The sequence below is a fragment of the Mixophyes fleayi genome, chromosome 4 (genome assembly GCF_038048845.1).
Source record: "Mixophyes fleayi isolate aMixFle1 chromosome 4, aMixFle1.hap1, whole genome shotgun sequence".
NCBI classification, from domain to species: domain Eukaryota; kingdom Metazoa; phylum Chordata; class Amphibia; order Anura; family Limnodynastidae; genus Mixophyes; species Mixophyes fleayi.
The window spans coordinates 342,275,448-342,347,536 of record NC_134405.1 but is presented as its reverse complement, the minus strand read 5'-3'; the positions used below and the strand labels follow the sequence as shown (position 1 = coordinate 342,347,536).

The following is a 72,089-nucleotide window of genomic DNA, read 5'->3' as shown; positions in this document are numbered from 1 at the left end:
GTCATATCTGTCAGCAGTATCTACTAAATAATTTTTAGCACTCCTCAGTGCTTTTGGGGTGTCCTCCCTAATTGTGCATTAATATTTCTGGCTGTCAAAAGTCATATCTGTCAGCGGTATCTACTAAATAATTTTTAGCACTCCTCAGTGCTTTTGGGGTGTCCTCCCTAATTGTGCATTAATATTTCTGGCTGTCAAAAGTCATATCTGTCAGCAGTATCTACTAAATAATTTTTAGCACTCCTCAGTGCTTTTGGGGTGTCCTCCCTAATTGTGCATTAATATTTCTGGCTGTCAAAAGTCATATCTATCAGCAGTATCTACTAAATAATTTTTAGCACTCCTCAGTGCTTTTGGGGTGTCCTCCCTAATTGTGCATTAATATTTCTGGCTGTCAAAAGTCATATCTGTCAGCAGTATCTACTAAATAATTTTTAGCACTCCCCAGTGCTTTTGGGGTGTCCTCCCTAATTGTGCATTAATATTTCTGGCTGTCAAAAGTCATATCTGTCAGCAGTATCTACTAAATAATTTTTAGCACTCCTCAGTGCTTTTGGGGTGTCCTCCCTAATTGTGCATTAATATTTCTGGCTGTCAAAAGTCATATCTGTCAGCAGTATCTACTAAATAATTTTTAGCACTCCCCAGTGCTTTTGGGGTGTCCTCCCTAATTGTGCATTAATATTTCTGGCTGTCAAAAGTCATATCTGTCAGCAGTATCTACTAAATAATTTTTAGCACTCCTCAGTGCTTTTGGGGTGTCCTCCCTAATTGTGCATTAATATTTCTGGCTGTCAAAAGTCATATCTGTCAGCAGTATCTACTAAATAATTTTTAGCACTCCTCAGTGCTTTTGGGGTGTCCTCCCTAATTGTGCATTAATATTTCTGGCTGTCAAAAGTCTTAACTGTCAGCAGTATCTACTAAATAATTTATAGCACTCCCCAGTGGTTTGCGCTCAGAATGGATTCAAAGCAGTCCACATATGATCTGAATGAGCAACCAGGTTCTGTCACCAGTCCTGATGTTAGTGTTCCCAGTACGTCATCTGGCCAAGGCGATGTCAAACAACAGAGTGTTTTCAAATTAGTGCAAAAAACAAAAACCAAAAAATAAATTTACTGTATTGAAGCGAAAAAGAAGTGTAACTGAGCAAAAGTTAAGTGACGATAAAAAAAAAATTGCAAGAATGCCATTCTACACACGCAGTGGCAAAGAGAGAATGAGGCCTTCACCTTTGGCTATTAGTGGCAGATCCCAAAAAGTTACCCAGCCTACAATTGGTGCACAACTACTGTTACGCGTCAAAGCCGAGCTGCAAGATAACAGTGAGGCATTACAGGAGAATATTTGCTCTGATTTACAAATGACAACAATCCCTGTGGAGAGTCCATCCAACAGTGGGATGTCTAATCGTGAGCATTCTGCTGATGTGTGCCTTAATAGCCCGAGTGTAGCCGGTGATACCCAAATTGAGGATGCCACTTTGGAATTAGAAGAGGATGAGGGGGAGATTTGTGTAGGCGACGAGGGCGCTAATGAGGATGTTGATGAGGATGAGGTTGTTTGTTTAAGTCCTGCACCAGTGGCAGCAGTTCTGGCACGTGACAAGAAAAAGGCCATTGTCATGCCTGGGCATAAAACAAAAAAATCCACTTCTTATGTGTGTAATTATTTCTACCCAAATCCAGACAACAATTGTATAGCCATTTGTAGTGTATGTCAAGCCACAGTCAGTCGAGGGAGGGACCTTAACCATCTTGGAACCTTGTCTATGTTACGCCATTTAACGAGAGTTCATGGCAAAGTGTTGGGAAAAGCTGAAAGTTCTTCCCAAAAGAATACAAGCACTCCCTCATCAGCTAAGACCCTCCGCTCACCGACATACCGACGGCTACAAAATACACCCACCACACCATCCTCATCAATATCCTCAGTAGCGCTCGTAGTTAGCCCGGCATCCCACTTAAGGCTGGATGACTCCGGCACTATTATTGATTCCTCTGAAGAAAGCGTTAGTCCTGCTGCTGCTGTTGCTGCTGCTGGGGGTGAATCGTCATCCCAGAGGCAGGTTAATAAAATGAGCAGTCCTACATTTCAGCAATTAACTGTGAAACAATCATTTGCGAGGGGAAGCAAATATGACAGCAGTCACCCAGTCGCCAAGCGAATCACAGACGCCATGGCTGCAATGTTAGTGTTAGATCTGCGTCCAATCTCCACAATAAACGCAGCTGGTTTTTCACAGTTAATTGAGGTTTTGTGTCCGCGTTACAGAATTCCATCGCGACACCATTTCTCCCGTAAAGCTATTCCACAACTATACCAAAAAGTGTGTAAAAATGTAGAGATTGCGCTGAAAAATGCCATTCTGCCCACTGTTCACTTAACCACAGATATGTGGACAAGTGGAAGTGGCCAAAGCAAAGACTATATGACTGTGACAGCCCACTGGGTTGGTCATTCACCTTCACCAGCAGGAACAGCAGCAGCATGTACACCACTACGTAACATTTGTCACAGGCAGGCCACTCTTTGTATCACCGGCTTCACTAACAGGCATACGGCTGACAATTTGTTACGCAAACTGAGAGATGTGATTGATGCATGGCTTATACCACTCGGACTCTCCCCAGGGTATGTCATTTCAGATAACGCTAACAATATAGTGCGAGCATTACAGCTGGGTGACTTCCAACATATTCCCTGTTTTGCTCACACCATCAACTTGGTGGTGCAGAGCTTCCTACGAAATAACCGTGAGGTGCAGGAGATGCTTTCGGTGGCCCGTAAAATTTCAGGCCATTTCAGGCATTCATCCACAGCATGTAGGAGATTACAGCAGCTCCAAGAGCAGTTTAACTTGCCCTGTCACCAACTTAAGCAAGAGGTGGTAACTCGGTGGAATTCCACCCTGTACATGCTTCAGAGGATGGAGGAACAGCGCAAAGCCATCCAAGCATATTGCACAAGTCATGACATTGGGAAAGGAGGGGGGATGTATTTCACTCTTGCACAGTGGGGAATCCTTTCAGTGCTGTGCAAGGTGCTGAAACCATTTGAAGTTGTGACATGTGAGGTCAGTGCAGACTCTGCTAGTTTGAGCCAAGTCATTCCTTTAATTAGACTATTGGAAAAGCAGCTTGAGAAAATGAAGGAGGAGCTGAAAGCAAGCAATTCAGCAAAGTATGTTGGCCTTGTCGATCAAGTACTTAATTCGCTTCACAATGATCCTCGAGTTATTAAGATCTTGAACTCGGATCAATACGTTTTGGCCACTGTGCTTGATCCAAGGTTTAAAACCTACATTGAGTCTTTACTTGTAAATTAGCGAGATGTGAACTTTTGCAAGGAGCTATTGCTCAGCAAGTTGGCCGCTGAACTGGGCCTCGGCTTGACGACGTGTCCTCCTTCACTTTCTCAAGCTGTTGCTCGTAAAAAATTAAATTTCCAAAAAAGAAGCAGGGAAGACACAGGGGGCAGACCAGAACAATTTAACATCTGGGCTGGTTTGAAGGATTTTTCAAAAAAATGTGTCACTTTGCCCATAACTCCATCCAATATGAGTATAAACATGCAAAGGATGGTGGAGGATTACTTTCAAGAGGTAGTTGATATGGAAATGTCAGACAGTCCCTTTCCTTACTGGGAAGAAAAGCAGGCCATTTGGAAACCCATGTACAAACTTGCTTTGCAATACCTAAGCTGCCCACCATCCAGTGTGTACTCTGAACGAGTGTTCAGCACAGCAGGGAACTTAGTCAGTGATCGCCGTAGAAGGTTACTTCCCAAAAATGTGGAGAAAATGATGTTTATAAAAATGAACTACATCTTCCACGAGGAAGGCCTTCACCATCCAAGACATCCAAGCACTGACTGTTCTCTAATGGCGGATTCAAGCGGCGATGAATTGATAGTCTGTGATGATGACGTACAAACTGATGAGGGTGAGGATTAAGCTGAAGATGATGCCGATAACATCTTTTTAAAACTTTCTATGTAAGTGTAGGGTGCAATCTACCCCCAAAGAGGAAAGGGACTTGTGGCATTTCCATATCACATACCATCTTGAAAGGCTGCTGTTAGGGCAATTTATCCTTAAGGGTAGGGTGTCATAGACAGAGTGACCCTAAACTGGCTTTGCCCATTTTTCATAATATTGTACAGTCTATAATGGCTGAATTTTTGGGTATTTTATACAAGTGGAGGGGGGCCTAGAGAGACAGAAACCAAACTGGCTTTTTCCATGTCAATTAATATTGTACAGTCTATAATGGCTGAATTTTTGGGTATTTTATACAAGTGGAGGGGGGCCTAGAGAGACAGAAACCAAACTGGCTTTTTCCATGTCAATTAATATTGTACAGTCTATAATGGCTGAATTTTTTGGTATTTTATACAAGTGGAGGGGGGCCTAGAGAGACAGAAACCAAACTGGCTTTCTCCATGTCAATTAATATTGTAAAGTCTATAATGGCTGAATTTTTTGGTATTTTATACAAGTGGAGGGGGGCCTTGAGAGACAGAAACCAAACTGGCTTTTTCCATTTCTTTACATATTTAACTATAAGTGTAGGGTGTAATATACATTCAAAGACGATGGCTGCATTGCCAATATGAATAGATGGAGAGGAAGACAATCTGTTTTGTGTGTAGAATAGGCCTACCAACGAAGAATTAAACTGTTTTTTTGGATGATTTATTACCTCAACAATTAGATTACTTGTCTCTAAAACAGTTGGAGCACTAAATTGGGTTAATTTAGGCCCAAAAACATGGATTTTCCAAAAAAATAGCAAAACAAAACCAAACAAAACCAAAACCAAAACACGCAATGGCGGTTTTGCAAAACCAAAACCAAAACCAAAACACGACGGTAATCCAGATCCAAAACCGAATCCAAAACCAAAACACGGGGGTCAGTGACCATCTCTAATTCTTACACAACTGAGCTTGGATGGGCAGCTCCTAAACACCCCCCATTATAATTTGCCACAGCAGTGTCCCTATTTTATCAGGTCTGCCTCTTTCAACAGGCCCTGGTGACATCACGCACTGTGACATCACGCACTTGACATCATAGTGAGTGACCACACTGCCCAGGGACAGTGCAGAGAGGCAGCTCAGAGAGAGCGAAGAAGTCAAACACACAGCTGTGTTTTTCATAAGTCTCTTAATTGAAAGCTGTTTACAGGAGTTATGAGGTGAGGTCTAATTGTGAAGGTGCATGTGATAAGTATGAGAGAACCTGTTAATGTTTAGAGCACAGCACAGAGTATATCAGGAGATGAGTGATGTGTCAGTGAGGTCAGGACTGCATGTGACAGGGGCAGTGACATGATGTGTGGATGGGAATGGAGGCAGCAGGAAGCCACAGACTGAGAGTTATATAGTAGAAGGAGCAGGTGCCCCAGCAGCACAGAGTATTTAATTAGATGATTTTGTGGAAGTTGTGGGAGGCAGTGACCTGTCCTCTCCCTGATAATAATATATAGCCCACTGCCCAGTGTAGATTCTCCTTTCCTGTATGTAAGTTTAAATATTTGTTTTATTTTATGTTGCACATTTTAAACTGCATTGAATGTGAATAATTAAATGTAAATATTCCATCATTCGCTCTTTACAGAGATGATTTCTATTACGTGCTGTTTCTGAACCCTGCTATCATCTTATCGCAAAGGGGAAACATTTGTATTATCAGCAAACATTAAAGTGATAACGCCACAAAAAGCTAAAATTATATTATAATAAAAGAAAAAAATGAAACGTACCTGCACTCACCCAATCTGGTGCGTCCTGTGATGCCTGTAACGGCTGAAACAGGAAATCCCTTATTATGGTCGGGGTGGGATTTTTTTTCAAAGTTCTAGTGGTGTTGTCAAGGGCCCTCCCCCCATAGTTGTCACACTCACAACCTGTAACTGATAGTTATTTGTACCATGGATCCCTTTTCCTGTTGCTCACCGATCGGACTATGCCTGGCTGTTTGTCTGGCACTGGTGTATATTAAATAAGCAGGTAAATAAGAATGTATTCTCTACTTGTCTATCCAGGTCGAATAATGATGAGCTTGAGACCCTGTGGAAACAACTGGGGGAGAGCCGGCAAGTGGAGGCAGAAGAACTGTGGATCAAGCAGCAGTTGGTATGACAACTATCTATAACCATTTGTATACATACAAACATACACGTACAGAGGTAATCACAACACGGTGTGGTCATGCCAGGCTGAGGGGCGTGTGACGGTCTCTGGGGCCGTGCTAAGCGCTTCTGAAGCATTAGGCTGTCTCCAATTCCCCATCTCTAACAAACCCCTAAAATTGCTGCGTACCTCCCAACTTGTCTGGGGACAAACGTGCCGACTGGTGGAATGGCGGCACAGTGGCGTCAATTCGTGACTGTCCCACCTAAATCAGGACATTTGGGAGGTATGATTGGAATATGGCCACTGTGATACTATGAACCATGTGTGTGACATGTCATTGTGCATGATCCCACGCTATATCTTCATGTGTAGCCTCCAGCTTTCAGGAGCGCTTTATATATTTATATATATACATATATATATATATATATATATATATATATATATATATATAGCGGCAACATATACACATTACTCTTACGGAGACTATATACATTCACATCAGTTCCTGCTCCGACATCCGCGTGGCAGTGGGACACTAAAAGGTTAATATCCCTCACCATGCGAACGGCTGGAAACTGACTCACGGTACAGATTCAGTTTCCTACTATTCACATTATAGACGGGATTAATAATGTGATGCCCACTGTCTGTACTGAAAAATAAAAGTACGGAAAGTGTGACATACATTTATCTGTCTCTCTCTCACTCTCTGTCACTCTCTCTCTTTCTCCATCTCTGTCTCTCTCTCACCCTCTGTCTCTCTCTCACCCTCTGTCTCTCTCTCTCTCTCTCCCTCTGTCACTCTCTCTCTCTCTGTCTCTCTTTCTCTCTTATTTCTCTCTCACACTCTAAAACTGACCTTATATCTGCATTATTCCCTGGACAGGAGAGAAAATGCGACATCCTTGAAGGAAGAGAGGAGCTGCTATCAAGCCTGGTCAGTCCATCATTATATCACTTAATATTCCAATGTGATGATAGTCAGAGCCGTGGTGCACTCTCTCCTCGCAAGTGTCCCATAAGACCAAAACTGAAGCTTTGTCCACACACTTTATTACTGTAGTATATACAGCAATCACCCCGGGTGTATTATATACCCAGCAATCACCCCGGGTGTATTATATACCCAGCAATCACCCCGGGTGTATTATATACCCAGCAATCACCCCGGGTGTATTATATACCCAGCAATCACCCCGGGTGTATTATATACCCAGTAATCACCCCGGGTGTATTATATACCCAGCAATCACCCCGGGTGTATTATATACCCAGTAATCACCCCGGGTGTATTATATACCCAGCAATCACCCCGGGTGTATTATATACCCAGCAATCACCCCGGGTGTATTATATACCAAGCAATCACCCCGGGTGTATTATATACCCAGCAATCACCCCGGGTGTATTATATACCCAGCAATCACCCCGGGTGTATTATATACCCAGCAATCACCCCGGGTGTATTATATACCTAGCTATCACCCCGGGTGTATTATATACCCAGCAATCACCCCGGGTGTATTATATACCCAGCAATCACCCCGGGTGTATTATATACCCAGCAATCACCCCGGGTGTATTATATACCCAGCAATCACCCCGGGTGTATTATATACCTAGCTATCACCCCGGGTGTATTATATACCCAGCAATCACCCCGGGTGTATTATATACCCAGCAATCACCCCGGGTATATTATATACCTAGCAATCACCCCGGGTGTATTCATATAAACACATCAAGTTGTAATATCTCCCAATTTCATAGAACATAAACACTCTCAACCATACTTGCCTACTTTTTAAATCTGTAATCCAGGAGATCCAGAGAACAGATCATGTGACTGAGGGTAGCAGGAGGCGTTGCGACATCGCTACGTCACTATAGCCCCGCCCCTACTAGAAAATACAGAAATTCAAGGCCCGGGAGGTTTGCCTACTCTTCCGAGAGCTTGGGAGGACTCCACGAAATTTGGGAGCCTCCCGGAAAATTTCGGGAGAGTAGACAACTAACTATGCTCTCAACCCAGAGCTTTATTTATCTCTTTTCAAGGTCTTCCACAGTAGTTTGCATGGAGACGCTCTGTCCTCTGGATTATTGCCCCAGTGTCCTAACTGCTATTGTATCAGGGCCCATCGTTCTCGTTATCCTACAAGACAGTGCGCTGAATCTGTCTCCTCTATCTAATGCCCACATTGGGCCTTACTAGCATAAAAAAGTCATAATTTCTGGAATAAATGGCTGCAGTGATTTATAAGTAGATATTTATATAATATCACATCAGAATATGCTACTGAACTCCAGATATAATAATAGTTGTACAGTAAAATTCTACAGTAAAACAGTGTTACAGTAAAATTGGTCAAATTCTGTCATTTGTTTAATAAAATAGAGGACATCCAGGTGGTCTTACGTTTACTCCGTCCAAAAAATCCCCTACGTAGTCTTCTGTTTGTCAAATAATGTTATACAGTGACAGGGAACGATCCGCACTTATTCTGTTCATTTATAGTCTGATTTATGGTACAAATCAAAGCCTCCTAGAAACTTGGACACAGCGGCGCAGCAACATAACCGTACCCTGCAAATAAGCCCCTTTGTGCGAGGAGAGGGCACTACACAATGTGTTACACAAATATACAATATGGTGTGCGCTACGTATTCATATACTCAGATCTAAATGTAATTCTCTCTATATTGCAGCTCAGCAGCTACATGAGGGAGAATGATCTCCTGAAGAATAGGCTCACCAGGCTGCGGCTGCTGGCCACAGAGCAGGAGGTACAGTATAACAGTTACTATAAAGAGGTGGCGCTCAGGTGGTGGCTTTGCTTACAGTACCCGTGGTGCCGTCACTTCAGAGCTAAGGGTATATTTTACACGGCACTCAGTTCATAGGTGGAGAGAACATGACACAGCCGTGTGACCAGTAAATAACATGGACTCATGTATGTAGTAACTGATAGCCGGGCGGGATGGAGGAGCAGGTGCTTTGCTGCCGGAAATATTTTATTGTGTTTATTACATGTGTGCCCAGTGTAAAGTGTACAGACATGTAAATGTGTAATGTATTTATGTATAAACAGTAGAAGAAGTGGCGATATGGCGATACCCCCATATACACCCCCACATCCACCTCTGTGTATAACACTTATGGATTCCACTCACCCAGTGGTCCAGTAGAGATCTGGGGGGCCCAGTGTAGATGGTGCTAGACATCAGGGACAAAATAATGTCAGTCTGGGTGAGAGATATTCTGCTCCATCTATAAGATCCAGCTGTGTCCTGGGACCAACAACTTACCATTTATTCCATCTCCTGTCTACCTGCGTTCATCTACCCGGCAGTACCAATCCAATGTAAACGGTCAGAAGGTTTTAGCAACCAGCAAAGAGGTGCTGCAGCAGCTACACCCCCGAGAAGTGTAAGCGGCTCCTGGTAGGCTGGTGATGGAGCTTGGTGGTGACAGTGATTACCCACCTAAAACACAGGATACGTTTAGTTTAGTTTGGCCAATGGGGAAACTAGGATTAGTCAGTGACAACAAGTTGCTGAAAACCAGCAAAAATTATAAAGCGTAAAGGAGGACGGGGCGTCACAGCACAGACAGGGACTTGTCGCTTAAAGTTTTTGTGTAATCAATGGCAAAACGTTTTTCATAGTCTGGATTGGTTGTCCCACAATAGGTCCACGATCCAGTATCTGATATATCAGATATAGAGATCATACTGGATGTCTGACCTGAGTGATATTTATATGGTTGTAATCCTGCATAATATCAGAGTGGGTTCTTGTTTCATGTTCTATATAAGTTGCTGCTAAATGAACTCTTCAAGACAAATTTCTAGACCAAATCAAAATATATATTTTTTTATTAAGACCAATTTGTTAATTTTTCCATTAAATTATTTTCTCTCGTTCTGCTGTAAAATGTATAGTAACCTGGTAATAACCTGCGGGGACAGACTGTGGCCGGCTTATCCGAGTCCCATGGAACTTGTCCTAAAGATTTGTTGTGTATAATTTATTTCACTCTGTGTCTCTTTCCCTAGATTATCAACAGGAACCTGCGGGAGTGGCAGCCGCAGCCAGAAGCACCTTCTCTGTTAGTATCTATATGGTTTATTCCATGTACACATACATTCTATACGGTTCTAAAGAGGAACATTTGTGTATATAATCAGTGCTGTCCATACTGCAATAGAAATATCAGGAAGTCTTTAAGTCCTGTACTGGTGACTCCAGACAGGATCTGTCTATACTGTTCTATTAATTGCATTCAGGCTCTGTCTGTAATTTTCTAATAACTCCAGAAATATCTATTATATACTGTTAAATTGTTGCTCATCCTACATTAAAAAAATCGTATAAAAGAAACCTCCAGATAGGAACTATGACCATGGACTGTGTCAGTAACTCTTGTGAATAGAAGACATAAGTTTAAATAATAATCTTTTCTGGTCCTTCAGGATGAAACCTATGGAGGAGGCTGCGGAAGATCCTGCAGAGATTGTGAAGGCTGAACTGGTGAGTCCATGTCATCAGCCCCTTACTCTATGTTATATAAAGTGACATCATATTTACTGTCAGCAGTAAGACATTTGTACCTGCCACCTCTGTCACAGGTCATCTTTTGTTACTACTAAACATCTTCTATCAGAAAGAAAGGTTCCCATCCCAGGAGAGGGACAGATAGCTAAGACGCTCAGTGTGCTAATAACAAACGTGCTCTGACCCTACCTCACCAGGTCTCCTGCACCACACCAGAGCTCTCACTAGTATAGTGCATTGACGTGGAGCAGGAGGCCAGCAATGGCAGTGATTAGCATGATACCTGGTGGTTACAGTCATTACCATGAGGAAGGACTTCTCTTTCTTTTCCCTACAGGCTGTAAGCTCTCTAAGCTGGGCGTACATTGCAGCAAGACCACCATCAACAAAATTGTGGCCAAGATCCAGGCACTCTGGCCAAGCAGCCAGTTTACCTCTGGCTTACACTAGGGTCTGTTAGTACAGTTGTATGATGACCAGAAACACCTAACTATGCAGGATATTGAACTAGTTGATTTCAATTGGATTATTAGCAAATAATGTGCTGTTCATTTTGGGGCAACTTGCTGCAATATGGGACCAAATGGTCAATATCGTAGCATGGCCGGCCAACTCTGACTTCCCTAACTTCAGTGGCTGATCTTGTGTCGTACTCCTCATAATCCCACCACTGATTTTCCTTTAGGAGCGGCAACTGCAGATGAAAAGTGCTGTAAAACGTAAAGAGCAGAAAAGGAGCAGTATTGCAGGACTGAGGTAAATTATTCTCCTATTATTATTTCAAAATGATTGCAACTGTTCATCGCTATAACATAGTTTCTCTTTCAGATTGCTATTTAACATCATATGCAATCTCATGCGCTGGTCCTGCAAGCTGCTGCTCCTGTCTGGCATTCTGCTCCTGCTCTTCTATGTGCTCCTGCAGACATACGCGCCCGTTACCACCAACTGCAGGAGCTGCACAAGAGGCATGATGGAGACTATGGAGTTAATCCTGAGGCCCTACCTTGCTATCAAGGTTGAGGGCCCAGTTCCCATATAATAGCTTGTCCCATCAGGAGAAAGGGTGCAGGCTCCTCTACCTGGTTGGTCTACTCCTTGTCCCCCAGTCCATACGGTGTAGATGTCCTGCTGCAAGGAGGCAGTGACCAACAGGAGAGGTTGTCGCTCTCTGTAGAGACCCATTCGTTCCAGCTCCAGCTGGGACGTATGGATCTCTACAGAGAGTGACGACCTCTCCTGTTGGTCACTGCTTCCTTGCAGCAGGACATCTACACCGTATCAGATGACTAAGGTAAGAACTGGACCTGTGAGTCAGACCAACCGGGTAGAAGACCCAGCACCCTATACTTTCTGCACCTCCCTCTTAAACATCTGCACCAGCATAGGAGATCCATACCATCTGCAGGAGCTCGCACAGGAGATCCATACCATCTGCAGGAGCTCGCACAGGAGATCCATACCATCTGCAGGAGCTCGCACAGGAGATCCATACCATCTTCAGGAGCTCGCACAGGAGATCCATACAATCTTCAGGAGCTCGCACATGAGATCCATACCATCTGCAGGGTCTCGCAATAAACCCATTGAACCAGAGTCTAGTACTGTTTCTTTCATACTGTCATTTATTGTTACAATGTCTAATTAAATATATAGATATACATTTCTTTAAAGAAGTTCCTCTCCCCAATCATTAACCAGCGCTACAGCTAGAAGCAGGCTCCCACTAGAGCAGGGGGGGGGGGGGCAATGAGCATGGAGACCCCCTCTCATAATGTGAACCAATACCACCCTACTCTTTTTTTATTATTATTTTTTTTTATTTCCGAGGTACATGACTCGGAATCACCCGGTGCAGTGCAAACTGTGCTGGGGAATTGGGACTTTGGACCCTTCCCAAAAGGGAAAGGGCCCTGTGCCTCCCCATCCTGTAGAAGCCAAAAGGCCCCAGAGAGGGAAAAAAAGGGAGATCTTCAGTCCCTCCTTTGCTGAAGCTAGGGAGGGCCCCTTTATATCACCGACATAAAAGGCTCCCTCCAAAAGAAGGGAGCCTCAGATGACTTGGGGAAAGAGGGTCGCCCATAAGATCCTATACCCAAACCCCTACCAAATGTGGCAAAAACAAAGACACATAATCAAAAGAGTGCTTGGTACCAAGTGTAATAAATAAATAAATAAATAAGTGCCATAAGGCCCCAGCCTTTCGGACGGAAATATAAAAATGATGCTTGCACTCGGCCAACAGGCTAGGGCGAAAAAAATGGTGCTGCCTGAAAATTAAAGGTGCAGAGGGCCTTACTCTGTGCACAGGTGCCTCTTTCTCCACAATGCATTTTTGGGCATGTAGCAACTCGGGCTCCAGGCAGCCGGCCTCTTGGCCAGAGGACCAGGTGACGGCCCATCGCCTACAGGGGGGTGTCTTTAAGCCCCACTGCATCCATGGGCATGTACACCTACTCTTAGCCAAAAGGCCAAGAAGCACCTGTGTACCTGCTCGTTAATGCAAATATCTAATCAGCCAATCATGTGGCAGCAACACAATCATAAAAGCATGCAGACAGGCTGAAAAGGTTCAGTTGTTGTTCAGACCAAACACCAAAATGGGGAAGAAAAGTGATCCAAGTGAATTTGATCGTGGAATGATTGTTGATGCCAGACCGGGTGGTTTGATCATCTCAGAAAGTGCTGATCCCCTCTGGAGTTTACAGAGAACGGTGCGCAATGGTTCAAGCTGACAGGGAGGCGTCAGTAACTCAAATAACCAATGTGTTATAGCGGTGGTAGGCAGAGGGGCATGTCTGACTGCACAGCGCGTAGAGCCTGGAAATGCATGGGCTGCAGCAGCAGAAAACCGCACTGGGTTCAACTCCTGTCAGCTAAAAACCCTTTGATGAACAAGCCCGGTTATAATTGTAATAACAAAATATCACATTGCATAATGGCTAACAGTACAGAGAGAACAGTTTTATATGTAAATTATATGCACAAAAGGGCAATCATGTGAAATCAAACTTCATCAAGACCTCCTAGTGTATGTTTAGCCAGTGCTTTCATTGTAATGTAGATCGCTGTATAACGATGGACTGTACTTAATAACGTGGTTGACCAGACAAGAGGTGTTTTCTTTCATCCATGCTACTTTCCAAAGGGGAACATCAAGCGTCGACCCTTTTTTATATGTTTCCGATTAAACAATACTGAGTAACTTATAAAACCTGGGAGAACCAACCTTCTCTATTTAAGTAGCTTTTACTGTCACATCATTTATACGTTTGCTGCGGCCAGAAATCGATGCGCTCTGAGAGTTGAGGTGGAACAAGAACATTTCAAACTCGTTTTATTGCTAGGAGCTTTAGCAAGTCTGTGCCGGTAATTGCTCTTCATTGGGGAGTTATTACAGATGATCGAAATCCCCCCAAATCATGAAACATTGTTTAAAAGATGCAGAGTGAAAATTGTATATTTATTTTATAATGCTATTTGTAAATTATACTAATCAGGACCCATATATACCATCCATGTGTGTCTGTTATATACAGTGTTATATAAAAGTGTTCACCCCCTCCCCCACTCTTCCCATTTTATTTTATTTTCTTCTCTTATATTATGTAATCAAAATGAATTTATATGGTAATTCTTAACACCGATCTAATTACATTTGACAAATATAAAATACATCTCTAAAGCTTTAGTTTAAATAATTGCAAAAAAAAATGACTGGTTGCATATATATTCACACCCTTATTTTTATACTTGGTAGAAACTCATTTAGCAGGAATTAAAGCCGTGAGTATATTTGGGCAGTCTTCTACCTGCTTTGCACACCAAGAAACTGCAATTTTCGCCAATTCTGCTTTGTCATTTTCGGTTACAAGAGGACCCTTGGTGGGAAATTTTCAAATTATTCCACAGATTGGGAATGTGACTTAGCTTTGACCGGGCTACTCTGGATCAATGATTTGCTCGGTATTTAAGTCACTCCAATGTGGCATTTGCTGTACGCTTCGGTTCACTGACCGGCTGTTGACTGCAGCAGGTTTTCCTGCAAGATTTGGCTACATCTTAGTCCACTCATTTTGCCCTCGATTTTATCAAGTTTTCCAGTCCTTGATGCAGAGGAAAAATCCCATAACATTATACCACCAGCATGATTCAATGTAGGGATCGTTCTTTTGGAATCACGTGCTGCGTTAGATTTCTGCCTAGCATTGAAGCCAAACGTTCAATCTTGGTCTCATCAGGACAGATAATCTTTCTCCACTTGGTATAAAGATCTTCCCCATGCTTTCAGGCAAATTCTAGGCAAGATTTCATGTAGCCAGGCTACTGTTGTCCTATGGATAGTTTCTATCAACTCTGCAATGGAAATCTAAACTGACAGAGCTGCCAGGCTCCTCTTGGTGGGTACCCTGACAAGTGCCCTTCTCGGAGGGATATTCAGTTTTGTTCTAGACAAATTCACAGTTGTGCCACATTATCTTAATTTCTTTATGATGGATGTGATAGTGCTCTGGGGGATGGTAAACAGTTTGGAAATCTCATTATAACCTTCTTCTGACCAGTGCTGATCATTAACATGTTCTATTTGAATTTTCTTTGAACTTCATGATGAAGCTTTGACCAACTGTAGGACCTCTCACAGACACGTGTGTTTATTTTCAGATTACATGAAACACTAATTGTACACAGGTGGGATCCAATTACTTATGTGACCTCTGAAGACAACTGATTACAGCAGGGTTTACTTGGGCAAAATGCTCAAGCAATCGTTGTCTGTTTTATATTTGTAATTACTTAAGAAAAATGTTTAGCTATTTTGTTTTGGCATTGTGGACTGTTATGTTTTTATCAGTGGGAGGGATTCTGGGATAAATCCATTATGATTCTATGATGTTAGAAAGTAAAATGTGTAAAAATCTCAAAGTGGTAAATACTTTTAATAGGCAAAAAGAGATGGCAAAATAGGAAAAATGAATATCATGTGTTTTCCCCTGTGATCATTTTACGACACCATTTACATTTCAAATCCCCCCTCCAAATGCTGCACTTGCCCCTCTTCTTCAAGGATACTGGTCATGCATACTGCAGATACCCCAGACTGTTTGTGACTATTACACTGTTTCAATGTGAGCATATGTCTGCGACTCTCTAAAGCTAGTCTAGTCTGTGGATTATGGCAGATTCCAGGGGACTTGGGTTGTGGAAGTGAAGCTTGGGAAGGAAGACTGTTTTCAGTACAGAGGAATGCAGTTGTCCAGGGTATTCCATCTCCTATGGTCAGTAATGTGGATAAAAATGAAGCATCTAAATTGATAGCTGTGATTCAGGTCCAATCAGGTGCCTCATTCAATGCACACCTTAGGTTTGAGTCATTAAGGAACGTATCCCGCAAATGGGTGCTATCGTCAGCAGAAAATACCCTGCGCTTACCCAGACCCGGACGGTACGCAATAGAACGCAGCCACGTCCAAGTCACCTCTGAGTGCAAACACACTTACTACAGCCACCGATTTAGGGGAGTGAACAGGGTGGGGAATGGGCGAACTCACGTAGGCAATATACAGTAAGGGTGTTCTCGTACAGTCATGTCCAAGACAAACTCAGGTGCACACAGAAGTACGCTGGTTTACTGATGTATCTCTTGCTCCAACTAGGGGGCTAGTTTAAGTTCCGAATACTAGTGCGGACGGCTGAGTACTCCCAGTTCTGAGCTGGTGTAAAATTAAAATTTATTTGCAGAGTGGGAAAGGCCGAACCTGGCAAGGGACACACCTCATTACAATCATTTCAAATCTCGTTCATGCGCTGCTCTGCAAAATGAGGTGCATCGTTGTACCTACTCTGTGACGCGCCAGGAACCGAACGCCCTTACTCCACGCCTCCCCGTTGTGTGCAGATGTCATTTCCTCTATAACTGTGACCATTCTGCCCTGCAAACCTATAACATTAACTGAGACTTCAGCTGCAAAAACCACTGCGGTTCCAGAGCTGCATTTGTGCCGCCGAAACTTCAATTTGCCCATTGTAAATCAAGAGGTGATGGCTGGAAACTAAAATATAGTATATTTATCTAACTCACATTTTCACAAACCATCCGACACCCATTTCACCTGCTACAGAATAGTCTGCCCCCAACCGCGGTTCCCTGTGTTAAATTAATTCATTAATGTTAAGAAAGACATCTACCATAAACATTTGTATATGATTTGTGTACATTATAAAAGACAAATATTTTCATTTTAAGCATTATTAGATTATTAGAGCTACCAAAGTAAATACCATTTATATTTTATATCTGCACCAAGAAAGTTGGCATTTTGAAAATAATAATAATTTTTGTTCTATTGCCCCCTAAATATTGCTGCCTGCGACAGCTGCCCCAGTTTGCCTCCCCCTATGTACCCCCCAATCTTTAATAAATGTCATTATATCAGGACAGGGACCAAGAATTGGAAAAGAAATGGGCAAGAAATTGACCAGCGAGAGGATGGGAGTATTTATAAAAATATTCAGAGGACATTAACTTTTCAGTATATTTTCTACCCAGAAAATAATGTGGATCTTGAAAGGGAAAACACAGTAAGCTGCGTATTACACCTGTAATAATGCAGTTTAACAAAACATCAATGTTGTAATGCAGTTACATCACAGATTACAGCATACATGCCTACTTTCAGCAAGTGTAGTCCGGGAGAGGGGTGTGACTAGAGGGCTGGATGGGACCAAACACGTCATTCTGGCCCCGCCCCTGCGACGGAAATGCCGGGGTTAAAATGACGCGATTCACCGTGAATCGAAAATTTTGAGAGTCTCCCGGACATTCCGGGAGAGTTGGCAAGTATGGATTAAAGGATAATCAGATTATCAGCAGTTGCAGATAAATGACACCAATATCCATGAAGTCTGTACTGATTGCTGTTCTGCTATGCAGACGCTCCTAATTAGTTACATTCATTTCATGCCATCTAATAAAAACTCATATTCCACAGTGTACCCATCTCTTACACACACTGGACCTCAGTCACATTGTGTGCCGGAGCACACCAAATACCACTTTGGTTTTGCACTTGTCCGATTAGATGGCCTGTTCAGCGCTCTACAAGGTGCAATTTGCATGTCTGTTGTACGGTCTTTGAAGACACCTCCGCAAACTAGAAGGGCGAGCGCCGTGCAAAAGTGTACTGTCACGTCCCTACTCCTAACACTTTACCAATATCCCTTTTATTAAATATAACTTTCGTTATCTCTCTAAAATATTACTCGTTTTAGCCTTAAATAAATCATAAAGTCAGGAGATGTTGGGACTGTCTATTTTACATGTGACACCTTTGTGTGTTTTAAGATTTTCATTTACGTTGTTTAACGGGAATCTCATTATAAGGGCAGGAAACTATGGACTACAGCGGCACAGGCTCACCAAAACTGGACATTTGAAGACTGGAAAAACATTGCCTGATCTGCCGAATGTCGATTTCTGCTCCTACATGTAGATGGTATCCATCCCGCCTGTGTCAGTGGTACTCTGGCTTGATATGATTTATATGTTATGCTAAATATTTTCTATGTTCTTTTTAATTAATATCATTTTTATTACTACTTTTTTTTAAGAATAGAAATGTTCTGTCTCCTGACATATAGGAGCTTCTTGCAGAAACGGACGATTACTATGTGATTCAGCAACACTTCAGCTGTAAGTATTTTCTAAATATATAAAACTAAAGCTCAACTAAACAAACTAAAAATAATGCACATTGTCCCATTCTATCCTTGCCCAGAGATATATAGGAATTGATGGCCTAAACCATTGAAATTTGGAATGATACTTTTAGTCCATGATGTATACACGCTGCAGGAGAATGTGACTGCGATGTGTTTATAGCAGATTCTTTAGCAAAAAAAATTCACAATGGACTCAACACACGTTTCACTATGCAGTATATATTTTATCTACTCATCTGAACATGTTGCCCATCATGACTATGAACAACCTGTACTCTCATATGGACGAAAGCACTTAGACACATATATATGTGGCAGTAAGTGAGGTTAACCTTACCTGCAAGTAAGATGCCACATCCCAGGCCGACCAATGAGGAAGGAAGGGGAGTGCCTGGAGATCTGTGTATATAAGTCCTAGCATGTCACATGCCCTTTCTCATTCACTGCTCAAGATCCCACCCACCCATGCCCTTTATAGACCTCCCTGCTTCCGTGGCGTATGAGTTTTAACCTGGTTCCTCCCCACGTCACAGAGCAGGCACAGTTGGTAGGAAGTCACTGTGGGCAGTGGCTGATCGTTACAGCGTTATCGCTGTTTGACCACAGTTGCTATCCCCATCCAGGAACGTAACGCGGTCCTTTTTGATGAGGATCCCTTGGCCCGCATCTGAGGGCGGCCATTGCGTAGTCGGGGTTGGGTTTAGTCACTTTGACCTCAGAATTAACGTTGGCCAGGCAGTTTAGGATGTGTCCCAGTTACGTGGAGTAGGCCGTCAGCCATCCACGCTTGGTTCCAAATATCAGTTTGATTTAGCTGTCTCACGGTTCACTTTCACCGCCATTTATTTAATAATTAATAAACTGTGACCTTCTTTAGCCACTTCCTTAAGTCTCAGTGTCTTTATTGTTAGATAAGTTCAGTAAGCTTGTATATGTCATTAGGATGTTATTAGTAAGAGAGTGAAACACATCCAGGTTTTGCAGTTTATAATTTTTTATATATTTTTTGCAATATGTTGCTGTTATTTCAGCTATCTGTGCCTTATCCCCTAGGGACTCCGCACCTGTCTCGGTGCCTCCCGAGCTCTGGGGGCTGTAGGAGCAGAGCCAGGTCCTGAGTCCTCTGCTTCCTTAGGCTCAGGCTTACTGGGGTCACATGTGGGGAACCACGGCGAGCAGCCGATTCAGTATGGCTGCAGGGATTGGCCAAACCCATTTATAGCATTCAAAATGCTCTCCATCAGGCCCTTCTTCTCCGTGTTGATTGGCACTCCTTCCTGGTGCTTCTTCTACCGAAGGCTGCGATTGATGGTTATTAGGAGCTCTTTGGTGGTCTTGTCCCATTTATCTATGGCTTCCAGTGACCGCACAGATGGACAATGTGCAGGACCAGCAGGCGGTGAAGAAGGCGGGGTCTCTGACAGCTCCTCCTCCTGCTCCTCTGACTGGTCACTCACAGTGGGTGGTGGCTCCGCATCTAAGAAAAAGTGAATAAAATATCTTAAACCAAATTGATTTGGAGTTATCCATTTAATCCTGGAAAAGAAAACAAGGGTAGAGAGTGAACAATGGTACAGGAATATACACAAGTCTAGTGGTGTTATATTCTATATTGTACACAATAAGGGTAATTACCTGATTCTGTTTGTTGTGGTTTTGCAGGGGGGCCTGCGACACTCTCCACTCGCCCGGCCCCCTCATCTTCCTGGACAGCTATGCAGGCTAACGCGGTCAGCTTGAGAGACAGAGGTCCAAAGAGACAATGGGACTACCGTGATGGGGCTGCTACCAGAGTTTGTTTGGTCACCTGGTAACAGAAGAAAATGTAATTAATTGACAATGTAATGTGTTGTCTTCTAAGACTGAAGTAATGTGGAGATGTTTCAATCAGCGGCTAATTCACACGATGGTATCGCTGATTGGCCGCATGTCATTACCCCTTCGAAGCACCCTGGCTCTTGGTCCCTTTGTGTGGAGGACCCCTCGTCCTGCTTTATGGGGGCACGTCCTTGTAAGCCCGGGCTGATTGCTCTCGCCGCCACCATAATTTTATTATTTAAAAAACTGGGACCTGTTTTTTTACCAAAATCAAGTTGTTGTCAGTGTGATTATATTATAGATAAGGTTTTAGGTGTTAAGTTAACAAGTAAAGAGGTTTGGTGCAATAAAGAGGTAAATCAGTGGTATGCAGTTTAATACACAGTACAGAGATACATCCCCCAAATACCTATCAGATACTCTTATCTGCATGTGAATGTGACATTCATAAAAATGTAAACTAGGCGGAGTACAGCATTTCCATCCCATTACTGATGTGTTCTGGTAAATAAATGTCCGTAGTGTATCCGATACTTTAAGAGATGGCTGATAGCGGGTGCTCACTGTGGCTCAGATATATTCAAAGTAGAATGGCTGCAAAGCCAGTGATGGCTGCATAGTTAGTGTGTATAGTTCTAAGTGTGTATAGATACAAGTGTGGAACAAAAAATTTAAACAGCATAATTCGGAGTTATACCGGAGTTGAACAGGAGGAAACAGGAGAAGAACTTTCTGCCTATTAACACAGCTTCACATGGACAACTGTCAGTATTCACCTGAAACTCCATATTCCACCTCTGATGTTTTCAACTCTCCCTGGCTACAAGCTACATGCAACATGAGGACTGTTTTCGACTCTGATCTCATTTTCCTCTCATCTCATGAAAGTTTGTTTTATTTATCAGTCTGCTTTCAATGCAAAATCCACTCTGTTTAATCAGACTGCTGTACTACTTGCTCAACCACTCCCTACCCATGCTACAGTTATTTCAGTCCCCTATCTCAGCACTGTACTTCAATTTTATTTAAGCTTTGTCTCCCATCACAAGTAGGAAGAAATTATACTGTCTTTCACTCCACTCTCCTCTCCCATGACTCTGCAAAATCTCAGCTATTCAATTACCTGCTCTTTATTACTCTCCATTCAACACTTCCACCCACTCCCCCACATGGCTCCCCACATCATTACGTTATACTATCCAGACATCCAGGAATACACTACATTTGCTGCATCCTAGCTCTACACTACTTATCTGATTACACTGGACATTGCAATTAGGCAATTCATTTAATTCCTCATTTTTGCTATTTGACTAATAGTCACAATGCTTGCCAAAATATTTTTCTTTATCTCTTTTCATGGCATTATCTTAAGGACTATATCATCCCTCACCCATCCTGCAACACACACCTCTGTCCACATTGCCCATTCATTACTTCACTCACCTCTAGTGAACACTCATAAACTCTTTTCCTATTTAAATTCAATAACTTTAACAGCCTCACCCTGCCGCCAGAAACTAAAAGGACACACATCTTACAATCATCTTTCCTACCTTTCTTCCTTCCTGCTTCTATTAGCTGGTGATATATCACCTAATCCAGGTCCCCCTCACTTCTCCCACACACATATATCTGAACACTACAGAAATCTGGCAAACCTCAAACACATAACCTGTCTCCCCTCTCTTCCAAAGTCCTTTAAGTGTGCCCTTTGGAATGCACGCTCTGTTTGTAACAAACTTACCTCCGTACATGATCTCTTCCTCTTAAACAACCCTAAACCTTCTGGCAATAACAGAAACATGGCTCATGCATTCAGACACTGCCTCACCAGCAGCCCTTTCACATGGTGGCCTCCATCTCACCCACACCCACAGACCAGGAGGCAGACAAGGAGGGGGGGTTGGACTACTTCTCTCCCCACAGTGCACAGTCACAGTTATACCAAGTGTCCCATCACTCACTTTCACATATTTTGAAGTACATGCTGTTAGGATTTTTAACCCATTCTCTATGCGTGTTGCTGTCATCTATCGCCCCCCTGGTCCACACCAACAAATTCTTGAACACTTCTCTGCATGGCTCCCTCACTTCTTATCTACTGATATCCCTACCATCATCATGGGTGATTTCAACATCCCTATTTCTAATCCACGTTCCAATGCTGCTTCCAAACTACTCTCTCTAACCTCCACACTTGACCTCTCCCAGTGGATTGAATCCGCTACTCATCAGGATGGCTACTGTCTTGATCTTGTTTTCTCTAGACTATGCTCAGTTTCTGATTTCCTTAACACTCCTTTCCCCCTCTCGGATCATCACCTTATTAGATACTTGCTCACCCCCAGTTCTTTACCCTCCCCAGTGTCAAACTCTTCCAAGCCTCCTCGTACCCGCAGGAATATCAACTCTATTGATTTTGAACAGTTTTCCACCTCTCTCCAACACCTTCTCTCCCCAATTTCTACATTCTCCTCCCCTGATCGGGCAGTACCCCATTTTCATCAAACCCTAGCAATTGCCCTGGATCAAGTGGCTCCAGCGACACTACATATTTCCCGTAGAATTCGTTGCCAACCATGGAACACTACAGTAACACGAACTCTACAAAAACTTTCTCGTAAAGCAGAACATCACTGGCGTACATCTTGTGCCTCTAATGATTTCATAACATATACTGATATCTACCACTCCTACAGAAATGCTCTGGACATTGCTAAACAAGCATACTACCGATCTCTCATCTATGCTCAGGCTTCTAACCCCAAACGGCTCTTTAACACATTTATCTCTCTTCTGAATCCTCCTGCCCTAAATCCTCCAACTAACATCAGTGCACAGGATCTTGCTTCCTATTTCAAGGACAAAATTGATAAGATCAGGCTTGAAATGGTATCTCCCTTGACAAGCAATCTGCTCAATTCCTTTGTAGCACCGTCTGACACTCTCTCTTCATTTGATCCCAGAAATGAAGAGGAAGTTTCTACTAGAGATGAGCGCACTCGGATTTATGAAATCCGAGCCCACCCGAACGTTGCCGATCCGAGTCGGATCCGAGACAGATCCGGGTATTGGCGCCAAATTCAAATCTGAAACCGAGGCTCTGACTCATAATCCCGTTGTCAGATCTCGCGATACTCGGATCCTATAAATTCCCCGCTAGTCGCCACCATCTTCACTCGGGCATTGATCAGGGTAGAGGGAGGGTGTGTTAGGTGGTCCTCTGTCCTGCTATATCTCGTGCTGTTCAGTTCAGTGCTGTGCTGTGCTGTGCTGTGCTGTGCTCAGTCCAGTGGTGCTGTGTCCTGTGCTCTGTCCTTTTGAGGTCAGTGGTGCTGCTGGGTCCTGTGCTGTGTCCTGTTCAGTCCAGTGGTGCTGTGTCCTGTGCTCTGTGCTTCTAAGGGCATAGTTATTTCCCCAATATTCCCCTGTGTTTAAAAAAATAAAAAAAAGTTATTTAAAAAAATACCAAAAACTAATTTAATTTTTTTTAAATTACCACAAAATTTGCACAACCAATCCTGCAGTATAAGCCCATTGGTACTGCAATATTACCAAGTTCACACATTCAGCAGTAAAAGTCCAGTGGTACTGCAATATTACAAAGTTCACACCTTCTGCAGTATCAGTCCAGTGGTGCTGTGTCCTGTGCTCTGTCCTGCTGAGTTCCGTAGTGCTGCTGGGTCCTGTGCTGTGTCCTGTTCAGTCCAGTGGTGCTGTGTCCTGTGCTCTGTGCTTCTAAGGGCATAGTTATTTCCCCATTATTCCCAAGTTTTTAAAAAATAAAAAAAAAGTTATAAAAAAAATAAAAATAATTTTTTAAAAAAAAATATATAATTATAACCAAATTTGCAAAACCAATCCAGCAGTATAAGCCCATTGGTACTGCAATATTACCAACTTCACACATTCAGCAGTAAAAGTCCAGTGGTACTGCAATATTACAAAGTTCACACATTCTGCAGTATCAGTCCAGTGGTGCTGTGTCCTGTGCTCTGTCCTGCTGAGTTCCGTAGTGCTGCTGGGTCCTGTGCTGTGTCCTGTTCAGTCCAGTGGTGCTGTGTCCTGTGCTCTGTGCTTCTAAGGGCATAGTTATTTCCCCATTACTCCCAAGTTTTTAAAAAATAAAAAAAAAGTTATAAAAAATATTAAAATAAAAAATTAAAAAAAAAAAGTAATTATAACCAAATTTGCAAAACCAATCCAGCAGTATAAGTCCATTGGTACTGCAATATTACCAAGTTCACACATTCTGCAGTATCTTGTGCTACATATAATGGAGACCAAAAATTTGGAGGATAAAGTAGGGAAAGATCAAGACCCACTTCCTCCTAATGCTGAAGCTGCTGCCACTAGTCATGACATAGACGATGAAATGCCATCAACGTCGTCTTCCAAGCCCGATGCCCAATCTCGTAGTACCGGGCATGTAAAATCCAAAAAGCCCAAGTTAAGAAAAAGTAGCAAAAAGAGAAACTTAAAATCATCTGAGGAGAAACGTAAAGTTGCCAATATGCCATTTACGGCACGGAGTGACAAGGAACGGCTTAGGCCCTGGCCCGTGTTCATGACTAGTGGTTCAGCTTCACCCACGGATCTTATCCCTCCTCCTCCCCCCCCTACAAAAAATTGAAGAGAGTTATGCTGTCAGCAACAAAACAGCAAACAACTCTGCCTTCTAAAGAGAAATTATCACAAATCCTCAAGGCGAGTCCAAGGGTGTTGGTGGTTGTCAAGCCTGACCTTCCCATCACTGTACGGGAAGAGGTGGCTCGGGAGGAGCCTATTGATGATGTAGCTGGCGCTGTGGAGGAACTTGATGATGAGGATGGTGATGTGGTTATTGTAAATGAGGCACCAGGGGGGGAAACAGCTGATGTCCATGGGATGAAAAAGCCCATCGTCATGCCTGGTCAGAAGACCAGAAAATGCACCTCTTCGGTCTGGAGTTATTTTTATCCAAATCCAGACAACCAATGTATGGCCATATGTAGCTTATGTAAAGCTCAAATAAGCAGGGGTAAGGATCTTGCCCACCTAGGAACATCCTCCCTTATATGTCACCTGAATAACCTTCATAGTTCAGTGGTTAGTTCAGGAACTGGGGCTAGGACCCTCATCGGTACAGGGACACCTAAATCCCGTGGTCCAGTTGGATGCACACCAGCAACACCCTCCTCGTCAACTTCCTCCACAATCTCCATCAGATTCAGTCCTGCAGCCCAAGTCAGCAGCCAGATTGAGTCCTCCTCAATACGGGATTCATCCGAGGAATCCTGCAGCGGTACGCCTACTACTGCCACTGCTGCTGTTGCTGCTGTTAGTCGGTCATCTTCCCAGAGGGGAAGTCGTAAGACCGCTAAGTCTTTCACAAAACAATTGACCGTCCAACAGTCGTTTGCCATGACCACAAAATACGATAGTAGTCACCCTATTGCAAAGCGTATAACTGCGGCTGTAACTGCAATGTTGGTGTTAGACGTGCGCCCGGTGTCCACCATCAGTGGAGTGGGATTTAGAGGGTTGATGGAGGTATTGTGTCCCCGCTACCAAATCCCGTCGAGATTCCACTTCACTAGGCAGGCGATACCAAAAATGTACAGAGAAGTACGATCAAGTGTCCTCAGTGCTCTAAAAAATGCGGTTGTACCCACTGTCCATTTAACCACGGACATGTGGACAAGTGGTTCTGGGCAAACGAAGGACTATATGACTGTGACAGCCCACTGGGTAGATGCATCCCCTTCCGCAGCAACAGCAACAGCTGCATCAGTAGCAGCATCTACAAAATGGCTGCTCGTGCAAAGGCAGGCAACATTGTGTATTACAGGTAGAGATGGGCGGGTCCGGTTCTCCGAGAACCGAACCCACCCGAACTTTGGGTATCCGAGTACCGAGCTGAGCAGCTCGGTACTCTCCCGCCAATTCCGAATCCAAATCGAGGCCGAACGTCATTGTGACGTCGTCGGATCTCGGGACTCGGTTCTCGCGATACTTCAACTTTATAAATACACGCCTCCACAGCAATCCATCGCCATTTGACAGAGGGAGAGAGCAGGGTGTAGTCATAGGCTAATTAGAGCAGGGACAGAGAAAGAATACAATATTGTTCTTGCAATTGCTCTAACCAAAATCGCTAGTGCAGAGAGGAGGATAGAGGTTTATTATTTTTTCTTCATATTTGGCACTCCCCAGCGCTTTTGGGTTGTCCCCCATAATTGTGCATTAATATTTCTGGCTGTCAAAAGTCATATCTGTCAGCAGTATCTACTCAATAAATGTTAGCACTCCTCAGTGTTTTTGGGGTGTCCTCTCTAATTGTGCATTAATATTTCTGGCTGTCAAAAGTCATATCTGTCAGCAGTATCTACTCAATAATTTTAAGCACTCCTCAGTGTTTTTGGGGTGTCCTCTCTAATTGTGCATTAATATTTCTGGCTGTCAAAAGTCATATCTGTCAGCAGTATCTACTCAATAATTTTAAGCACTCCTCAGTGTTTTTGGGGTGTCCTCTCTAATTGTGCATTAATATTTCTGGCTGTCAAAAGTCATATCTGTCAGCAGTATCTACTCAATAAATTTTAGCACTCCTCTGTGTTTTTGGGGTGTCCTCCCTAATTGTGCATTAATATTTCTGGCTGTCAAAAGTCATATCTGTCAGCAGTATCTACTCAATAATTTTAAGCACTCCTCAGTGTTTTTGGGGTGTCCTCTCTAATTGTGCATTAATATTTCTGGCTGTCAAAAGTCATATCTGTCAGCAGTATCTACTCAATAAATTTTAGCACTCCTCTGTGTTTTTGGGGTGTCCTCCCTAATTGTGCATTAATATTTCTGGCTGTCAAAAGTCATATCTGTCAGCAGTATCTACTCAATAAATGTTAGCACTCCTCAGTGTTTTTGGGGTGTCCTCTCTAATTGTGCATTAATATTTCTGGCTGTCAAAAGTCATATCTGTCAGCAGTATCTACTCAATAATTTTAAGCACTCCTCAGTGTTTTTGGGGTGTCCTCTCTAATTGTGCATTAATATTTCTGGCTGTCAAAAGTCATATCTGTCAGCAGTATCTACTCAATAATTTTAAGCACTCCTCAGTGTTTTTGGGGTGTCCTCTCTAATTGTGCATTAATATTTCTGGCTGTCAAAAGTCATATCTGTCAGCAGTATCTACTCAATAAATTTTAGCACTCCTCTGTGTTTTTGGGGTGTCCTCCCTAATTGTGCATTAATATTTCTGGCTGTCAAAAGTCATATCTGTCAGCAGTATCTACTCAATAATTTTAAGCACTCCTCAGTGTTTTTGGGGTGTCCTCCCTAATTGTGCATTAATATTTCTGGCTGTCAAAAGTCATATCTGTCAGCAGTATCTACTCAATAATTTTAAGCACTCCTCAGTGTTTTTGGGGTGTCCTCTCTAATTGTGCATTAATATTTCTGGCTGTCAAAAGTCATATCTGTCAGCAGTATCTACTCAATAAATTTTAGCACTCCTCTGTGTTTTTGGGGTGTCCTCCCTAATTGTGCATTAATATTTCTGGCTGTCAAAAGTCATATCTGTCAGCAGTATCTACTCAATAAATGTTAGCACTCCTCAGTGTTTTTGGGGTGTCCTCTCTAATTGTGCATTAATATTTCTGGCTGTCAAAAGTCATATCTGTCAGCAGTATCTACTCAATAATTTTAAGCACTCCTCAGTGTTTTTGGGGTGTCCTCTCTAATTGTGCATTAATATTTCTGGCTGTCAAAAGTCATATCTGTCAGCAGTATCTACTCAATAATTTTTAGCACTCCCCAGTGGTTTGCGCTCAGAATGGATTCAAAGCAGTCCACATATGATCTAAATGAGCAACCAGGTTCTGTCACCAGTCCTGATGTTAGTGTTCCCAGTACGTCATCTGGCCAAGGCGATGTCAAACAACAGAGTGTTTTCAAATTAGTGCAAAAAACAAAAACCCAAAAAAATTTTACTGTATTGAAGCGAAAAAGAAGTGTAACTGAGCAAAAGTTAAGTGACGATAAAAAAAAAATTGCAAGCATGCCATTCTACACACGCAGTGGCAAAGAGAGAATGAGGCCTTCACCTTTGGCTATTAGTGGCAGATCCCAAAAAGTTACCCAGCCTACAATTGGTGCACAACTACTGTTACGCGTCAAAGCCGAGCTGCAAGATAACAGTGAGGCATTACAGGAGAATATTTGCTCTGATTCACAAATGACAACATTCCCTGTGGAGAGTCCATCCAACAGTGGGATGTCTAATCGTGAGCATTCTGCTGTGTGCCTTAATAGCCCGAGTGTAGCCGGTGATACCCAAATTGAGGATGCCACTTTGGAATTAGAAGAGGATGAGGGGGAGATTTGTGTAGGCGACGAGGGCGCTAATGATGATGTTGATGATTATGATGCAGACAGATACCAAATTGCCTTTCTCAATTTCTATTTATATTCTAGATTATATAACGGCTGAATAGTTTTCTATTTTACTCCTAGTGGAGAGAGGATCTGATGCAGACAGATACCAAACTGCCTTTGTCCATTTCAATTTATATTGTACAGTATATAACGGCTGAATTTATTAGTATTTTATACAAGTGGAGGGGGGCCTAGAGAGACAGAAACCAAACTGTCTTTCTCCATGTCAATTAATATTGTACAGTCTATAATGGCTGAATTTTTTAGTATTTTATACAAGTGGAGGGGGGCCTAGAGAGACAGAAACCAAACTGGCTTTCTCCATGTCAATTAATATTGTATAGTCTATAATGGCTGAATTTTTTGGTATTTTATACAAGTGGAGGGGGGCCTTGAGAGACAGAAACCAAACTGGCTTTTTCCATTTCTTTACATATTTAACTATAAGTGTAGGGTGTAATATACATTCAAAGACGATGGCTGCATTGCCAATATGTATAGATGGAGAGGAAGACAATCTGTTTTGTGTGTAGAATAGGCCTACCAACGAAGAATTAAACTGGTTTTTTGGATGATTTATTACCTCAACAATTAGATTACTTGTCTCTAAAACAGTTTGAGCACTAAATTGGGTTAATTTAGGCCCAAAAACATGGATTTTCCAAAAAAATAGCAAAACAAAACCAAACAAAACCAAAACCAAAACCAAAACACGCAATGGCAGTTTTGCAAAACCAAAACCAAAACCAAAACACGACGGTAATCCAGATCCAAAACCGAATCCAAAACCAAAACACGGGGGTCAGTGACCATCTCTAATTACAGGCTTTAATAAGAGGCACAACGCTGACAACATATTAGAGAAACTGAGGGAAATTATCTCCCAGTGGCTTACCCCACTTAGACTCTCATGGGGATTTGTGGTGTCAGACAATGCCAGTAACATTGTGCGGGCATTAAATATGGGCAATTTCCAGCACGTCCCATGTTTTGCCCACACCATTAATTTGGTGGTGCAGCATTACCTCAAGAGTGACAGGGGTGTGCAGGAGATGCTTGCGGTGGCGCGCAAAATTGCTGGACACTTTCGGCATTCAGCCAGTGCCTACCGCAGACTAGAGGCACATCAAAAAAGCATGAACCTGCCCTGCCATCACCTCAAACAAGAGGTTGTGACGCGCTGGAACTCCACCCTCTATATGCTGCAGAGGATGGAGGAGCAGCAAAAGGCCATTCAGGCCTACACAGCCACCTACGACATAGGCAAAGGAGTGGGGATGCGCCTCAGTCAAGCGCAGTGGAGACTGATTTCCGTGTTGTGCAAGGTTCTGCAGCCATTTGAACTTGCCACACGAGAAGTCAGTTCCGACACTGCCAGCTTGAGTCAGGTCATTCCCCTGATCAGGCTGTTGCAGAAGCAGCTGGAGAAAGTGAGGGAGGAGCTGGTAAGATATTGCGATTACACCAAGCATGTAGCTCTTGTGGATGTAGCCCTTCGTACGCTTTGCCAGGATCAGAGGGTGGTCACTCTTTTAAAGTCAGAGGAATACATTCTGGCCACCGTGCTCGATCCTCGGTTTAAAGCGTATGTTGTGTCTCTGTTTCCGGCGGACACAAGTCTACAGCGGTGCAAAGACCTGCTGGTCAGGAGATTGTCCTCTGAAGAGGACCGTGACATGCCAACAGCTCCACCCTCATTTTCTTCCACATCTATGGCTGCGAGGAAAAAGCTCAGTTTTCCCAAAAGAGGCGCTGGCGGGGATGCTGATAACATCTAGTCCGGACTGAAGGACCTGCCAACCATTGCAGACATGTCTACTCTCGCTGCATTGGATGCTGTCACAATAGAAAAAATTGTGGATGATTACTTTGCTGACACCATCCAAGTAGACATGTCAGACAGTCCATATTGTTACTGGCAGGAAAAAAAGGCAGTTTGGAAGCCCCTGTACAAACTGGCTCTATTTTACCTGAGTTGTCCCCCCTCCAGTGTGTACTCGGAAAGAGTTTTTAGTGCAGCGGGGAACCTGGTCAGTGAGCGACGAAGGAGGTTGCTTCCTCATAAGGTTGAAAAAATGATGTTTATAAAAATGAATAATCAATTCCTCAATGAAGTACAGCACTGCCCTCCAGATAGTACAGAGGGACCTGTGGTTGTGGAGTCCAGCGGGGACGAATTGATAATGTGTGATGAGGAGGAAGTACACACTGTAGTGGGAGAGGAATCAGAGGTTGAGGATGAGGACGACATCTTGCCTCAGTAGAGCCTGTTTAGTCTGTACAGGGAGAGATGAATAGCTTTTTTGGTGTGGGGGCCCAAACAAAGCAATCATTTCAGCCAAAGTTGTTTGGTAGGCCCTGTCGCTAAAATGATTGGTTTGTTAAAGTGTGCATGTCCTATTTCAACAACATAAGGGTGGGTGTGAGGGCCCAAGGACAATTCCATCTTGGAACTTTTTTTTTTGCATTATATGACCAATCAACAGTCGTTTGCCATGTTCAAAAAGTAAAACCAAATTTAAACAAATTCAAGAAATTAAACCAAAAGTAAAATGCCCTGTCATAATTTAAAACAAGAGGTATTGACGTGCTCTAAAACTACTGTATTGTTGTTTATATTTTATAAACACTACACTTGAAAGCTTGAGTCTTTCAATGAAGAAGTAACTGTCCATTGCACGAATATTTGCAACAGGGACAATTTTAGGGTTAAGAAAGTCAACTAATAACACATTTCGACGCTGTCTGTCTTTATAAACACTACACTTGGAAGTTGGAGGAGGTATTGTGGCCCCGGCACCAAATTTACTACCGGGGCCACTCCACTGTGCAGTCCATATTTAGGTTTATCAGATATTAAACAACGGTGACAGTTGATGCCCAATTTTTTAATTATATTGTTGGCGCTGTAAAAAATTGTGTTCCGGGCACACCACACTACGCAGTCCATACCCTTTTTTGGTGGAATTCTGACCCGTGGAGGGTTTTTTAATTATATTGTGGCCTCGGTACCAAATTGTGTACCGGAGCCACCACACTACGCAGTCAAGATAGATAGATGCGTATCATAGATAAAGTACATTCAGTGGTGTGGGGCAAATTGAAAAATATTCAAAATGCACTGACATTATCAAAAACAAGAGGTTTTCACACGCTGAAACTCCAACATGTATATGATGGAGAGGATGGAGGAGCAGCCGTATGTGCAGTGTAATGCAGACCAGTTGAAGGTTTTTTATATATTTTATTGTAGTGCCCAGTGCCCACTACTCTACGCAGTCCAGATACTATTTTTGGGTGTAATTCTGACCTGTTGAAGGTTTTCTATATATTATATTGTGGTGGCCAGTGGCCAGTCCTCTATGCAGTCCAGATACTATTTTTGGGTGTAATGCAGACCTGTTGAAGGTTTTCTATATATTATATTGTGGTGGCCAGTGGCCAGTCCTCTACGCAGTCCAGATACTATTTTTGGGTGTAATTCAGACCTGTTGAAGGTTTTCTATATATTTTTTATTGTGGTGCCCAGTGCCCACTACTCTACGCAGTCCAGATACTATTTTTGGGTGTAATTCTGACCTGTTGAAGGTTTTCTATATATTATATTGTGGTGGCCAGTGGCCAGTCCTTTATGCAGTCCAGATACTATTTTTGGGTGTAATGCAGACCTGTTGAAGGTTTTCTATATATTTTTTATTGTGGTGCCCAGTGCCCACTACTCTACGCAGTCCAGATACTATTTTTGGGTGTAATTCAGAACTGTTGAAGGTTTTCTATATATTATATAGTCGTGGCCAGTGGCCAGTCCTCTACGCAGTCCAGATACTATTTTTGGGTGTAATTCAGACCTGTTGAAGGTTTTCTATATATTATATTGTGGTGGCCAGTGGCCAGTCCTCTACACAGTCCAGATACTATTTTTGGGTGTAATTCAGACCAGTTGATGGGTTTTTAATTGTATTGTGGAGAACACTCCTCTACGCAGTCCAGAAAGATACCTTGTTGCAACGTTTTCTACTAAAAAAAAAAAATTATTGTGAGGTGTTAGGTGTTCAGAATAGCCTTTAAATTAGTGGAAATTATTGTTATTGAATGTTATTGAGGTTAATTATAGCGTAGGAGTTAAAATAAGCCCAAAAACTTGATTTTTACACTTTTTAGTTTTTTTTTAAAAAAAATCCGAATCCAAAACCTTAAATCCGAACCAAAACGTTTTGGTCAGGTGTTTTGCAAAACAAATCCAAACCCAAAACATCGAGAAAATCCGGATCCAAAACACAAAACACGAGACCTCAAAAGTCGCCGGTGCACATCCCTAGTTTCTACTCTCTTCTCATCTTTCTACTCTACCTCCTGTCCTCTTGATCCCATTCCCTCTCAAATTGGTATGTCCCTGTCTCCTGTGCTCATTCCCCCTCTAACTAAAATCTGTAATCTATCTCTTTCTACTGGTATTTTTCCATCACTTTTCAAGCATGCAGTGATTACTCCCATTTTAAAAAAAACAGAATTCTGACCCTAACTCTCTCATAAATTACTGCCCCATCTCCCAGCTCCCATGCCCCCCAAAGCTTCTTGAGAGAATTGCCTACACCCGCCTCACACACTTTCTTACAGCAAACAACCTATTGGATCCTCTTCAGTCAGGCTTTCGCTCTCAACACTCCACAGAGACTGCGCTGACCAAAGTTGTCAATGATTTGATCACAGCAAAAAATAATAACCAATACTCTCTTCTAATTCTCCTGGATCTCTCTGCTGCATTTGACACTGTTGACCACTCTCTCCTCATAAAAACGGTACAATCCCTAGGTCTTGAAGGCACTGTCCTATCCTGGTTCTCATCCTACCTATCTAATCGCTCTTTCAGTGTTAATTTCTCTGGATTCACCTCTGTTTCGCTTCCTTTATCAGTTGGAGTTCCAAAAGGCTCAGTCCTAGGTCCTCTGCTATTCTCTATCTACACCACTTCTCTTGGAAAACTAATAAGCTCCTTTGGATTTCAGTATCATCTCTATGCGGATGATACACAAATTTATCTATCCTCTCCTGATCTCTCACCATCTGTGTAGTCTCGCGTTACTGACTGTCTTTCTGCCATTTCATCTTGGATGTCTTCTCGCCAACTCAAACTCAATCTTTCAAAAACTAAATTAATATTCCCACCCAAAAACAGAAGCTTCCTGCCTGACATTTCTATTTCTGTTGATAACATGACCATAAATCCCACCCCGCAAGCTCGTTGCCTAGGTGTAATCCTTGATTCACAACTGTTGTTTATTCCCCACATCAACTCTATGTCTAAATCATGTTACATACACCTAAAGAACATTTCCAGAATACGCACATATCTGACGCAAGACACTGCAAAAACCTTAATTCATGCACTCATCTCCCGCATCGACTAATGCAATTCCATCCTTACTGGTCTTCCCAAAGTCAGACTTGAACCCCTACAATCTATTTTGCACGCAGCGGCTAGATTGATTTTCCTTACAAACCGTTATTCCTCTGCTGAGCCACTCTGTCAGTCTCTACATTGGCTGCCTGTATTTCAACGAATCCAATATAAAATTCTTCTACTAACATACAAGGCCATCAACAAAATTGCACCGACATACATTTCCTCACTTGTCTTGAAATATCTCCCTACTCGACACCTCCGTTCTGCACAAGATCTACGTCTGTCCTCCACTCTCATCACATCCTCCCATTCTCGGTTACAGGATTTTTTCCGGGCTGCACCCACTTTGTGGAATTCCCTCCCACGCACAGTAATACTTCCTCTAGTCTTCAAACCTTCAAGCGTTCACTGAAAACCCAACTCTTCAGACAAGGTTATGATATTCCTCAACCATCATCTTATATATACCTAGATTACCCTATTACCATCCTCTACACTGCTAACACAAGACAACAACCTTCTGACCAACATTGCAACACACACAGCCCACTCAGTACTTTTACCTTTGCAGTCTGGCTGGTCCATTGTGCAATATGATGTAGCACATGCCCTTGTGTTTCTAACTCCCATTGTCCTATAGATTGTAAGCTTTCGAGCAGGGTTCTCTTACCTCTCTGTATGTATTACCCAGTAATGTCTTTTTAATGTTAGTTCCCAATTGTAAAGCGCTACGGAATTTGCTGGCGCTATATAAATAAATGTTGATGATGATGATCAGCGCTGGGCTCATGAGTTCAATTCCCATCCAGGGCCTTATCTGTGTGAAGTTTGTATGTTCTACCCTCTGGGTGCTCCGGTTTCCAGGTATGACCATCGAGAAGGACTCAGAAGTCCATGTTCAGCAGATTTACATTAATGGTGAGAACACGTTTTCATGATTATTATCATTAATAAGCATCTGTTTTCCCCAGTAAGCTGCCTCTGCTAGAGGGAATGAAATCCAGCATCAAGCTGCCCCCGGGTCTGCCAGAAGCGAGGTAGAAAAAGCAGCAATGTCTGACATTATATAGAAGTCTAAACAGAGCAGTATATCATCATCATCACCATTTATTTATATAGCGCCACTAATTCCGCAGCGCTGTACAGAGAACTCACTCACATCAGTCCCTGCCCCATTGGAGCTTACAATCTAAATCCGTAACACACAGGCAGACTAGGGTCAATAACTTGTTAGCAGCCAATTAACCTACCAGTATGTTTTTGGAGTGTGGGAGGAAACCAGAGCACCTGGAGGAAACCCACGCAAACACGGGGAGAACATACAAACTCCTCACAGATAAGGTCATGGTCGGGAATTGAACTCATGACCACTACCTGTGAGGCAGAAGTGCTAACCACTGAGCCATCGTGCAGTATATTAGGTGAAGGATGTAAAAGTAGTGGAAATTAATGAATAGGGGGAGGGGGGGGGGGTTAGTTATGTGTTACAAGTTTGGATGTTTCTCTCTCCACCTTACACAGGTGAATCTGTATACCTGAAAACAGTGCTTTTATAGGGGCAGTTCCAAAACCCAGAATAAATGGAGCACTGTAGGAGTGTTCTTATGTGAAGGGGGACAAATGGAAATGTATTACACCCCACATAGTCTGCAGTTTGTAAACAATGTTTATTGTCAGACATCCCCGCTCCCCAATCATTGATAATCATTCCTTCTGCTTTCCTCGTGATAAAACTAACTACGCCCCCTATCTACGCAGCCATGACTCTGGTGGGGACTGTCCTACATAACCAGGGACTGCCGGGGCATATGGGTAAGGCCATAGTTGTCCTTCCCCTTTGGAAATGGGCCCATATAGAGTTCTCTAATGTGGTGGATTAAACCCTGTGGACTCTGGGTGGAGATAACGTCACCCCACTCCATGTGTCTCACTCTGAATTCCATAATATGTACTGTGGGCCCTTCCTGGACCTTAATTGTCATCAGGAAATACAGCAACCCCTTCACCTATGATATATATTCCATATATTCAACAATGAACATTCATCATCATCACCATTTATTTATATAGCGCCACTGATTCCACAGCAATGTACAGAGAACTCACTCACATCAGTCCCTGCCCCATTGGGCCCCAGAACTGTGAGGCAGAAGTGCTAACCACTAAGCCACCGTGCTGCCCACATTAAGAACATATCCCCATGTTCATTGGAACATGGGCTGAGCTCCACACTCCAAGGTCATTCTTACACAACTGAGCTTGGATGGGCAGCTCCTAAACACCCCCATTATAATTTGCCACAGCAGTGTCCCTATTTTATCAGGTCTGCCTCTTTCAACAGGATCTGGTGACATCACGCACTGTGACATCACGCACTTGACATCATAGTGAGTGACCACACTGCCCAGGGACAGTGCAGAGAGGCAGCTCAGAGAGAGCGAAGAAGTCAAACACACAGTTGTGTTTTTCATAAGTCTCTCTATTGAAAGCTGTTTACAGGAGTTATGAGGTGAGGTCTAATTGTGAAGGTGCATGTGATAAGTATGAGAGAACCTGTTAATGTTTAGAGCACAGCACAGAGTATATCAGGAGATGAGTGATGTGTCAGTGAGGTCAGGACTGCATGTGACAGGGGCAGTGACATGATGTGTGGATGGGAATGGAGGCAGCAGGAAGCCACAGACTGAGAGTTATATAGTAGAAGGAGCAGGTGCCCCAGCAGCACAGAGTATTTAATTAGATGATTTTGTGGAAGTTGTGGTTGGCAGTGACCTGTCCTCTCCCTGATAATAATATATAGCCCACTGCCCAGTGTAGATTCTCCTTTCCTGTATGTAAGTTTAAATATTTGTTTTATTTTATGTTGCACATTTTAAACTGCATTGAATGTGAATAATTAAATGTAAATATTCCATCATTCGCTCTTTACAGAGATGATTTCTATTACGTGCTGTTTCTGAACCCTGCTATCATCTTATCGCAAAGGGGAAATATTTGTATTATCAGCAGACATTAAAGTGATAACGCCACAAAAAGCTAAAATTATATTATAATAAAAGAAAAAAATGAAACGTACCTGCACTCACCCAATCTGGTGCGTCCTGTGATGCCTGTAACGGCTGAAACAGGAAATCCCTTATTATGGTCGGGGTGGGATTTTTTTTCAAAGTTCTAGTGGTGTTGTCAAGGGCCCTCCCCCCGTAGTTGTCACACTCACAACCTGTAACTGATAGTTATTTGTAGCCACGGATCCCTTTTCCTGTTGCTCACAGATCGGAGTATGCCTGGCTGTTTGTCTGGCACTAGTGTACATTAAATAAGCAGGTAAATAAGAATGTATTCTCTACTTGTCTATCCAGGTCGAATAATGATGAGCTTGAGACCCTGTGGAAACAACTGAGGGAGAGCAAGCAAGTGGAGGCAGAAGAACTGTGGATCAAGCAGCAGTTGGTATGACAACTATCTATAACCATTTTTCTACATACAAACTAGAGATGGGCGGGTCCGGTTCTCCGAGAACCGAACCCACCCGAACTTTGGGTATCCGAGTACCGAGCTGAGCAGCTCGGTACTCTCCCGCCAATTCCGAATCCAAATCGAGGCCGAACGTCATTGTGACGTCGTCGGATCTCGGGACTCGGTTCTCGCGATACTTCAACTTTATAAATACACGCCTCCACAGCAATCCATCGCCATTTGACAGAGGGAGAGAGCAGGGTGTAGTCATAGGCTAATTAGAGCAGGGACAGAGAAAGAATACAATATTGTTCTTGCAATTGCTCTAACCAAAATCGCTAGTGCAGAGAGGAGGATAGAGGTTTATTATTTTTTCTTCATATTTGGCACTCCCCAGCGCTTTTGGGTTGTCCCCCATAATTGTGCATTAATATTTCTGGCTGTCAAAAGTCATATCTGTCAGCAGTATCTACTCAATAAATGTTAGCACTCCTCAGTGTTTTTGGGGTGTCCTCTCTAATTGTGCATTAATATTTCTGGCTGTCAAAAGTCATATCTGTCAGCAGTATCTACTCAATAATTTTAAGCACTCCTCAGTGTTTTTGGGGTGTCCTCTCTAATTGTGCATTAATATTTCTGGCTGTCAAAAGTCATATCTGTCAGCAGTATCTACTCAATAATTTTAAGCACTCCTCAGTGTTTTTGGGGTGTCCTCTCTAATTGTGCATTAATATTTCTGGCTGTCAAAAGTCATATCTGTCAGCAGTATCTACTCAATAAATTTTAGCACTCCTCTGTGTTTTTGGGGTGTCCTCCCTAATTGTGCATTAATATTTCTGGCTGTCAAAAGTCATATCTGTCAGCAGTATCTACTCAATAATTTTAAGCACTCCTCAGTGTTTTTGGGGTGTCCTCTCTAATTGTGCATTAATATTTCTGGCTGTCAAAAGTCATATCTGTCAGCAGTATCTACTCAATAATTTTTAGCACTCCCCAGTGGTTTGCGCTCAGAATGGATTCAAAGCAGTCCACATATGATCTAAATGAGCAACCAGGTTCTGTCACCAGTCCTGATGTTAGTGTTCCCAGTACGTCATCTGGCCAAGGCGATGTCAAACAACAGAGTGTTTTCAAATTAGTGCAAAAAACAAAAACCCAAAAAAATTTTACTGTATTGAAGCGAAAAAGAAGTGTAACTGAGCAAAAGTTAAGTGACGATAAAAAAAAAATTGCAAGCATGCCATTCTACACACGCAGTGGCAAAGAGAGAATGAGGCCTTCACCTTTGGCTATTAGTGGCAGATCCCAAAAAGTTACCCAGCCTACAATTGGTGCACAACTACTGTTACGCGTCAAAGCCGAGCTGCAAGATAACAGTGAGGCATTACAGGAGAATATTTGCTCTGATTCACAAATGACAACATTCCCTGTGGAGAGTCCATCCAACAGTGGGATGTCTAATCGTGAGCATTCTGCTGTGTGCCTTAATAGCCCGAGTGTAGCCGGTGATACCCAAATTGAGGATGCCACTTTGGAATTAGAAGAGGATGAGGGGGAGATTTGTGTAGGCGACGAGGGCGCTAATGATGATGTTGATGATTATGATGCAGACAGATACCAAATTGCCTTTCTCAATTTCTATTTATATTCTAGATTATATAACGGCTGAATAGTTTTCTATTTTACTCCTAGTGGAGAGAGGATCTGATGCAGACAGATACCAAACTGCCTTTGTCCATTTCAATTTATATTGTACAGTATATAACGGCTGAATTTATTAGTATTTTATACAAGTGGAGGGGGGCCTAGAGAGACAGAAACCAAACTGTCTTTCTCCATGTCAATTAATATTGTACAGTCTATAATGGCTGAATTTTTTAGTATTTTATACAAGTGGAGGGGGGCCTAGAGAGACAGAAACCAAACTGGCTTTCTCCATGTCAATTAATATTGTATAGTCTATAATGGCTGAATTTTTTGGTATTTTATACAAGTGGAGGGGGGCCTTGAGAGACAGAAACCAAACTGGCTTTTTCCATTTCTTTACATATTTAACTATAAGTGTAGGGTGTAATATACATTCAAAGACGATGGCTGCATTGCCAATATGTATAGATGGAGAGGAAGACAATCTGTTTTGTGTGTAGAATAGGCCTACCAACGAAGAATTAAACTGGTTTTTTGGATGATTTATTACCTCAACAATTAGATTACTTGTCTCTAAAACAGTTTGAGCACTAAATTGGGTTAATTTAGGCCCAAAAACATGGATTTTCCAAAAAAATAGCAAAACAAAACCAAACAAAACCAAAACCAAAACCAAAACACGCAATGGCAGTTTTGCAAAACCAAAACCAAAACCAAAACACGACGGTAATCCAGATCCAAAACCGAATCCAAAACCAAAACACGGGGGTCAGTGACCATCTCTAATACAAACATACACGTACAGAGGTAATCACGACACGGTGTGGTCATGCCAGGCTGAGGGGCGTGTGACGGTCTCTGGGGCCGTGCTAAGCGCTTCTGAAGCATTAGGCTGTCTCCAATTCCCCTTCTCTAACAAACCCCCCAACTTGTCTGGGGACAAACGTGCCGACTGGTGGAATGGCGGCACAGTGGCGTCAATTCGTGACTGTCCCACCTAAATCAGGACATCTGGGAGGTATGATTGGAATATGGCCATTGTGATACTATGAACCATGTGTGTGACATGTCATTGTGCATGATCCCACGCTATATCTTCATGTATAGCCTCCAGCTTTCAGGAGCGCTTTATATATTTATATATATACATATATATATATATATATATATATATATATAGCGGCAACATATACACATTACTCTTACGGAGACTATATACATTCACATCAGTTCCTGCTCCGACATCCGCGTGGAAGTGGGACACTAAAAGGTTAATATCCCTCACCATGCGAACGGCTGGAAACTGACTCACGGTACAGATTCAGTTTCAATTTTTCACATTATAGACGGGATTAATAATGTGATGCCCACTGTCTGTACTGAAAAATAAAAGTACGGAAAGTGTGACATACATTTATCGGTCTCTCTCTCACTCTCTGTCACTCTCTCTCTTTCTCCATCTCTGTCTCTGTCTCTCTCACCCTCTGTCTCTCTCTCACCCTCTGTCACTCTCTCTCTCTCTCTCTCTCTCACCCTCTGTCTCTCTCGCCCTCTGTCACTCTCTCTCTCTGTCTCTCTTTCTCTCTTATTTCTCTCTCACACTCTAAAACTGACCTTATATCTGCATTATTCCCTGGACAGGAAAGAAAATGCGACATCCTTGAAGGAAGAGAGGAGCTGCTATCAAGCCTGGTCAGTCCATCATTATATCACTTAATATTCCAATGTGATGATAGTCACAGCCGTGGTGCACTCTCTCCTCGCAAGTGTCCCATAAGACCAAAACTGAAGCTTTGTCCACACACTTTATTACTGTAGTATATACAGCAATCACCCCGGGTATATTATATACCCAGCAATCACCCCGGGTGTATTATATACCCAGCAATCACCCCGGGTGTATTATATACCCAGCAATCACCCCGGGTGTATTATATACCCAGCAATCACCCCGGGTGTATTATATACCCAGCAATCACCCCGGGTGTATTATATACCCAGCAATCACCCCGGGTGTATTATATACCCAGCAATCACCCCGGTGTATTATATACCCAGTAATCACCCCGGGTGTATTATATACCCAGCAATCACCCCGGGTGTATTATATACCATGCAATCACCCCGGGGGTATTATATACCCAGCAATCACCCCGGGTGTATTATATACCCAGCAATCACCCCGGGTGTTTTATATACCCAGCAATCACCCCGGGTGTATTATATACCCAGCAATCACCCCGGGGGTATTATATACCCAGCAATCACCCCGGTGTATTATATACCCAGTAATCACCCCGGGTGTATTATATACCCAGCAATCACCCCGGGTGTATTATATACCATGCAATCACCCCGGGGGTATTATATACCCAGCAATCACCCCGGGTGTATTATATACCCAGCAATCACCCCGGGGGTATTATATACCCAGCAATCACCCCGGGTGTATTATATACCCAGTAATCACCCTGGGTGTATTATATACCCAGTAATCACCCTGGGTGTATTATATACCCAGCAATCACCCTGGGTGTATTATATACCCAGTAATCACCCCGGGTGTATTATATACCCAGCAATCACCCCGGGTGTATTATATACCCAGCAATCACCCCGGGTGTATTATATACCCAGCAATCACCCCGGGTGTATTCATATAAACACATCAAGTAGTAATATCTCCCAATTTCATAGAACATAAACACTCTCAACCATACTTGCCTACTTTTTAAATCTGTAATCCAGGAGATCCAGAGTACAGGTCATGTGACTGAGGGTAGGAGGAGGCGTTGCGACATCGTTACGTCACTATAGCCCCGCCCCTACTATAAAATACAGAAATTCAAGGCATTGAATAGTGGGACTTAATGACACGATTAAGCCCTGCCCCCGCTATTCAATGCCGTGAATTTCAACATTTTACAGGGTCCGGGAGGTTTGCCTACTCTTCCGAGAGCTTGGGAGGACTCCACGAAATTCTGGAGCCTCCCGGAAATTTCGGGAGAGTAGACAACTAACTATGCTCTCAACCCAGAGCTTTATTTATCTCTTTTCAAGGTCTTCCACAGTAGTTTGCATGGAGAAGCTCTGTCCTCTGGATTATTGCCCCAGTGTCCTAACTGCTATTGTATCAGGGCCCATCGTTCTCGTTATCCTACAAGACAGTGCACTGAATCTGTCTCCTCCATCTAATGCCCACATTGGGCCTTACTAGCATAAAAAAGTCATAATTTCTGGAATAAATGGCTGCAGTGATTTATAAGTAGATATTTATATAATATCACATCAGAATATGCTACAGAACTCCAGATATAATAATAGTTGTACAGTAAAATTCTACAGTAAAACAGTGTTACAGTAAAATTGGCCAAATTCTGTCATTTGTTTAATAAAATAGAGGACATCCAGGTGGTCTTACGTTTACTCCGTCCAAAAAATCCCCTACGTAGTCTTCTGTTTGCCAAATAATGTTATACAGTGACAGAGAACGATCCGCACTTATTCTGTTCATTTATAGTCTGATTTATGGTACAAATGAAAGCCTCCTAGAAACTTGGACACAGCGGTGCAGCAACATAACCGTACCTTGCAAATAAGCCCCTTTGTGCGAGGAGAGGGCACTACACAATGTGTTACACAAATATACAATATGGTGTGCGCTACGTATTCATATACTCAGATCTAAATGTAATTCTCTCTATATTGCAGCTCAGCAGCTATATGCGGGAGAATGATCTCCTGAAGAATAGGCTCACCAGGCTGCGGCTGCTGGCCACAGAGCAGGAGGTACAGTATAACAGTTACTATAAAGAGGTGGCGCTCAGGTGGTGGCTTTGCTTACATTACCCGTGGTGCCGTCACTTCAGAGCTGAGGGTACATTTTACACGGCACTCAGTTCATAGGTGCAGAGAGAACATGACACAGCTGTGTGACCAGTAAATAACATGGACTCATGTATGTAGTAACTGATAGCCGAGCGGGATGGAGGAGCAGGTGCTTTGCTGCCGGAAATATTTTATTGTGTTTATTACATGTGTGCCCAGTGTAAAGTGTACAGACATGTAAATGTGTAATGTATTTATGTATAAACAGTAGAAGAAGTGGCGATATGGCGATACCCCCATAAACACCCCCACATCCACCTCTGTGTATAACACTTATGGATTCCACTCACCCAGTGGTCCAGTAGAGATCTGGGGGGCCCAGTGTAGATGGTGCTAGACATCAGGGACAAAATAATGTCAGTCTGGGTGAGAAATATTCTGCTCCATCTATAAGATCCAGCTGTGTCCTGGGACCAACAACTTACCATTTATTCCCTCTCCTGTCTACCTGCGTTCAGCTACCCGGCAGTACCAATCCAATGTAAACGGTCAGAAGGTTTTAGCAACCAGCAAAGAGGTGCTGCAGCAGCTACACCCCCCAGAGAAGTGTAAGTGGCTCCTGGTAGGCTGGTGATGGAGCTTGGTGGTGACAGTGATTACCCACCTAAAACACGGGATACGTTTAGTTTAGTTTGGCCAATGGGGAAACTAGGATTAATCAGTGACAACAAGTTGCTGAAAACCAGCAAAAATTATAAAGCGTAAAGGAGGACGGGGCGTCACAGCACAGACAGGGACTTGTCGCTTAAAGTTTTTGTGTAATCAATGGCGAAACGTTTTTCATAGTCTGGATTGGTTGTCCCACAATAGGTCCACGTTCCAGTATCTGATATATCAGATATAGAGATCATACTGGATGTCTGACCTGAGTGATATTTATATGGTTGTGTAATCCTGCATAATATCAGAGTGGGTTCTTGTTTCATGTTCTATATAAGTTGCTGTTAAATGAACTCTTCAAGACAAATTTCTAGACCAAATCAAAATATATTTTTTTTTATTAAGACCAATTTGTTAATTTTTCCATTAAATTATTTTCTCTTGATCTGCTGTAAAGTGTATAGTAACCTGGTAATAACCTGCGGGGACAGACTGTGGCCGGCTTATCCGAGTCCCATGGAACTTGTCCTAAAGATTTGTTGTGTATAATTTATTTCACAATGTGTCTCTTTCCCTAGATTATCAACAGGAACCTGCGGGAGTGGCAGCCGCAGCCAGAAGCACCTTCTCTGTTAGTATCTATATGGTTTATTCCATGTACACATACATTCTATACGGTTCTAAAGAGGAACATTTGTGTATATAATCAGTGCTGTCCATACTGCAATAGAAATATCAGGAAGTCTTTAAGTCCTGTACTGGTGACTCCAGACAGGATCTGTCTATACTGTTCTATTAATTGCATTCAGGCTCTGTCTGTAATTTTCTAAAAACTCCAGAAATATCTATTATATACTGTTAAATTGTTGCTCATCCTACATTAAAAAAAATCGTATAAGAGAAACCTCCAGATAGGAACTATGACCATGGACTGTGTCAGTAACTCTTGTGAATAGAAGACATAAGATTAAATAATAATATTTTCTGGTCCTTCAGGATGAAACCTGTGGAGGAGGCTGCGGAAGATCCTGCAGAGATGGTGAAGACTGAACTGGTGAGTCCATGTCATCAGCCCCTTCCTCTATGTTATATAAAGTGAGATCATATTTACTGTCAGCAGTAAGACATTTGTACCTGCCACCTCTGTCACAGGTCATCTTTTGTTACTACTAAACATCTTCTATCAGAAAGAAAGGTTCCCATCCCAGGAGAGGGACAGATAGCTAAGACGCTCAGTGTGCTAATAACATACGTGCTCTGACCCTACCTCACCAGGTCTCCTGCACCACACCAGAGCTCTCACTAGTATAGTGCATTGACGTGGAGCAGGAGGCCAGCAATGGCAGTGATTAGCATGATACCTGGTGGTTACAGTCATTACCATGAGGAAGGACTTCTCTTTCTTTTCCCTACAGGCTGTAAGCTCTCTAAGCTGGGCGTACATTGCAGCAAGACCACCATCAACAAAATTGTGGCCAAGATCCAGGCACTCTGGCCAAGCAGCCAGTTTACCTCTGGCTTACACTAGGGTCTGTTAGTACAGTTGGGTGATGACCAGAAACACCTAACCATGCAGGATATTTAACTAGTTGATTTCAATTGGATTATTAGCAAATAATGTGCTGTTCATTTTGGGGCAACTTGCTGCAATATGGGACCAAATGGTCAATATCGTAGCATGGCCGGCCAACTCTGACTTCCCTAACTTCAGTGGCTGATCTTGTGTCGTACTCCTCATAATCCCACCACTGATTTTCCTTTAGGAGCGGCAACTGCAGATGAAAAGTGCTGTAAAACGTAAAGAGCAGAAAAGGAGCAGCATTGCAGGACTGAGGTAAATTATTCTCCTATTATTATTTCAAAATGATTGCAACTGTTCATCGCTATAACATAGTTTCTCTTTCAGATTGCTATTTAACATCATATGGAATCTCATGCGCTGGTCCTGCAAGCTGCTGCTCCTGTCTGGCATTCTGCTCCTGCTCTTCTATGTGCTCCTGCAGACATACGCGACCGTTACCACCAACTGCAGGAGCTGCACTAGAGGGATGATGGAGACTATGGAGTTAATCCTGAGGCCCTACCTTGCTATCAAGGTTGAGGGCCCAGTTCCCATATAATAGCTTGTCCCATCAGGAGAAAGGGTGCAGGCTCCTCTACCTGGTTGGTCTACTCCTTGTCCCCCAGTCCATACGGTGTAGATGTCCTGCTGCAAGGAGGCAGTGACCAACAGGAGAGGTTGTCGCTCTCTGTAGAGACCCATTCGTTCCAGCTCCAGCTGGGACGTATGGATCTCTACAGAGAGTGACGACCTCTCCTGTTGGTCACTGCTTCCTTGCAGCAGGACATCTACACCGTATCAGATGACTAAGGTAAGAACTGGACCTGTGAGTCAGACCAACCGGGTAGAAGACCCAGCACCCTATACTTTCTGCACCTCCCTCTAAAACATCTGCACCAGCATAGGAGATCCATACCATCTGCAGGAGCTCGCACAGGAGATCCATACCATCTGCAGGAGCTCGCACAGGAGATCCATACCATCTGCAGGAGCTCGCACAGGAGATCCATACCATCTTCAGGAGCTCGCACAGGAGATCCATACCATCCGCAGGAGCTCGCACAGGAGATCCATACCATCTGCAGGAGCTCGCACAGCAGATCCATACCATCTTCAGGGGCTCGCACAGGAGATCCATACCATCTTCAGGAACTCGCACAGGAGATCCATAACATCTGCAGGAGCTCGCAATAAACCCATTGAACCAGAGTCTAGTACTGTTTCTTTCATACTGTCATTTATTGTTGCAATGTCTAATTAAATATATAGATATACATTTCTTTAAAGAAGTTCCTCTCCCCAATCATTAACCAGCGCTACAGCTAGAAGCAGGCTCCCACTAGAGCAGGGGGGGGCGGGCAATGAGCATGGAGACCCCCTCTCATAATGTGAACCAATACCACCCTACTCTTTTTTTATTATTATTTTTTTTTATTTCCGAGGTACATGACTCGGAATCACCCGGTGCAGTGCAAACTGTGCTGGGGAATTGGGACTTTGGACCCTTCCCAAAAGGGAAAGGGCCCTGTGCCTCCCCATCCTGTAGAAGCCAAAAGGCCACAGAGAGGGAAAAAAAGGGAGATCTTCAGTCCCTCCTTTGCTGAAGCTAGGGAGGGCCCCTTTATATCACCGACATAAAAGGCTCCCTCCTTTTGGAGGGAGCCTCAGATGACTTGGGGAAAGAGGGTCGCCCATAAGATCCTATACCCAAACCCCTACCAAATGTGGCAAAAACAAAGACACATAATCAAAAGAGTGCTTGGTACCAAGTGTAATAAATAAATAAATAAATAAGTGCTATTAAAGTAATTCTATCGTTTTAAAATAAGCATTGCCCAATCAATTGAATGTGTGTCCAAAGCACAAAGTGATTTATTTTTAACAGATGTAAATAGTCAACAATTCAATACATTATTATATCATGATAAAGTACAGTACAGCACAGCCAATACCAAAAGATAAGTACATACCAAATGCAATCGCTTGCGCACGCTGCGCACCCACCGGACCCGATGGACAATATTCTGTATAGAATATTGTGTCAGAGTTGACTGAGGCCCCAGTGAGATGCAACTAATATATATACAGTCAGTGTTTCATTGTGAACAATAGAGATGACGTAGATTGTTTCTATAGGTCCAGACGTTGGGTGGGTCCAGGCCAGACAGGTAATAGGTTGATTCAATCTAAGGAATCCAAAGGTGGGGGTCTTCTCTCCAGGGGGTCTGCTCCTTTTCATAGCCAGTATCATACAAAGGTTTTACTCTCTAATATCAATAACTAAAGTATGCAATGTGCGATCTCTTCGCCGACTGCACCGGACAGCTGCTGATGATTAGGGCTTCAATATGATATCAGGCATGACACCTTTCCTATTACCTAAACCTTTAATAACACTACAATGTACATATAATCAACATATATATATATATATATATATATACATATATATAGACTAATAATAAACCGAATACTATCTGCTCCTGAATTACAGTGTAACAGAACCAATATGAAATTATATAAATAACTAACTGTTGTAATGCGAGTGTGTGCGTGCGTATTTTACCGTGCGAACGCACCACGTCACGTAACACGTGGCGTACGCTTCGCAATACGCACGGCAAACCAATATTAAACCAATATACTTTCGTTCATCCAATTATACGACTTCAACAGTCCACCCTTTGATAGTACAATAAACTATCACCTTAAAGATGTTATAAGCAGGATCTCAGTACCACGTTTCATTGTTATGTAATACAAATCCCCTTTGGTGTATGTCCACACTGTTTGTAGATCTAAACAAGTTATCATAAGAGAGAGTCTTAATCCTCTAAACGACTTCTTCTTTTACTATAAACCGTACACTTCTGGAGCTTGGAGATAACCTTTTGTATGCCCTTCAAGGGTGCAATAAAACACTTAATACATTATTTGGAAAGGTACAAGGCACAGTAGAACGTGTATCAGCTATACAGAATTCTCTACTACAGTTCTTCAAGTTTAACAGGTTCTTCTGTCCAACGCATGTCTTTAAGCTCAGAATACATTTAAACACTTCATGTTCATCAATAGCATCATCCTATGTCTATCAATAATGTCATATGCAATCTCCTTCAGCTTACGTTAATATACACACATCTAATAATGTCACCAGTTCTTTTCATCAACACTTGTGGGCGGGCTATTGTCTGTTCGTTCTTCCCAGTCTCTCAATACTCAGATTTAACAGTGATCGGCTTGTAAAGCATTGGGAGACTTCAGACTAAGGGACCTAGGTATCCTACTTTTTCCCCTAGTGACCTCCCACCCATAGTTCGGGTACCTCAAGAATATTTAGTGGAAAGAGAACTAATCCTACTTGATATAATCACTGAGGCACGCGTGAGCACGCCCAGCACTTTGTTTGGTCTAAAACCTTACCCTCCCAAGAATGATAATCATTCTCAAGGATGCCTGCTCGAGTCCGGATATTACTGGACTGGCATTGCTGGGTGTATCTCTTTTTTTTTTAACTATGGGGTCGCCGTACTTACGGACGTAATGCTACTCAGACAATAGCCCCTCGCACTTTCTCCAAGCTCCAAGGTTTCCAAATTTTCCTTTACCCCTGAATTGAATAGAGTAATTGGCCGGACTGATTATGCCACTAACTTCTTCCTCCCTAATACCTCCTTATCATTACCTGAACCAGTCTCTGTTACCTGCTAATAATCAAAAGAATTAACCGTCCTGAGAAGAGAGTGAAATGAGAGAACACAAAAGAGGAAAAACTACAACTTCATGCTGGACAACAGTCTTAGCCTTTGGCTCAGGTGCTACTAACTGCATCCGAGGCCTTCCAGTACAGACTCATGAGTGCCCTTAGACCCTTCTCTGAGTGTTGGCCCCTCTGCAGTGGGTGGTATGGGCACCAGTGTGTCTCTGCTACCCTTGAAGCCGGGAGGCTGGTAGCCTACACCTGGTACCTGTCTGGCAAATAACCTAAGCTTAAGAAATTTCTGCTCCACAACTTACTCTCCCGATCCAACATCCTGACAGTTAGTGTGACCTTTCAGGAAACAGTGTTTCGGACGTTCTCGGTTGCTGTCTCACTATTTACCTTCTCTCAAGGTCTAACCTAGCCTCCCAGTTACAATCTCATCTCACGAGGGGTCAAGAACATTTCAAAAACTGACAGGTTAGGAGTCTGCCCAGGGGTGATCTCTTGGTAGCGGAAAAGGACTAGTGGCACTTCAATCAAGTTCCAACTCTTATTCTATTCTATTCATTCTACCGAGTACCACTACTTTATGTTCACACTGGTTTATGGCTAATTGAAAGTATGTGATTTGTTACCACTACTCATACATTATACATCTATTATCAATAACATGAATACCCCTATCATCTATTATAACTCTAGGACTATCACATTGAATAACAAAAGCTTTGAGTATGATACAGTAATGCATTAGACACATTTCAATACACCTCTACCCAGACATTTTTCATTGGTACACCTGTGTATACTTGAGGATCCTGCATGGTGGTAATTGGATGACGTGTATTTGTTTTACCTGGAGGAAAACCCATCAGCAGGAGGGATATGGGATGGCTCTATTGGTCTACCTTGTCCATCTCTCCAGAGTCCACCAGACTCCTCACCTTCCAGACAGTTTATCCCTCGGGTAACACAAATCTTAATATATTAACCAATATGTGTATGCGTGCATGTGTGTGTGTGTTCACCTTTTTAAAACTAAAACAATACAACAAAGAACAATACAAAACATAGATTTGTTAGCTGTCACATAAAACCCTGCTGTCTATTTGACAGCTATGTTCTCCCTGGTGTGACAGCCATGTATGGTTGTGCGTGTAAGTGTGGACCTTACTAGCAGCTACTTCCGTTGGTAACTGTGTCCCTGTATAAAGTCCTCTATGTAGTGTCCTAATCATGTGCTGGTATTGCTATAAAACGATTTCTCAGTCACCTCAACATCGCCCTCTAGACTAGAAAAATGCTAAAGACCAATGTATATCAATCGATTTTCCCTCTGCCAACTCACATGTCATTCTCAGTACCTCATATTCAGCTACTTGACTAAGTGGGAAAGGCAAAGAGGTCTCTTTCTATAACACTTTCTTCAAATATAACAGTATCCAGTACATGCCTGTCTAACAGTGAAAATTATAAAACATGAAAATTCTACATTTTCTAGGGTTTCACATTATGTCGTATCTTGTGGTAAAAATCCTACTCCAATGTTCTATACAGAGATGCATATCTGTATGCCTCACCTCTAGCATTCTTCTGTCCTCCTGTCCTGCCCACCCTTTGTGCATCCATATAAAGGCACATTTTTGTACAGGAGGCACGAGCCAAAACAAAAAAACAAAACAGATATGCAATCTATAACACATGAATCGTATTTCCACAACAGAACCTTTCTGCTTAAAATCAGCAGTTTCTATACACATGAAAACAAAACCCCTGACTGTTTCTGTAACTCATGTCAATCTAGTGTGTGTATCTCTGAATTTGTCTTATGTAAAAACATAAAAATATGTTTTAGCCCCATTGTTGAGACTGTGTCTGATTTTATCTCTACCAGAGCAGAGAGAGAGAGAGAGAGAGAAAGGTGGAGAGAGAGAGAGAGCGGGAGAGAGAGAGGTAGAGAGAGAGAGAGAGGGAGAGAGAGAGAGAGAGAGAGGTAGAGAGAGAGAGATGGAGAGAGAGAGAGAGAGAGAGAGAGAGAGAGAGAGAGACTAGCGTTTGTGTAAAGAATGAGAAATAGGAAAGCAATGAATGATGGGAATACAAAGGTTTGAATACAAACATACATGTAGAAAGGGAGATTTTTTTACAACAAAATGACAGCTGGATTGGACTCTGACTCTATGGGGAAATGGCTGTATTCATTCCACTGTTCCCCTTAGCTATTTGCTAACTATGACCCCTCCCCATACTTGACTAGGGGTTCTTAACAGTGCAATCCAGTGTCGTCCGTCATTTGTTCATTAAGAACTCGGTATCTCATTGACTACATACCTTTTCAACGGACTTTTCTAACTTATAATAGAGAAATGTGAAAATGTACTCTTAGTGACTCATATTTTCTCTGAGATACATAAAACGATATTTTGGAGCAAAGTATGTACATACTTCATTGTTGGATAATGATTCTCAGCCAAACAAATTATCATGAGTCACTGCAACCTAAAACAACAGAGTGTCCCAATTGTCTACTGTTAATTAGTCTTTCAAGAGTAATTCTTCTATTTCTCTATCTAACCCCTTTTAAACACTTGTCTATACTTCTTTTGTGTCCCCTCTATCTGTGAAAAGAAAAACAAGATAGTTATCTTAAAACAGCAAACAAAACAAACATTTCTATTCTTTGCCGTCGGCTAGCAATTTAGGACAACAAACATTTCACAACATAAATGAACAAACATAATCAACCAAGGTTACCTTTTAGAAATCAGTTTCTTGTACACTACTACTTACCACAGTTTAAACCCCACCTGTTTGTAGGACTACAGGTCTGACCTAACCTCCAGGGTTGACTATGGTTCTCCCCCAAGGCATTGGCTGCTATGAGGTGCACAGGAAACTGTTGAGAAGTCTCCGAGACTTGTGTGCGCCGTCTCTGTGGGTGTCTATGTGATTCCCCCTTAGGTGGGCCAAGTCTCTTTGCTTCGTGTCCCATTTTCTTAGCCTTGGCTCTAATATTTTCTTTGCAATCTTTCCTCAAATGTCCCTTTTTAAGACAGTTAAAACACTTCAAAGATTTCTGTTTCTTTCGTCCCTTATAGTGGTTTTTATAATTCTGAGGTTGTGGATGTAGTTTTTCTAATGCCTGGATACTCAACATCATTAACCTATCACTCTGTGCTTTTTCCTTTTTACATATATTTTTATCATGTTTTATAGCATGCTCTCTAATATCAGTTACCGTGCGACCTCTCCAATTAGGAAAAGAGGTTTGTATCCAGGTCCTTAGATCCTCCCGGAGGCCGTCCATTAGTACTGCAACAGTTACCTCCCTGTAATGTGGATTTACCATTATATCCCATATTCCTGTGTACTTAATAATGCCCGCTAGCGCCCTTGAAAAATAATCAGTTGTATTCTCATTACCTTTTTGTTTGATGTTGCATATTTTGCCCCATTCCACAGTCACTGGAAAATATACGGCCAACTCTTTGATTATACATCTAATATTATGCTGATTGTTATCCTCAGTTAAGGGTTTATCCTTCTCCAAATTACAACCCTCAATGAACTTCTGTATATCAGTATCGAGAGGAAGACAAGCTCTAAACAGCACTCGCCAATCTTTATTAGTAGGTTCATGTGCATTACCTAAATGTCTAATACATTTCTGACACTTGGCCAAATCTTTTCTAGGATCAGGGAAATCAGACATAATTGTAAATAGTTCCGTCTTAGTCCATGGAGAATACACTGCTACTTGTTTCATGGGAACTACACCATCTCTGTCCGCTTTCCCATTGGGAACTGCTGTTCTGCGGATGGGATATAAGCCTACCAAATCACTCTGTTCTGACCTAGTTGCTGGAATTGCTGTTGCAGTACAATGAATGTCTCCCCCTGTGTTAACCTTTTCATTATTCTCACCACTTTCAGCAGCTGCCCCTGCTGGTGGGACCGTTCCTCTTCTTTGTCCTGAAACATTACTTTTAACATTACTTAAAACACCATACAAGTTACTAGTTACCATTTTTACATTTTTGGTATTGGCTGTACTTCCCGCCCCGACCGAATTTATCGGGGGCGTGTTTGCGCTCAGTTCGCCACGCTTTGCAACGCACACTTCCGGAATGCTTGTTTCCGGTACGCTTACTTCCGCTGAACACGTGTTTTTCCTTACACTCACTTCCGCTGTGCGTTCGCTGCTCTGCCACGTGTTACCTTCCATTTGCCACAATTTTAAACAGTCATCATGTTCAATTCTCGTTTTTGTTGATTTAATCAACCGCACTTTATCTCTAACATTATTTAACACCTCTGAGTCAAGAGTACCTATGTTTGGGAAAGGTTTCACACACTCCCGGGTCATCTTGACCCATTTGTCGCAATATGCCGTAGCATACGCACCGTATTTATTATACATAACATATTTTGCCGAACCAACCGGCCATTCATTAGGCAGCACAACATGAACTATCTCTAGCGTTTGCTTCATATCCATTGTGAAAACAACCTATTTCTCAACGCTACACAAAAAGACTTTTACCTGTTCTCTTTTGAAACAGAACTTACTAGAGATTTTTTTTTTATTCATGGACGTTTTCAACAGGCACGTCCCCTTAAGATATCAATGCCCTTCCTAGTTTGAGTACTTTACCACTGTCAGCACCAGATATCAATCAAGAATATCAGTGGTTGCAGCGTATTTCCTCCCACATCTCCCAAGTCGCAATCACGGCTGCACTAAATCAACCATGCGGTCCGATCGCACCGCCTACGGATACTAACTATCGGTAAGCTTTGCGATTAATATTTGGGAATGCCGCAAAAACCTGTTATTTTCGCTTTGAGTATACCTGCCAAGTATACTCTGTGGTGTCTCTTTATCACCTGCTCTTTGTTAGAACAGAACACCACTCACACAAAGGTTTCTTTATATCCTGCTCAGCCCTAGAACAGAACCTTTGTTGTCAGGTCACCTTTTTTTAACATGCCCCGTCAGACACACCTGAACTAAAGCGCTATCAATTTTCAAATAGTACCACACTGCCCTCCCAATACTCAATCACGGCCTTGCCATGCGGTCGATTTGCACAGCTCAATGATTCATTATGCGGACCACAGATAACACTGCCATGCTCTGTCCTTTCCAGCAAACAATACCCTTTATCAGTGAATGTCGTGATTAGTATTGGGTGCATGTGTGAAAACCTATAGTTGCCTATAGTTACCAGTATATTTTTGCCTTTATGTATTCATTCACATACACACACATAACCTTTGTTTTCTGTACAGAAAATAACTTTCCCAAACAATGGCACTATCTTTTCAGAGACTTTACCAAGTGCTTACAGTATGCATATAACAACTATCAAAACTATTGTTCAACCACGTGGCAAATCTACCGGAAGTTCGCGTACGCACAGCAGGAACTACACATACGCACAGCAATGCAATACACTTTTAAAACATAAAACGACAATAAAAAGAAACATTTTTCTTTCTTGTCCCTAGATTCTAATTAGCGTTCCTTCAGTCTATGCAACAACGGACATTCGGTTTCGCAACACACAGTGAACCACAGGTATTAGACGTATTACGTTCTTTCCTGCTTTATACGACGCGTCCGTCCATCCACCCTTTGTTGAGGAACCGAATTATCGTAAGCGTTGCATACCTGCCGGTAACGTAATTCCTAACTCACGAGCCCCCATATTATTAAAGTAATTCTATCGTTTTAAAATAAGCATTGCCCAATCAATTGAATGTGTGTCCAAAGCACAAAGTGATTTATTTTTAACAGATGTAAATAGTCAACAATTCAATACATTATTATATCATGATAAAGTACAGTACAGCACAGCCAATACCAAAAGATAAGTACATACCAAATGCAATCGCTTGCGCACGCTGCGCACCCACCGGACCCGATGGACAATATTCTGTATAGAATATTGTGTCAGAGTTGACTGAGGCCCCAGTGAGATGCAACTAATATATATACAGTCAGTGTTTCATTGTGAACAATAGAGATGACGTAGATTGTTTCTATAGGTCCAGACGTTGGGTGGGTCCAGGCCAGACAGGTAATAGGTTGATTCAATCTAAGGAATCCAAAGGTGGGGGTCTTCTCTCCAGGGGGTCTGCTCCTTTTCATAGCCAGTATCATACAAAGGTTTTACTCTCTAATATCAATAACTAAAGTATGCAATGTGCGATCTCTTCGCCGACTGCACCGGACAGCTGCTGATGATTAGGGCTTCAATATGATATCAGGCATGACACCTTTCCTATTACCTAAACCTTTAATAACACTACAATGTACATATAATCAACATATATATATATATATATATATATATATATACATATATATAGACTAATAATAAACCGAATACTATCTGCTCCTGAATTACAGTGTAACAGAACCAATATGAAATTATATAAATAACTAACTGTTGTAATGCGAGTGTGTGCGTGCGTATTTTACCGTGCGAACGCACCACGTCACGTAACACGTGGCGTACGCTTCGCAATACGCACGGCAAACCAATATTAAACCAATATACTTTCGTTCATCCAATTATACGACTTCAACAGTGCCATAAGGCCCCAGCCTTTCGGACGGAAATATAAAAATGATGCTTGCACTCGGCCAACAGGCTAGGGCGAAAAAAATGGTGCTGCCTGAAAATTAAAGGTGCAGAGGGCCTTACTCTGTGCACAGGTGCCTCTTTCTCCACAATGCATTTTTGGGCATGTAGCAACTCGGGCTCCAGGCAGCCGGCCTCTTGGCCAGAGGACCAGGTGACGGCCCATCGCCTACAGGGGGGTGTCTTTAAGCCCCACTGCATCCATGGGCATGTACACCTACTCTTAGCCAAAAGGCCAAGAAGCACCTGTGTACCTGCTCGTTAATGCAAATATCTAATCAGCCAATCATGTGGCAGCAACACAATCATAAAAGCATGCAGACAGGCTGAAAAGGTTCAGTTGTTGTTCAGACCAAACACCAAAATGGGGAAGAAAAGTGATCCAAGTGAATTTGATCGTGGAATGATTGTTGATGCCAGACCGGGTGGTTTGATCATCTCAGAAAGTGCTGATCCCCTCTGGAGTTTACAGAGAACGGTGTGCAATGGTTCAAGCTCACAGGGTGGCGTCAGTAACTCAAATAACCAATGTGTTATAGCGGTGGTAGGCAGAGGGGCATGTCTGACTGCACAGCGTGTAGAACCTGGAAATGCATGGGCTGCAGCAGCAGAAAACCGCACTGGGTTCAACTCCTGTCAGCTAAAAACCCTTTGATGAACAAGCCCGGTTATAATTATCATAACAAAATAACACATTGCATAATGGCTAACAGTACAGAGAGAACAGTTTTATATGTAAATTATATGCACAAAAGGGCAATCATGTGAAATCAAACTTCATCAAGACCTCCTAGTGTATGTTTAGCCAGTGCTTTCATTGTAATGTAGATTGCTGTATAACGATGGACTGTACTTAATAACGTGGTTGACCAGAGAAGAGGTGTTTTCTTTCATCCCTGCTACTTTCCAAAGGGGAACATCAAGCGTCGACCCTTTTTCATATGTTTCCGATTAAACAATACTGAGTAACTTATAAAACCTGGGAGAACCAACCTTCTCTATTTAAGTAGTTTTTACTGTCACATCATTTATACGTTTCCTGCGGCCAGAAATCGATGCGCTATGAGAGTTGAGATGGAACAAGAACATTTCAAACTCGTTTTATTGCTCTTCATTGGGGAGTTATTACAGATGATCGAAATCCCCCCAAATCATGAAACATTGTTCAAAAGATGCAGAGTGAAAATTGTATATTTATTTTATAATGCTATTTGTAAATTATACTAATCAGGACCCATATATACCATCCATGTGTGTCTGTTATATACAGTGTTATATAAAAGTGTTCACCCCCTCCCCCACTCTTCCCATTTTATTTTATTTTCTTCTCTTATATTATGTAATCAAAATGAATTTATATGGTAGTTCTTAACACCGATCTAAATACGGTACATTTGACAAATATAAAATACATCTCTAAAGCTTTAGTTTAAATAATTGCAAAAAAAATGACTGGTTGCATATATATTCACACCTTTATTTTTATACTTGGTAGAAGCTCATTTAGCAGGAATTAAAGCTGTGAGTATATTTGGGCAGTCTTCTACCTGCTTTGCACACCAAGAAACTGCAATTTTCGCCAATTCTGCTTTGTCATTTTCGGTTACAAGAGCACCCTTGGTGGGAAATTTTCAAACCATTCCACAGATTGGGAATGTGACTTAGCTTTGACCGGGCTACTCTGGAACAATGATTTGCTCGGTATTTAAGCCACTCCAATGTGGCATTTGCTGTACGCTTCGGCTCACTGACCGGCTGTTGACTGCAGCAGGTTTTCCTGCAAGATTTGGCTACATCTTAGTCCACTCATTTTGCCCACGATTTTATCAAGTTTTCCAGTCCTTGATGCAGAGGAAAAATCCCATAACATTATACCACCAGCATGATTCAATCTAGGGATCGTTCTTTTGGAATCACGTGCTGCGTTAGATTTCTGCCTAGCATTGAAGCCAAACGTTCAATCTTGGTCTCATCAGGACAGATAATCTTTCTCCACTTGGTATAAAGATCTTCCCCATGCTTTCAGACAAATTCTAGGCAAGATTTCATGTAGCCAGGCTACTGTTGTCCAATGGATAGTTTCTATCAACTCTGCAATGGAAAGCTAAACTGACAGAGCTGCCAGGCTCCTCTTGGTGGGTACCCTCACAAGTACCCTTCTCGGAGGGATATTCAGTTTTGTTCTAGACAAATTCACAGTTTTGCCACATTATCTTAATTTCTTTATGATGGATGTGATAGTGCTCTGGGGGATGCTAAACAGTTTGGAAATCTCATTATAACCTTCTTCTGACCAGTGCTGATCATTAACATGTTCTATTTGAATTTTCTTTGAACTTCATGATGAAGCTTTGACCAACTGTAGGACCTCTCACAGACACGTGTGTTTATTTTCAGATTACGTGAAACACTAATTGTACACAGGTGGGATCCAATTACTTATGTGACCTCTGAAGACAACTGATTACAGCAGGGTTTACTTGGGCAAAATGCTCAAGCAATCGTTGTCTGTTTTATATTTCTAATTACTTAAGAAAAATGTTTAGCTATTTTGTTTTGGCATTGTGAACTGTTATGTTTTTATCAGTGGGAGGGATTCTGGGATAAATCCATTATGATTCTATGATGTTAGAAAGTAAAATGTGTAAAAATCTCAAAGTGGTAAATACTTTTAATAGCCAAAAAGAGATGGCAAAATAGGAAAAATTAAAATCATGTGTTTTCCCCTGTGATCCTTTTACGACACCATTTACATTTCAAATCCCCCCTTCAAATGCTGCACTTGCCCCTCTTCTTCAAGGATACTGGTCATGCATACTGCAGATACCCCAGACTGTTTGTGACTATTACACTGTTTCAATGTGAGCATATGTCTGCGACTCTCTAAAGCTAGTCTAGTCTGTGGATTATGGCAGATTCCAGGGGACTTGGGTTCTGGAAGTGAAGCTTGGGAAGGAAGACTGTTTTCAGTACAGAGGAATGCAGTTGTCCAGGGTATTCCATCTCCTATGGTCAGTAATGTGAATAAAAATGAAGCATCTAAATTGATAGCTGTGATTCAGGTCCAATCAGGTGCCTCATTCAATGCACACCTTAGGTTTGAGCCATTAAGGAACGTATCCCGTGAATGGGTGCTATCGTCAGCAGAAAATACCCTGCGCTTGCCCAGACCCGGACGGTACGCAATAGAACGCAGCCACGTCCAAGTCACCTCTGAGTGCAAAGACACTTACTACAGCCACCGATTTAGGGGAGTGAACAGGGTGGGGAATGGGCGAGCACACGTAGGCAATATACAGTAAGGGTGTTCTCGTACAGTCATGTCCAAGACAAACTCAGGTGCACACAGAAGTACGCTGGTTTTCTGCTGTATCTCTTGCTCCAACTAGGGGGCTAGTTTAAGTTCCGAATACTAGTGCGGACGGCTGAGTACTCCCAGTTCTGAGCTGGTGTAAAATTAAAATTCTTTTGCAGAGTGGGAAAGGCCGCACCTGGCAAGGGACGCACCTCATTACAATCATTTCAAATCTCGTTCATGCGCTGCTCTGCAAAATGAGGTGCATCGTTGTACCTACTCTGTGACGCGCCAGGAACCGAACGCCCTGACTCCACCAAACGCCTCCCCGTTGTGTGCAGATGTCATTTCCTCTATAACTGTGACCATTCTGCCCTGCAAACCTATAACATTAACTGAGACTGCAGCTGTAAAAACCACTGCGGTTCCAGAGCTGCATTTGTGCCGCCGAAACTTCAATTTGCCCATTGTAAATCAAGAGGTGATGGCTGGAAACTAAAATATAGTATATTTAACTAACTCACATTTTCACAAACCATCCGACACCCATTTCACCTGCTACAGAATAGTCTGCCCGCAACTGCGGTTCCCTGTGTTAAATTAATTCATTAATGTTAAGAAAGACATCTACCATAAACATTTGTATATGATTTGTGTACATTATAAAAGACAAATATTTTCATTTTAAGCATTATTAGATTATTAGAGCTACCAAAGTAAATAGCATTTATATTTTATATCTGCACCAAGAAAGTTGGCATTTTGAAAATAATAATAGTTTTTGTTCTATTGCCCCCTAAATATTGCTGCCTGCGACAGCTGTCCCAGTTTGCCTCCCCCTATGTACCGCCCAATCTTTAATAAATGTCATTATATCAGGACAGGGACCAAGAATTGGAAAAGATATGGGCAAGAAATTGACCAGCGAGAGGATGAGAGTATTTATAAAAATATTCAGAGGACATTAACTTTTCAGTATATTTTCTACCTAGAAAATAATGTGGATCTTGGAGGGGAAAACACAGTAAGCTGCGTATTACACCTGTAATAATGCAGTTTAACAAAACATCAATGTTGTAATGCAGTTACATCACAGATTACAGCATACTTGCCTACTTTCGGCAAGTGTAGTCCGGGAGAGGGGTGTGACTAGATGGCTGGATGGGACCAAACACGTCATTCTGGCCCCGCCCCTGTGACGGAAATGCCGGGGTTAAAATGACGCGATTCACCGCGTATCGCGTCATTTAGACTAGGCAGTTGCGGGATGCGGGAGACTTGCCTGCTCTCCCGGGAGTCCGTGAGACCGACCCAAATTTCGAGAGTCTCCCGTACATTTCCCGGGAGAGTTGGCAAGTATGGATTAAAGGATAATCAGATTATCAGCAGTTGCAGATAAATGACACCAATATACATGAAGTCTGTACTGATTGCTGTTCTGCTATGCAGATGCTCCTAATTAGTTACATTCATTTCATGCCATCTAATAAAAACTCATATTCCACAGTGTACCCATCTCTTACACACACTGGACCTCAGTCACATTGTGTGCCGGAGCACACCAAATACCACTTTGCTTTTGCACTTGTCCGATTATATGGCCTGTTCAGCGCTCTACAAGGTGCAATTTGCATGTCTGTTGTACGGTCTTTGAAGACACCTCCGCAAACTAGAAGGGCGAGCGCCGTGCAAAAGTGTACTGTCACGTCCCTACTCCTAACACTTTACCAATATCCCTTTTATTAAATATAACTTTCGTTATCTCTCTAAAATATTACTCGTTTTAGCCTTAAATAAATCATAAAGTCAGGAGATGTTGGGACTGTCTATTTTACATGTGACACCTTTGTGTGTTTTAAGATTTTCATTTACGTTGTTTAACGGGAATCTCATTATAAGGGCAGGAAACTATGGACTACAGCGGCACAGGCTCACCAAAACTGGACATTTGAAGACTGGAAAAACATTGCCTGATCTGCCGAATGTCGATTTCTGCTCCTACATGTAGATGGTATCCATCCCGCCTGTGTCAGTGGTACCCTGGCTGGATATGATTTATATGTTATGCTAAATATTTTCTATGTTCTTTTTAATTAATATCATTTTTATTACTACTTTTTTTTAAAAAAAGAAATGTTCTGTCTCCTGACATATAGGAGCTTCTTGCAGAAACGGACGATTACTATGTGATTCAGCAATACTTCAGCTGTAAGTATAATCTAAATATATAAAACTAAAGCTCAACTAAACAAACTAAAAATAATGCACATTGTCCCATTCTATCCTTGCCCAGAGATATATAGGAATTGATGGCCTAAACCATTGAAATTTGGAATGATACTTTTAGTCCATGATGTATACACGCTGCAGGAGAATGTGGCTGCGATGTGTTTATAGCAGATTCTTTAGCAAAAAAAATTCACAATGGACTCAACACACGTTTCACTATGCAGTATATATTTTATCTACTCATCTGAACATGTTGCCCATCATGACTATGAACAACCTGTACTCTCATATGGACGAAAGCACTTAGACACATATATATGTGGCAGTAAGTGAGGTTAACCTTACCTGCAAGTAAGATGCCACATCCCAGGCCGACCAATGAGGAAGGAACGGGAGTGCCTGGAGATCTGTGTATATAAGTCCTAGCATGTCACATGCCCTTTCTCATTCACTGCTCAAGATCCCACCCACCCATGCCCTTTATAGACCTCCCTGCTTCCGTGGCGTATGAGTTTTAACCTGGTTCCTCCCCACGTCACAGAGCAGGCACAGTTGGTAGGAAGTCACTGTGGGCAGTGGCTGATCGTTACAGCGTTATCGCTGTTTGACCACAGTTGCTATCCCCATCCAGGAACGTAACGCGGTCCTTTTTGATGAGGATCCCTTGGCCCGCATCTGAGGGCAGCCATTGCGTAGTCGGGGTTGGGTTTAGTCACTTTGACCTCAGAATTAACGTTGGCCAGGCAGTTTAGGATGTGTCCCAGTTACGTGGAGTAGGCCGTCAGCCATCCACGCTTGGTTCCAAATATCAGTTTGATTTAGCTGTCTCACGGTTCACTTTCACCGCCATTTATTTAATAATTAATAAACTGTGACCTTCTTTAGCCACTTCCTTAAGTCTCAGTGTCTTTATTGTTAGATAAGTTCAGTAAGCTTGTATATGTCATTAGGATGTTATGGGTAAGAGAGTGAAACACATCCAGGTTTTGCAGTTTATAATTTTTTATATATTTTTTGCAATATGTTGCTGTTATTTCAGCTATCTGTGCCTTATCCCCTAGGGACTCCGCACCTGTCTCGGTGCCTCCCGAGCTCTGGGGGCTGTAGGAGCAGAGCCAGGTCCTGAGTCCTCTGCTTCCTTAGGCTCAGGCTTACTGGGGTCACATGTGGGGAACCACGGCGAGCAGCCGATTCAGTATGGCTGCAGGGATTGGCCAAACCCATTTATAGCATTCAAAATGCTCTCCATCAGGCCCTTCTTCTCCGTGTTATTTGGCACTCCTTCCTGGTGCTTCTTCTACCGAAGGCTGCGATTGATGGTTATTAGGAGCTCTTTGGTGGTCTTGTCCCATTTATCTATGGCTTCCAGTGACCGCACAGATGGACAATGTGCAGGACCAGCAGGCGGTGAAGAAGGCGGGGTCTCTGACAGCTCCTCCTCCTGCTCCTCTGACTGGTCACTCACAGTGGGTGGTGGCTCCGCATCTAAGAAAAAGTGAATAAAATATCTTAAACCAAATTGATTTGGAGTTATCCATTTAATCCTGGAAAAGAAAACAAGGGTAGAGAGTGAACAATGGTACAGGAATATACACAAGTCTAGTGGTGTTATATTCTATATTGTACACAATAAGGGTAATTACCTGATTCTGTTTGTTGTGGTTTTGCAGGAGGGCCTGCAACACTCTCCACTCGCCCGACCCCCTCATCTTCCTGGACAGCTATGCAGGCTAACGCGGTCAGCTTGAGAGACAGAGGTCCAAAGAGACAATGGGACTACCGTGATGGGGCTGCTACCAGAGTTTGTTTGGTCACCTGGTAACAGAAGAAAATGTAATTAATTGACAATGTAATGTGTTGTCTTCTAAGACTGAAGTAATGTGGAGATGTTTCAATCAGCGGCTAATTCACACGATGGTATCGCTGATTGGCCGCATGTCACTACCCCTTCGAAGCACCCTGGCTCTTGGTCCCTTTGTGTGGGGGACCCCTCGTCCTGCTTTATGGGGGCACGTCCTTGTAAGCCCGGGCTGATTGCTCTCGCCGCCACCATAATTTTATTATTTAAAAAACTGGGACCTGTTTTTTTACCAAAATCAAGTTGTTGTCAGTGTGATTATATTATAGATAAGGTTTTAGGTGTTAAGTTAACAAGTAAAGAGGTTTGGTGCAATAAAGAGGTAAATCAGTGGTATGCAGTTTAATACACAGTACAGAGATACATCCCCCAAATACCTATCAGATACTCTTATCTGCATGTGAATGTGACATTCATAAAAATGTAAACTAGGCGGAGTACAGCATTTCCATCCCATTACTGATGTGTTCTGGTAAATAAATGTCCGTAATGTATCCGATACTTTAAGAGATGGCTGATAGCGGGTGCTCACTGTGGCTCAGATATATTCAAAGTAGAATGGCTGCAAAGCCAGTGATGGCTGCATAGTTAGTGTGTATAGTTCTAAGTGTGTATAGATACAAGTGTGGAACAAAAAATTTAAACAGCATAATTCGGAGTTATACCGGAGTTGAACAGGAGGAAACAGGAGAAGAACTTTCTGCCTATTAACACAGCTTCACAAGGACAACTGTCAGTATTCACCTGAAACTCCATATTCCACCTCTGATGTTTTCAACTCTCCCTGGCTACAAGCTACATGCAACATGAGGACTGTTTTGGACTCTGATCTCATTTTCCTCTCATCTCATGAAAGTTTGTTTTATTTATCAGTCTGCTTTCAATGCAAAATCCTCTCTGTTTAATCAGACTGCTGTACTACTTGCTCAACCACTCCCTACCCATGCTACAGTTATTTCAGTCCCCTATCTCACCACTGTACTTCAATTTTATTTAAGCTTTGTTTACCATCACAAGTAGGAAGAAATTATACTGTCTTTCAACCCCTCTCCTCTCTCATGACTCTGCAAAATCTCAGCTATTCAATTACCTGCTCTTTATTACTCTCCATTCAACACTTCCACCCACTCCCCCACATGGCTCCCCACATCATTACGTTATACTATCCAGACATCCAGGAATACACTACATTTGCTGCATACTAGCTCTACACTACTTATCTGATTACACTGGACATTGCAATTAGGCAATTCATTTAATTCCTCATTTTTGCTATTTGACTAATAGTCACAATGCTTGCCAAAATATTTTTCTTTATCTCTTTTCATGGCATTATCTTTAGGACTATATCATCCCTCACCCATCCTGCAACACACACCTCTGTCCACATTGCCCCTTCATTACTTCACTCACCTCTAGTGAACACTCATGAACTCTTTTCCTATTTAAATTCAATAACTTTAACAGCCTCACCCTGCCGCCAGAAACTAAAAGGACACACATCTTACAATCATCTTTCCTACCTTTCTTCCTTCCTTCTTCTATTAGCTGGTGATATATCACCTAATCCAGGTCCCCCTCACTTCTCCCACACACATATATCTGAACACTACAGAAATCTGGCAAACCTCAAACACATAACCTGTCTCCCCTCTCTTCCAAAGTCCTTTAAGTGTGCCCTTTGGAATGCACGCTCTGTTTGTAACAAACTTACCTCCGTACATGATCTCTTCCTCTTAAACAACCCTAAACCTTCTGGCAATAACAGAAACATGGCTCATGCATTCAGACACTGCCTCACCAGCAGCCCTTTCACATGGTGGCCTCCATCTCACCCACACCCACAGACCAGGAGGCAGACAAGGAGGGGGGGTTGGACTACTTCTCTCCCCACAGTGCACAGTCACAGTTATACCAAGTGTCCCATCACTCACTTTCACATATTTTGAAGTACATGCTGTTAGGATTTTTAACCCATTCTCTATGTGTGTTGCTGTCATCTATCGCCCCCCTGGTCCACACCAACAATTTCTTGAACACTTCTCTGCATGGCTCCCTCACTTCTTATCTACTGATATCCCCACCATCATCATGGGTGATTTCAACATCCCTATTTCTAATCCACGTTCCAATGCTGCTTCCAAACTACTCTCTCTAACCTCCACACTTGACCTCTCCCAGTGGATTGAATCCGCTACTCATCAGGATGGCCACTGTCTTGATCTTGTTTTCTCTAGACTATGCTCAGTTTCTGATTTCCTTAACACTCCTTTCCCCCTCTCGGATCATCACCTTATTAGATACTTGCTCACCCCCAGTTCTTTACCCTCCCTAGTGTCAAACTCTTCCAAGCCTCCTCGTACCCGCAGGAATATCATTTATTCTATTTACTCTATTGATTTTAAACAGTTTTCCACCTCTCTTCAACACCTTCTCTCCCCAATTTCTACATTCTCCTCCCCTGATCGGGCAGTACCCCATTTTCATCAAACCCTAGCAATTGCCCTGGATCAAGTGGCTCCAGCGACACTACATATTTCCCGTAGAATTCGTTGCCAACCGTGGAACACTACAGTAACACGAACTCTACAAAAACTTTCTCGTAAAGCAGAACGTCACTGGCGTACATCTTGTGTCTCTAATGATTTCATAACATATACTGATATCTACCACTCCTACAGAAATGCTCTGGACACTGCTAAACAAGCATACTACCGATCTCTCATCTATGCTCAGGCTTCTAACCCCAAACGCCTCTTTAACACATTTAACTCTCTTCTGAATCCTCCTGCTCTAAATCCTCCAACTAACATCAGTGCACAGGATCTTGCTTCCTATTTCAAGGACAAAATTGATAAGATCAGGCTTGAAATGGTATCTCCCTTGACAAGCAATCTGCTCAATTCCTTTGTAGCACCATCTGACACTCTCTCTTCATTTGATCCCAGAAATGAAGAGGAAGTTTCTACTAGAGATGAGCGCACTCGGATTTATGAAATCCGAGCCCACCCGAACGTTGCCGATCCGAGTCGGATCCGAGACAGATCCGGGTATTGGCGCCAAATTCAAATCTGAAACCGAGGCTCTGACTCATAATCCCGTTGTCAGATCTCGCGATACTCGGATCCTATAAATTCCCCGCTAGTCGCCACCATCTTCACTCGGGCATTGATCAGGGTAGAGGGAGGGTGTGTTAGGTGGTCCTCTGTCCTGCTATATCTCGTGCTGTTCAGTTCAGTGCTGTGCTGTGCTGTGCTGTGCTCAGTCCAGTGGTGCTGTGTCCTGTGCTCTGTCCTTTTGAGGTCAGTGGTGCTGCTGGGTCCTGTGCTGTGTCCTGTTCAGTCCAGTGGTGCTGTGTCCTGTGCTCTGTGCTTCTAAGGGCATAGTTATTTCCCCAATATTCCCCTGTGTTTAAAAAAATAAAAAAAAGTTATTTAAAAAAATACCAAAAACTAATTTAATTTTTTTTAAATTACCACAAAATTTGCACAACCAATCCTGCAGTATAAGCCCATTGGTACTGCAATATTACCAAGTTCACACATTCAGCAGTAAAAGTCCAGTGGTACTGCAATATTACAAAGTTCACACATTCTGCAGTATCAGTCCAGTGGTGCTGTGTCCTGTGCTCTGTCCTGCTGAGTTCCGTAGTGCTGCTGGGTCCTGTGCTGTGTCCTGTTCAGTCCAGTGGTGCTGTGTCCTGTGCTCTGTGCTTCTAAGGGCATAGTTATTTCCCCATTATTCCCAAGTTTTTAAAAAATAAAAAAAAAGTTATAAAAAAAATAAAAATATTTTTTTTTAAAAAAATATATAATTATAACCAAATTTGCAAAACCAATCCAGCAGTATAAGCCCATTGGTACTGCAATATTACCAAGTTCACACATTCAGCAGTAAAAGTCCAGTGGTACTGCAATATTACAAAGTTCACACATTCTGCAGTATCAGTCCAGTGGTGCTGTGTCCTGTGCTCTGTCCTGCTGAGTTCCGTAGTGCTGCTGGGTCCTGTGCTGTGTCCTGTTCAGTCCAGTGGTGCTGTGTCCTGTGCTCTGTGCTTCTAAGGGCATAGTTATTTCCCCATTACTCCCAAGTTTTTAAAAAATAAAAAAAAAGTTATAAAAAATATTAAAATAAAAAATTAAAAAAAAAAAGTAATTATAACCAAATTTGCAAAACCAATCCAGCAGTATAAGTCCATTGGTACTGCAATATTACCAAGTTCACACATTCTGCAGTATCTTGTGCTACATATAATGGAGACCAAAAATTTGGAGGATAAAGTAGGGAAAGATCAAGACCCACTTCCTCCTAATGCTGAAGCTGCTGCCACTAGTCATGACATAGACGATGAAATGCCATCAACGTCGTTTTCCAAGCCCGATGCCCAATCTCGTAGTACCGGGCATGTAAAATCCAAAAAGCCCAAGTTAAGAAAAAGTAGCAAAAAGAGAAACTTAAAATCATCTGAGGAGAAATGTAAAGTTGCCCGTGTTCATGACTAGTGGTTCAGCTTCACCCACGGATCTTATCCCTCCTCCTCCCCCCCCTACAAAAAATTGAAGAGAGTTATGCTGTCAGCAACAAAACAGCAAACAACTCTGCCTTCTAAAGAGAAATTATCACAAATCCTCAAGGCGAGTCCAAGGGTGTTGGTGGTTGTCAAGCCTGACCTTCCCATCACTGTACGGGAAGAGGTGGCTCGGGAGGAGCCTATTGATGATGTAGCTGGCGCTGTGGAGGAACTTGATGATGAGGATGGTGATGTGGTTATTGTAAATGAGGCACCAGGGGGGGAAACAGCTGATGTCCATGGGATGAAAAAGCCCATCGTCATGCCTGGTCAGAAGACCAGAAAATGCACCTCTTCGGTCTGGAGTTATTTTTATCCAAATCCAGACAACCAATGTATGGCCATATGTAGCTTATGTAAAGCTCAAATAAGCAGGGGTAAGGATCTTGCCCACCTAGGAACATCCTCCCTTATATGTCACCTGAATAACCTTCATAGTTCAGTGGTTAGTTCAGGAACTGGGGCTAGGACCCTCATCGGTACAGGGACACCTAAATCCCGTGGTCCAGTTGGATGCACACCAGCAACACCCTCCTCGTCAACTTCCTCCACAATATCCATCAGATTCAGTCCTGCAGCCCAAGTCAGCAGCCAGATTGAGTCCTCCTCAATACGGGATTCATCCGAGGAATCCTGCAGCGGTACGCCTACTACTGCCACTGCTGCTGTTGCTGCTGTTAGTCGGTCATCTTCCCAGAGGGGAAGTCGTAAGACCGCTAAGTCTTTCACAAAACAATTGACCGTCCAACAGTCGTTTGCCATGACCACAAAATACGATAGTAGTCACCCTATTGCAAAGCGTATAACTGCGGCTGTAACTGCAATGTTGGTGTTAGACGTGCGCCCGGTGTCCGCCATCAGTGGAGTGGGATTTAGAGGGTTGATGGAGGTATTGTGTCCCCGCTACCAAATCCCGTCGAGATTCCACTTCACTAGGCAGGCGATACCAAAAATGTACAGAGAAGTACGATCAAGTGTCCTCAGTGCTCTAAAAAATGCGGTTGTACCCACTGTCCATTTAACCACGGACATGTGGACAAGTGGTTCTGGGCAAACGAAGGACTATATGACTGTGACAGCCCACTGGGTAGATGCATCCCCTTCCGCAGCAACAGCAACAGCTGCATCAGTAGCAGCATCTACAAAATGGCTGCTCGTGCAAAGGCAGGCAACATTGTGTATTACAGGCTTTAATAAGAGGCACAACGCTGACAACATATTAGAGAAACTGAGGGAAATTATCTCCCAGTGGCTTACCCCACTTAGACTCTCATGGGGATTTGTGGTGTCAGACAATGCCAGTAACATTGTGCGGGCATTAAATATGGGCAATTTCCAGCACGTCCCATGTTTTGCCCACACCATTAATTTGGTGGTGCAGCATTACCTCAAGAGTGACAGGGGTGTGCAGGAGATGCTTGCGGTGGCGCGCAAAATTGCTGGACACTTTCGGCATTCAGCCAGTGCCTACCGCAGACTAGAGGCACATCAAAAAAGCATGAACCTGCCCTGCCATCACCTCAAACAAGAGGTTGTGACGCGCTGGAACTCCACCCTCTATATGCTGCAGAGGATGGAGGAGCAGCAAAAGGCCATTCAGGCCTACACAGCCACCTACGACATAGGCAAAGGAGTGGGGATGCGCCTCAGTCAAGCGCAGTGGAGACTGATTTCCGTGTTGTGCAAGGTTCTGCAGCCATTTGAACTTGCCACACGAGAAGTCAGTTCCGACACTGCCAGCTTGAGTCAGGTCATTCCCCTGATCAGGCTGTTGCAGAAGCAGCTGGAGAAAGTGAGGGAGGAGCTGGTAAGCCATTGCGATTACACCAAGCATGTAGCTCTTGTGGATGTAGCCCTTCGTACGCTTTGCCAGGATCAGAGGGTGGTCACTCTTTTAAAGTCAGAGGAATACATTCTGGCCACCGTGCTCGATCCTCGGTTTAAAGCGTATGTTGTGTCTCTGTTTCCGGCGGACACAAGTCTACAGCGGTGCAAAGACCTGCTGGTCAGGAGATTGTCCTCTGAAGAGGACCGTGACATGCCAACAGCTCCACCCTCATTTTCTTCCACATCTATGGCTGCGAGGAAAAAGCTCAGTTTTCCCAAAAGAGGCGCTGGCAGGGATGCTGATAACATCTAGTCCGGACTGAAGGACCTGCCAACCATTGCAGACATGTCTACTCTCGCTGCATTGGATGCTGTCACAATAGAAAAAATTGTGGATGATTACTTTGCTGACACCATCCAAGTAGACATGTCAGACAGTCCATATTGTTACTGGCAGGAAAAAAAGGCAGTTTGGAAGCCCCTGTACAAACTGGCTCTATTTTACCTGAGTTGTCCCCCCTCCAGTGTGTACTCGGAAAGAGTTTTTAGTGCAGCGGGGAACCTGGTCAGTGAGCGATGAAGGAGGTTGCTTCCTCATAAGGTTGAAAAAATGATGTTTATAAAAATGAATAATCAATTCCTCAATGAAGTACAGCACTGCCCTCCAGATAGTACAGAGGGACCTGTGGTTGTGGAGTCCAGCGGGGACGAATTGATAATGTGTGATGAGGAGGAAGTACACACTGTAGGGGGAGAGGAATCAGAGGTTGAGGATGAGGACGACATCTTGCCTCAGTAGAGCCTGTTTAGTCTGTACAGGGAGAGATGAATAGCTTTTTTGGTGTGGGGGCCCAAACAAACCAATCATTTCAGCCAAAGTTGTTTGGTAGGCCCTGTCGCTAAAATGATTGGTTTGTTAAAGTGTGCATGTCCTATTTCAACAACATAAGGGTGGGTGTGAGGGCCCAAGGACAATTCCATCTTGGAACTTTTTTTTTTGCATTATATGACCAATCAACAGTCGTTTGCCATGTTCAAAAAGTAAAACCAAATTTAAACAAATTCAAGAAATTAAACCAAAAGTAAAATGCCCTGTCATAATTTAAAACAGGAGGTATTGACGTGCTCTAAAACTACTGTATTGTTGTTTATATTTTATAAACACTACACTTGAAAGCTTGAGTCTTTCAATGAAGAAGTAACTGTCCATTGCACGAATATTTGCAACAGGGACAATTTTAGGGTTAAGAAAGTCAACTAATAACACATTTCGACGCTGTCTGTCTTTATAAACACTACACTTGGAAGTTGGAGGAGGTATTGTGGCCCCGGCACCAAATTTACTACCGGGGCCACTCCACTGTGCAGTCCATATTTAGGTTTATCAGATATTAAACAACGGTGACAGTTGATGCCCAATTTTTTAATTATATTGTTGGCGCTGTAAAAAATTGTGTTCCGGGCACACCACACTACGCAGTCCATACCCTTTTTTGGTGGAATTCTGACCCGTGGAGGGTTTTTTAATTATATTGTGGCCTCGGTACCAAATTGTGTACCGGGGCCACCACACTACGCAGTCAAGATAGATAGATGCGTATCATAGATAAAGTACATTCAGTGGTGTGGGGCAAATTGAAAAATATTCAAAATGCACCGACATTATCAAAAACAAGAGGTTTTCACACGCTGAAACTCCAACATGTATATGATGGAGAGGATGGAGGAGCAGCCGTATGTGCAGTGTAATGCAGACCAGTTGAAGGTTTTTTATATATTTTATTGTAGTGCCCAGTGCCCACTACTCTTCGCAGTCCAGATACTATTTTTGGGTGTAATTCTGACCTGTTGAAGGTTTTCTATATATTATATTGTGGTGGCCAGTGGCCAGTCCTCTATGCAGTCCAGATACTATTTTTGGGTGTAATGCAGACCTGTTGAAGGTTTTCTATATATTATATTGTGGTGGCCAGTGGCCAGTCCTCTACGCAGTCCAGATACTATTTTTGGGTGTAATTCAGACCTGTTGAAGGTTTTCTATATATTTTTTATTGTGGTGCCCAGTGCCCACTACTCTACGCAGTCCAGATACTATTTTTGGGTGTAATTCTGACCTGTTGAAGGTTTTCTATATATTATATTGTGGCGGCCAGTGGCCAGTCCTTTATGCAGTCCAGATACTATTTTTGGGTGTAATGCAGACCTGTTGAAGGTTTTCTATATATTTTTTATTGTGGTGCCCAGTGCCCACTACTCTACGCAGTCCAGATACTATTTTTGGGTGTAATTCAGAACTGTTGAAGGTTTTCTATATATTATATAGTCGTGGCCAGTGGCCAGTCCTCTACGCAGTCCAGATACTATTTTTGGGTGTAATTCAGACCTGTTGAAGGTTTTCTATATATTATATTGTGGTGGCCAGTGGCCAGTCCTCTACACAGTCCAGATACTATTTTTGGGTGTAATTCAGACCAGTTGATGGGTTTTTTAATTGTATTGTGGAGAACACTCCTCTACGCAGTCCAGAAAGATACCTCGTTGCAACGTTTTCTACTAAAAAAAAAAAATTATTGTGAGGTGTTAGGTGTTCAGAATAGCCTTTAAATTAGTGGAAATTATTGTTATTGAATGTTATTGAGGTTAATTATAGCGTAGGAGTTAAAATAAGCCCAAAAACTTGATTTTTACACTTTTTAGTTTTTTTTTAAAAAAAATCCGAATCCAAAACCTTAAATCCGAACCAAAACG

At 42.6% G+C, this 72,089-nt stretch overlaps 2 long non-coding RNA genes across 2 annotated transcripts; one reads left to right on the top strand and one right to left on the bottom strand.

Annotated features, from left to right (window-relative positions):
* Positions 1 to 19,829: 19,829 nt before the first annotated feature.
* LOC142150334 (uncharacterized) lies at positions 19,830 to 61,513 on the bottom strand. Its single transcript, XR_012691089.1, has 3 exons — positions 61,432 to 61,513; positions 20,056 to 20,227; positions 19,830 to 19,897 (listed from the first exon to the last, which is right to left on the bottom strand). It is a non-coding gene; the product is annotated as an uncharacterized LOC142150334 (long non-coding RNA).
* LOC142150333 (uncharacterized) lies at positions 37,468 to 42,943 on the top strand. Its single transcript, XR_012691088.1, has 3 exons — positions 37,468 to 37,507; positions 40,802 to 40,852; positions 42,872 to 42,943. It is a non-coding gene; the product is annotated as an uncharacterized LOC142150333 (long non-coding RNA).
* Positions 61,514 to 72,089: the final 10,576 nt, after the last annotated feature.